Genomic DNA, 72,089 nt, shown 5'->3' with positions numbered 1-72,089 from the left:
CAAGCATGAATCCACACATCCCATGCCATGCTTCCAACCTTCACAAATGCTCCCTTGGCTAACTTGTCAAGCCTTGTCCTGCTCGACTCTTGCCTTTTTGTCTTCTCCTTGTCACACTCTCTCTCTTTTCTCTCTCTCTACAACAACTACCCTTGTGGCTGCTTATATAGTATCAAGTCCCACAAAACCACCAAGTGGTATTACATAAACCATGTGCTACCTAACCCATTGACCCCACATTTAATATTGGGCATTTAATTATTTTCCCCAATATTAAATAATTACATGAAATATTATCACAATGTTACAATACAACTCATCAAGAATATTCCATAGGAATCTTTACATGTTGCACGTCCATCCAGGCACAACATTACATAATAAAAATAAAATATTACAATATTATGCAATGTGTGCAACACCCATTATCTCAATAGATACCCTTTCTCTAACTTCCTCCAGCTCATGGAAGAGCCATTTGATTGATCTGAAGTTGTCAATCATACTACTGCGGGCATTATTCAGAAGGTTCATTCCAGTCTCCCTTGCATTGTCTAAAATGGCCAGGATAGCTGGGTCTATGAGCTCATTGAGCCTAGGCTGCTCCAGGTTGTCCACCAGGATTTGAGGGTTCATAACTTCCCTAAAAATCCCCATAGTAGTAGTCCTCACATTGAAATTTTTCCAGGCCTTTCTTCTATTATTGACCTGCACGTCCCCCTCATTCTCACCAGTGATGAAATTCACTTTTTCCTCCGAAGGAGGCTGAGATTGGACAGGGGAGAGGGGAAGAGGAATATCATCCGTCCTCTGATTTCTAGTCTCCTCAACTCTCACTACCTCCCTCTTCCATTTTTCCCCAGGTTTCTCCTCTTCCAACTCCTCCTCCGACACTTTGTCAGAATCTTTCGTATCCATTTCCTCCTCCTCCTCAGCATAACTTTCTTTTGCTTGAGCTTGGCCATGATCCCTAGGACTTTAGGCTCTTACGTTACACTTAATTGCATATATTGATTAAATAAAGACCCTCTTTCTCTTTCATACATTGATTCAATCTTCATTTCTCCACTTCTAAAAAAACTAAGTATTCAAGGATTTTGAGAAAGCATTCATTCATTCATCATCCATCTAGAATTCTTGCATTTCCTTCCATAGGTCTAACTTCTTTCTTCATAGGAAAAAAAGAGTTTGGCCATCAAGAGTGGAGATCTGCATTCATACATTCAAGTCTTCCTCTTCCTCTACTTATCAACATTGAGGCAAAATTACAAGCATCTACTAGATGGGGTTTTGTCTTACATGATTTTCTTTCTATTTTTGTGTTGAGTTAAGACCATTGCATAAAAATACCTGATCAAATACTAAGAAAAAAATGCATCTACATGGTAGGGAATATTTCATTGTTAGATTTAAATCTACACTAAATGATACAATTTTCTTAAATTCAGTTCAAGGTAATTCCTTAATAGGGGCTTGACCAAGGCAAGCCTCCTCCCCCCAATAATTTCCCCTTCTCTCCTATGCATAGACATAGATTTGGATACCCATTCAAAAGAGTGTTCTATGTCTATTTTCTATTTTTGAGCCCTAGTAGAATTGGTTGTATGTTGATAAGTTTGACCTATACCCTACCATCAAATTTGTGTAGGATTAGTTGCAGAATTGGAAACAGTAGTCTTAGAGCTTCCAGATCCTTTTATTTTTTATTTTATAGAATCACATATAAGTTGCAAATCTCAAACTATACCTGGTATATATTGCACCAGATCAATCTGTGCCTAGGATAAAATAGTGAAGTAAAAATTTTAGGTTCTCATTTTACCATTTTCCTAAATTAGGATTATAAATATTTTGGGGTCATGATTGTCCAAAAATTAGTCTTCAAGGTTAAAAGCATGATCAGATGTCACACCTTGGGCTAACCCTAATAACTTAGCCAAGTAATACTCGACTAAGTAAGACTTGGTAGAGGAACATTGTTAGGATGAATACTGAGAGTATTCCTTTGAGAAATTTGTTGGCATGCTTGTAAGAATGGTTGAGTGCTTATGTTTTGCATTCATGACTTGGTTTATCATTGATGTCAACAAATTGGCTTTTTGGATAGAACCGTCAAATTTGTAGAGATAATTTTATCAGTATGGTTAGAGGATGTAGAGTTGTGTTCCATGAGGTTAATAGAGTGTTTTTGGATATCTATTTATGATTTATTTAAGTGCACATAAAGAAAAATTAAATTCAAGTTAGTTACAACAATTTTATCAAAGAATGGTTGCAGGATAGTGTGTAGGAAACAATATGCTAATGTTTGAGTTGTATATATTCAGTGAGGTTGAAGCTTATTCAATCGGCTTGGATTTTAATCAAAGACATGTTTGTGGTTATGTGTTTGAGGTAGGAAAATCAATAGATCATTTTGTTATGGTCACTATTTAGTGTATCATATTGTATGTTCACTATCAAGTTGACTGATGTTATGAATTGATGTAATATGTATTGTAGCACATGGAACTGAATTGTAATATCTTATGATGGTCATATTAATCATTTTACATTGGGGAAGCCTTAAGGCCAACTCAATTTTTTTTTTTAGGAATTGGTATAAAGGAAAGACATTTTCCTTGATTTTAACCATCATTAGTGTGATTGTAGTATCATGTTTACGATCATTTGTATTATGCAAGATTTGGATGCAAACTTGATGAGATCAGAAAGCAGGATGATATTGATGATGTATTGAGAACTTTAAAGGAACTGTATTAGCAAGATAAGTTATTGTGTTATTCAATTCACCCTTGGATATGTATTATAGATGATTCCGAAGCAATTTTGATAGTTGGTTTAGTTGACTTCTTATTAGCTCCTAACAGGGTTGAAACAACTCCTAACAAGGTTGAAATATTTTATTAGGGATTCAAAGCTTCCTAATAGGGATTGCATGTATTGATTGTATTTGATTGACTCCTAACATGGTCTTATCCTTTCACAAGGAATTTTTTATATTAGTACATCATCTTGTGGGAATCATTCCCACTAGGGTTTTCCCTTTGATCAAGGGTTTCCCTAATTAATACATTTTGTGTCATTGTGCATGGTTATAATATTGTGGTTGTTGTATATATTGGTCATATGTTTTAAGATTTGATAAATTTAATTTAAGTTGTTTAAAGTGCATAATTAATTCACCACCACCCCCCTCTTAGTTATATTGGCAGACTTTACTTTCTAACAAACATATGTGTGCCATAAAGCCTAATGCCACCTATGTAGTGCATACTACTCAATTGAGTATGACTCAACCATGTCCTATTTGACCAAGTTTTCCATTTTTGTGTTTTCATTAATTTTTTAACTAGTTATATTATTTTTAAAAGTATTTTAATGTTCTATTAATAAAAAAATTATGTTTTTTACAATCATATGTATAAATAATGTAGCTTTATTGTTTATTGTAGACAAATATTTATTTTGAAATGATTTTTTGTAAAGTTAATTTTTATAATGTTTAGAATATATGTAAATATGTAATTGAAACCATTAAATTGAATTACAACTTAAACCATTTATCCTAATAACCAAATTTAAACCTTCAAACTATTAAACCAATAACAAAACTTAAACCTTGAAGCTATTTAACAAAAGTTAAACCATTAAACTATTAAACCTATAATACTTGACTTAAATCATTTAACAAAATTTATTTTAGGCACATCAAATATCCTTACAATGTTATTTCATAATAGTGTAACTATTAGCATTCATTTAATTAGATTCTTCTTTGACCCTATATTGTATGAACAATTCTCTGACACTTGTATATCATTAAAGGTAAATTCATAAATAATTATACCCTCTTATTTGTCCAAGTCCTTTCATTCTAGTTGTATCCTTACATTATCCCAACATAATATTTTCCTTAATCCTTATATTTTCATATATCATTCATTACTTCTATGGATTATGCTCATTGAATAATTGTCCTCTTCCCTTATTAATCTCCTAATCCTTACATGACGCAAGGAGGGATCCAAATAGCTAGGGCCAGAGGCTCGCCTAACTAACCAACCACCTTTCTTAGTAAACACAACAAAAGAAAACAACATAGAGAACATGACCAAGGAGAGAAGGAACAACAACACTTTATTGATTCATCCAATTATCAACATACATGCCCAACTATAAGGCCTTTTGGGTTACAGCCATATAAAAAATACAACTCTAAGATCCACGATCTAGCTTCAAATTCATTTTTCCAAAAACATCTACTCTGAACTCTCTAAGTCCCCACTAACAAACCCAAATACTCTTATTTATACTTGCCAAAACAACTTACAAAATATTCTAGATCATTACATATTAGAAAGTTTGACCTTAAAATGGTCTACACACATCCCAAGATAAGATCCTAACATTAAATTTATGATCCAAATTAAATACATAAGTCAACTCAAACTAAGAACCAAAAAAAAACAAAATTGGTCAAGGAAGGAATTGAGTATCAATAAATACCAAGTTCACTCATCACATGAAGGAACACTTAGTCAACACTGGACAACTTGACCAACACTAGGTAACTCGTCAACAATCGGAGCTTGACAATAACTGGAACTTGATAATAACTGAGACTTGACACTAACTAGAACTTGACAATAAATGGTAGAATAAAAAAAAATGAGTAGGATAACAAGGCAACCTAGGATGCTCCCGCATCAAACAACTGAGGTTGAAAGAAATGATTCTCTTGAATTATGAAAGTGTCATAACCTGAGCTGAATCCAACTCAGATTGAGAAATCCATGTAGCATCTTCAACTGGTTTGTTCTTCTACTTCACCAAAAATTTATAGTAATATTTTCCTCTTGTGCTTTTTCCAACTCTTTGATCCATTATATCCTCAACCTCTTCAATCCACTTTTTAGGATAATCATTTGGTACAATAGCTTCATCATCTGACTCATGATACTTATACAAATTATCAACATTAAATATAGGAGATATATCCATGTCATTAGGTAACTCAACTTCATAAGCATTACCACTGTCAAACTTCCTTAAGATCTTACAATGTCTAAAATTCTTCATTTTCAGCTTACTGTATGTTCCAATAGGAAATCTACCTCTCTTCAAATGAACAATCACCTCATTACCAACTTCAAAAACATGATGTCTCCTAGACTTATCAACATTCTCCTTATACTTCTAATTACTTTGTTCCAACTTCAACTTCACTTCCTCATGCAAAGACTTCATAAAACCAATGAACTCTTCCCCTTTATCACTTCTCTTCACCAACAACATCCCTCAAATATGATATTCCTCTAGGCTGCATTCCAATAACAATCTCAAAAGGCTTTTTTTTATACTCCTATTCATAGAATTATTATACACAAACTTAGCTTGTGCTAATACCATATCCCAATTACTTGGGTTATCTCCAACTAAACATCTCAACAAATTACCCAAGATTCTATTCACAACCTCTGTTTCTCCATCTATTTGTGGATGGAATGTAGAACTAAAATTCAACACAGTATCCATATTCTTCCACAAATTCCTCCAAAAGTAACCAACAAACTTACTGTCTTTGTCAGAAATAATACTTTTTGGTAAACCATGCAATCTAAAATTCTCTTTGAAGAAAATCTTATAAATATGCACAACATTGGATGTCTTCTTACATGGTATGAAATGTGCCATTTTAGAAAATCTATCCACAACAACAAATATGGAATCATACCCTCTTATTGTCTTAGGTAATCCAAGTACAAAATCCATATTGATGTCACTCCAAGGTTTCTCATGAATAGAAATAGGTGTTTACAATCCAATATTATGACTTAATCTTTTTGTAACTTGATAAATTCCACAACTCTTTACAAACTTTTGAACATCCTTATACATCTGTGGCCAATAATACATATCCTTAAGAAAACTCAATATCTTATCAATTCCAAAATGTCCAATCAAACCACCACAATACTTTTCCTTAATCAAATTAACTCTCATAGAACTTTTTGGTATACACAACTAAATTCCTTTGAACAACATACCTTCTTGAATGAAATCCTCACCAAAATTACTCATTTGACTTGGTAGATTTGGTGCTCTACACTCTTTCTATGCCTAAGAAAAATTAGGGTCAGTATAATACAACTCCTTTATTTCATTAAAACCAAGAACTTCAACCTTCATCTTGGTCAACAAAGAATGTTTTCTTCTCAATTCATCAACAACTCAGTTAGTAACTCCACTTTTATGCTTGATCACAAATGTGAAACTCTACAAGTATTCAACCCACTTCATACATCTATGATTCAACTTATTTTGACTTCCCAAATACAATAGTGCTTTACGATCAATATACAACACAAATTCCTTAGGAATCAAATAATGTCTGCACTTCTTCAAGGCTTGAACAATGACATAAAACTCTTGATCATACGCAAAATACTTCCTTTTAGCATCATTCAACTTCTCACTAAAGAAAGCAACAGATTTACCTTCTTGACTCAACATAGCTCCTATTGCACTACTAGTTGCATCACATTCAACTTGAAATACCTTATTGAAAGTAGGAAAAGCCAATACAAATAACTTAGCCACCTTTTGTTTCAAAGTCTCAAAACTCTTATCAGCCCCATGTGTCCACTTAAAATCCTTTTTATCTCTTCTCATTGTCTCAGTCATAGGATTACAAACAAAAATAAAATTCTTTATAAACTTTTTGTAGAAACTAACCAAACCATGAAATGATCTTACATCACCCACATTCTCAAGTGTAGGCCATTCCAAAATTGTTTTAACCTTCTTAGGATCCATTCTTAAACCATCAGTTGAAATCACAAATCGCAAATACACAATCTCTTTTTGCATAAATGAACACTTTTCAAATGAATCAACACCTTCTCCTCTTTCAATCTTTGCAACACTTGTCTAACATGCTCAAGATGTTCTTCCTTAGTCTTACTAAATATCAAAATATCATCCAAATAAACAATAAAAAACTTGCCCAAGAATCTCTTGAGAATTTATTCATCAATCTCATGAAAGTACTAGGTGTTAGAAAAAATAGTCCACCAAGATAATTGGGTGGGGTGGGGGGGGGAGGGGCTGAATCAGTTATCCAACTAAAACATTTATCAACCTTAATTAATCTTAACCATGTAACAAAAGTAAACAACAACCATAACATGATGCACATACACAATTACACTAGATTCGTTAATTAGGGAAACCCTTGATCAGAGGGAAAACCCCGATGGGAATGATGCCCACAAAGATATACTGATATATATATTCCTTGCTAGAGGATGGAACCTGTTAGGAGTCTATAAACACATTCAGTACATAAGAGTCCCTATTAGGAGACTTTGAATCCTTGTTAGAGGATTCCAACCCTGTTAGGAGTTGTAGAAGGTAGAAGGACCCATTGTCCAAACAACTTCTGGGGCAAGACCAATGAACTTCACTGTCCAACTAATCTCTCAACTATTCCTTGTAGAATAATTGTTTGTACTATGTTTTATCCTCTTTCCTCTATCCTATCAACTAGACCAATCACTATAACACCTTGTAGACTAGGTCACAAACCTTAGATCTGAAAATAAAACCTCGACAATGAAGTTTTCTCTAACTTCACTTTGCTCTACTTATCTTTGCATGTCAACCTAATTACTTAGCATTCATATCTTTTCACCTCTTCCCATTCTTTTTTTTCTTCTTGTATAACAAAGGAAAATGTCTTTCCTTTGTACTGAGTCCATAAAACAATTCCCTCAAGTTGGCTATTAGACCTTCTCAATTAATTATTATAGGACCTCATTAAGAACACATTTTACTTAGTGATAACATCAATTTGTCACCTTGTATCTTGAATAACTTTTTGTATGTGTAATATTATGAAAAGTAATCTTAGCCACGTCATCTCCAAAATGTTTCTATATTCCTTTAACCTTTCTTCTCAAAATAACAACTCTGCTAAGAGATATAACAAGTTTACCAAAACACACTTTTGTAAACTCTATCTTTGAAAAACCTTCACCAAAAATTGCATAAATTCTTCCAGACTTAATATTTTTGCACTTGAGGTTAGTTGCATATACTAGACACTTAGTAGTATCTCCCATTAACCTTGCTAGTGAAAATAATCAATGATCTATCCATACCAACTTAATCTTTACTATTTTTCTTTTGTTAGATACCACATAAAATTGCTATGTTGACATCAATGAAAAACATAGTCATGAATGTAACATATCATCTTGATAATGATCTAACCATGTTTCTAAAATACTCTCCTATAGGAATATCATCAACATTCATGCTTTGAACACTAGGTGCATTAGTTAAACCAAAATCCATAACCAACCATTCATAAAAACCATCTTTTGTCTTGAAAGTAGTCTTCCATTCATCACCTTCTGTAATTTTAATATGATGATAACCACTCTTCAAATCAATCTGAGTAAAATACTTTTCCCCACTTAAACAATCCATTAAATATCATCCATCATCGACATAGGAAACCTATATTTCACTGTGATCTTGTTAATAACTCTAGAATCAATACACATTCTCCATTCTTCATTCTTCTTAGGTGCTAATACAATAGGTACAACACATGGAATCAAGCTTTCTCTAATCAAACCTTTCTCCAACAACTCTTGAACTTGTCTATTGAGTTCTTCATTTTCTGTAGGTGTCAATTTATATGGTGCTTTGTTTGGAAAACTAGCTCCAAGAATCAGATCCATACAATGAATTATACTTCTTACTGGTGGTAAACCATTAGTTATATCCTTTGCAACAGTTTATTTATACTCATTCAACAAGATTTCAATTTATGTTGGTACTCAAATAACACTACCAATTTTTGTTGTCACTTGACCTCTACCAGTTTCTACTGTCACTCAACCTCTACCAATTTTTTTTGTCACTTGGCCTTTACTAGTTTTTGTTGCTCAACTACTATCTGTTATTCGGTCATTACTACCAAAACTTGGTCCTCTAGGAAGTATAGCAAAACAAACTTGGTTCTTTTTCATCTCCTTTTCAAATTGTTTCAGATTGACCACACAAACTCGAACAATAGTACAATTAACCTCATCATGAGACTCAATCAAAGGCAACAATACTTTCTTTCTTCCATTCACCCAAAGAGTATATTGATTCAATCTTCCATCATGCATAGAATGTAATGCCTACCCCTACTCAACTTTTCTGATTTGTTTTGACTGGATTCTTTTAGGCCAATTTTTTGATTGTGTTTTATGATTATCAGTACTTAGTCATTATATTTGATTATATTTTATTTCATGCTTAGTTGATTATATATTAGGTTACCTAGTTATTTCATGTATCCATGATTGTTCAATGATGATATATATGTTAATGTAGTGATTTTTAGTTATTTAATGATGTTAGTTAGATGAATGATTTTTATGCAATTTCTAGGGATACTTACCCCGTACTTGCATGTGTATGGTGTGCGTGTATGTTTTCTTTTCTATTTGACATTTTTGATGTGGTTGAGGAAGGGAGTCGTAGTCACCTGCTAGTCGGGATCTACACGATGAACCACTTCTTTCCATTGCCTATTTAGTTTAGAATATTGTGTTTGTACATGTGTAGATTTTATGCAGATTGTAGGTACTAGGTATCGACTTCCCTAAATTGCTAGGATGAGCATACACTATTGCAATATTTCAATGGTATAAGTGGGGAGATAGCTCTTGAGTCCAAATCCTAAACCCTAAGCCAATTGTCCAAGAAAATAGGACAATTATCTGTGTTAGTTTACCCATCTAAATTCGTCAAGTGACGTGAATTCATGATTTTGACCCTGGAGTTTAATTATGTTCTTTGCTTTCAGATGAGTTGTCATTTTTGGTTTTGTGGGTATGTGGTATTTTTTGTTATAATTAAATCAAATTAAAAGATAATTTAATGATTTAATTTAATAGAAATTTTATAAAAAAACTTGATATTTAATTATATTTAATTAATTGAGAGAATAATAAAATAAAATAATTAAATTTAAAGATTCTATTAAAGTTCTATTTTGACGTATTTATATTTATTTAATTTAATGATAATTATTTAGGAGTATTATTCTAATAATAAACTCTAAATAATGTTATTGATTAAGTTAATAAATATATTTATAAAAAAGTCTCGTGAATTAATTAAATAAAAGAATAAAATTTAAAGATAAAGTTATAGTTTTAATTTTGACATATTTATAATTATTTAATTTAATAATAATTTATTTAGGAGTTTCATTAATAAATTTTAAATAATTTATTAGTTAAATTAATAAATATGATATTAAAAACATCTTATGATTAATTAAAGTGAGAAAGAAAATCAATTTAATAAAGATATTTTAATTTAAATTGCATAAAGTTGTTGCATGATAAATTTTATATAGAAAATTCAATATTTAATTAATTGAAAAATCAATTAAATAAAAGAATTAAATTTAAAAGATTAAATTAAAGTTCTAATTTTAGCATATTTATATTTATTTAATTTAATAGTTATTATTTAAGAGTTTTATTTTAATAATAAACTCTAAATAATATTATTAGTTGAGTAATAATTTGATTAAAAAGAAAATATTAAAATATGTGAATATTTGATTAATTAAAAACTAATTAAATTTATGCTTTAAATAAAAAGTCTAAAATTAGAGGTATAAATTTAGAAAATTAGTTAAAGAAAGATTAGAATATGATGTTATTTAATTAATTAGAAATTAATTAAATATGTACTTCAATTTAAAATATTTATTTTAAAAGTCTAATTTAAGAAGTTGGATAAAAATAGAATTAAAATATTAAAATATTAAAGACTTAATATTGTTTTATTTTGATTATTTAATTAATAATTATTAAATTAGGGTTGCATTTAAATAATGAACTTTAATTATTCTTATTAATTTAAATAATAAACTATGCTTTAAATAGTGCTTACACTAATTAGTAAGTGGAAGAAAAGAAAATATAAAAGAATATTTTAATTAAAAAGTTTTTTAAATATGCATGAAAGAATTAAAATTAAAAGATTTGATTAAAGTTCTAATTTAAGCGTATTTATATTTATTTAATTTAATAATAATTTATTTAGGAGTTTTATTTTTAATAAATTCTAAATAATATTATTAGTTAAGTTAATAAATATTATATTAAAAACATCGCATGATTTAATAAGGGAGAGAAAGCTTTAATTTAATAAAGTTTATTTTAATTAAATTGCATAAAGTGTGTGCATGAAAATTAAAATATAATATTTAAAGACAAAGGGTTTTCGTATGATTGCATGATCAAACTCTTGATTTGGGGGGAAAACTCTTTATTAAGGAAATTAGAGCTCATTTCTAGATACATAGGTTTGGAGGAGCCAATTTTCAAAAAAGGGGTTTTGAAGGAAAATGAAGATTCTTGTGTGTTTGTGCATTCATTGTTTTCGCATCATATCCAAGTAGTATCTTGTGGGTTTGTGTAGTAGTTGCTCACTCTTCAAATTCCTGCCTTCTCCATGTCTGTTGTGTTTATGTTTTCAGAAGTTCTCTGGGTTAAAACCCTTGTTTGAGAAAATTGATTTCCATTATAGAATTGTCTGTGATTTAATCTAATTTTTTTTAGTAAATATTGAATTTTAGGGTTTTCAAAACCTAATGAATTATGGAATTCACTTTTATATGCACTTTATAATGTGTGATTTACTGGTGTTGGGGTTTTCAGGTTTGACTTAGCTTTAGCCAGTCTGGATGTTTACTAGATGCTCGAGAGTTCTGTTTTGTGAAGTCATGATGATGTTTTAATCTCAATCTTTTATACTCAACCATGGTAATGTATTTGGTATGCTCTATAAGATGTTTTGATGCATTGCTTATTATTACTTTCTAGTGTTCTTGTGTGAAACTGAGGTGAATGGTGTGACCTATCTGATATAACCTTTGAGTCTTTGATTAGTTGTATTTGGATTGCTTTTCAATCACTTGTATAGGACTGAGATGTTTGTATGGTTTGTTCTTGGTGATGTCATGTTATGACATGGATTGGTTTATGTATACTTGATTTTGGAATTACTCCTTTTAGGATGATCGTATTGATGGAATCTGTGATTATGATTTTTTTTTCAATACTTGTCAGTTTCTTGTTTGATAACAGATCTATGGTATGTGTTCTGAAGTGATCTTTTGATTTTACTGAGCTTAGGGTAGGTTATCTATATGTCATGTTGGGAAGTGGCTTGCAATGGAGGTCAGGGCCCAAAGTGGCTACCAGGGTAACCCATTGTAAGTTGTTTAATAAGTGAAAACATTACACTAAATGGGAATAAAATGAACCTAATAAGAGTCTTTGTATGTTCTCGCCCATGCCTCGAGTGCTAGTATAGACCAAGATGGGAGTAGAGAGAACACTTGGTTCCAACAATGCATCATTAGTATTCCTTGTCAGTACGAAAGGATACTAGTGCGACATAGAGTCACTAGGGGGTTGGGGTCAAGTTAGACTACTAGGGTAACTCTAGCGTTGATTCGTGCGATGAAACTTGCCTACTTGCATAGTAGATTTCCTATGTGTCTATGTTGCCTTTGGGATTAGTTGATACTCGTGTCTTGGTACTTTTGAGTTAGATTACTTTCAGGTGATTCCTTGAACCTAGATGTTGGATTTGATTGTTGAGCTTGTTATCTTGTTTACGACTTGAGACTATCTCCTCAGTACAATGGGAGTGGACCTTTTTGGGTTCACGAGGTTGGGTGAGAGTTCTTTTTCTTATACCATTGAGATTCGAACATCAGATGTCACTGCTAGATGTGTTTGTGTAGATGTTCCTTTCTATCTGTTCTTGTATTTCTATGATGGATGGTTGTACTATTGTATTGTATTTGATTTCATAAAATCTTAAGAGATGAAGTAATTTATTTCATGATGTATATTATTTCAGCCTTTCATACCCTATGACCTGTACAATGGATGATTGTGCATTCTATTTATTGCCAAGTGGCATTATATATAATTTTATATTATTTAAATGGATTCATACTAGTATATTATTATTTGATGTGGATTTATTATATATTAGATTTATTATTAATTAAACTTAAATGTGATTCAACATCATGGGACCCTTAATAATTGTAATCTATTTTATGGTATGTGTTTATGTGAATGTTAATTGCTTTCGCTATGTTATAACTATTGCTATTAAGTTATTATCTTTAACTTTAAAAAAAAATGTTTGGCAAGCTTAGTAAAACTTTAGGTTAATTCTTTTGGGTCACATGGCAGGGTGTTACATAGAATATCTATCATTTCCAAGGTTTATTCAACAAGATATGACAAAAATCCATAAGCATAATATCATACAAAACCTCATCAAAGTAATTTTGAATCTTGAACTTCAAAACACATTGTTCACTTACTAGTAGCTTATGTTCATCCTTGATCCATGAAACATGATAGGGTTTAGGGTGTCTCAACCTCTACGACTGCAACTTTAAACCAACTCCTCTAATGCCATTTTTTTAAACTTCCAGTGTCAATGATCACTTTTCAACATTTTCTAACCATCTTACATCTGGTCTTGAAAAGACTTCCCCTCAAGACAGGTTCCTCATCAATTCCCTTATCACACAAAATTCTTCTCACTATCAAATTTTCTCCAACCTCAGGTCCACTTGGTGAACCCTCAAGGTCTCCTTGAATCAGAACATTTATGTTACCTTGTTCATTCTCACTAGAGTATCTACACTCAAAGGATCTATGCCCTTCTTTACCACATCTAAAATAATTACCATGAAGACCACCTCTAGAATACAAATTACCTCTTCCTCGGTAAGAACTAGTACCTCCTTGGTAAGAATTACCACCTTTCCACTTGGTCTTGCCTTTATCTTCAGTTTTTCACTTAGATTTTCCCTTATCTTGCACAAAATTCTTAGATCTACCTTCACCTCTCTAGAATCTACCACCTCTACCTCTTTGTTTTTGTTCATGCTTCTTTGTCAAGATCTCCTCATCTTTCAAGCATATTGATATGCTTCTTCCACACTTTCCAATTTCACAAAACTTATTTAATCTTGAATTCCATATCTCAATCCATTTAGATATCTTTCATCTTTCTCAACCTCATCATCAACATGTCTAGATCTTATGTCCAATCTATAGAATTACTTAGTATGTTCTTTCATAGTCATGTCCTTTTGTCTCAAATTTTGCATCTTTCTCAACAAGCTAACTTGGTAATCAGCAAGAAGGAACTACTTCTTCACCTTGTTCACCATTTTTATCCAAGTCTCGATCTTCTCTTTTCCTCTTCTTTTTCTAATTTGGTTGGAATTTGTCTCAACATGTCCATAATAGTAGTGTCAACTCTCCTCTACTATGAATCATCTTTACAAACAGGTTCCTGCAAGATCGTAAACCTTTGCAAGTTATAGGTCAAATGTGTAGATCTACCACCCTACAACCAAATTCAACTTAGGGTTCTACATGATCCAATCACTGCAAGGATGAACCTAAAACTCTGATACCACCTAACACAAGGAGGGATCTAAATAGCTAGGGCTAGAGGTTGGCCTAACTATCCAACCACCTCGCTTAGTAAACACAATGAAAGCAAAGAACACAGAGAATAAAACCAAGAGAGAAGGAACAAAAACACTTTATTGATTCATCTAATTATCAACATTCATTCCCAGTTGTAAGACTTTCTAGGTTACGACTAGATACAAAATACAACTTCAAGATCTATGATCCAACTTCAAATTCACTTTTCTAGAAATATCTGCTTTGAACTCTTTAAGTCCCCTCTAACCTAGACTTAAACACCTTTATTTATACTTGACAAAATGGCTTACAAAATATTCTAGATCATTACATAATAGAAAAGTCAACCTTAAAATAGTTTGCACATATCCCAAGACAAGATCCTAACATTAAATTCATGATCCAAATTAAATACATAAGCTAGCTCAAGCTAAGAACCAATTATAGATAAACTCAATCAAAGAAGGAACCTAGCATTAGTAAATATCAGGTTCACTTGGCACATGAAGGAACATTCGATCAACACTGGACAACTCAACCAACATTGGATAAATCGGCATCAATTAGAACTCGACAGTAACTAGAAATCGGTAATAACTGGCAGAATGAACAAAAACGAGCAAGATAAAAATGCAACCCATGATTCTCCTACATCATTACATAACTTCTTTTCTACTACCCACGATAATCTCCATACCACTTTCCACAATCATGTAACTATTAGGTACTTATCTAAAACTAGATTCTTATTTGACTATATATTGTACACACACAATTATCCTACACTTGTATATTACCAAGTAATAAATCCTAAATAATTTACACTCTTCTATGTCCATGTCCTTTCATTCTATTTGTATTGTGATTCCTTAAGTTTATCCTTTAAAAAGAAAAAACTAAGTTGTGTTTTTGCCTTGTTAAATTTAGGGCATGACAAAGTAAAACTCCAAACAGACAAAGTACATTATCCCGACCATGGATTTTCCTCAATCCTTATCTTCATATATCATTAATCACTTCTAGCACACTTGTGCTCATTTAATAAACTTATGATATACTTGCTAGATAATTTTTTTACTCCATTGAATAATGTTAGGATTAATTCAAGTGTCTCTAACCTTGTAAATCTTGTGCATATTTTGTGTAGATCCCAAGGCTTGTAATTTGTACATAGATGTCCAATGTGTTATTAGGGAAAATAGTTTTTTGTTAATACAATATTTTTAATATTGATTATAACATGAAATCCATATCGTTTGAAAATAATTTTAAAATCTATGTGTGTAAAATTTCACTTTATGATTTGAATGTCTTAAGGGGATGTAATACAATGATTTGAACATCTTAGGGAAATGAAATTATTTTTAATACAATATTTCTAATGTTTAATTTTAATCACTCTATATGGTTAATGTTTAAGTTTTAATCATTTGAATGTCTTACTTACATGTACACATATATATGAATTATTTTCTTAATTGTATTTAATGTATGCACACATTTAAATTTCATATCTTTTCATATATTTACATTAGGTCATAGACGAAATCCCTCAAATCCAAGCCTAGTCTTCATCTTGATATTGAATAGGCCCCAAATTCCTTATCTTACACTACTCCTAAGGGTAGGGATAGGAATCGTTAGGTGAACATATATATACTGTATTCTACTTTACCGTAGCTAGAGCGAACACTGAAAAATGTTGCTACCTTTAGTCATAGACATAATATTATGTCCATTAGGAATCAATTCATGAGTATGAATTAGTGGTTTGAATTGTATAATCCTCATAATGACCCAAACATTAATACATTTTATAAGAGTTTATCTCTTACTATCACTAGGTTAGTTAGGTGGAGGCAAGTTGACATGGATGTTTCTATCACCAACGTGAAATGCATGTTTATAGATTACTTCCAAAGAAGAATGTTGTTAGAGCATATCGAGTGGTGAAGTGTTTTAATGAGATTGTGGTACCTTTTGTATGCCCTAGATAGTTGGAACCCATCACATATGGTAGCAAAAGGATTACATTTCACTTTAGTTTTGCAAAATTTTTTTTGCATAATAATTATTTGGGGTATGATATTGAAAAATTTCCACTACATGTTGGTTAGGGATAGTGTAGATTTGTAGATAAGTTATGATGGTTTGGTTCACTACACCCCCCTAGTAAGAGAGAATTAATGGGTCAAAAACCTTTGGTTCTTAAGTAACACCAAAGCATGAGAGTTTGCAACTAAGGATGCATTCCTAGAAATGTCCTCTATAATTGCATCTATTACAACTCAGGTTGATGAGATATCATCTAATTTTTTGGGCATGTATAAGCTATGATCTCATACTAGCCCTATTATTGATCCCTCACATATTTTCTATGATCCCTAAATCTGTTAGGATCTACCAATGTATGAGGATATCGCACGAAATTGAGGGATTTTACACTCAACATCAACTTCATTTTTGTGAGAAATCTCCTTGCTTCTTATCAATACTACTCTATATTACATGGGATCATTCATCATGACATGTATGAGTTCATTTAGAAATTCTTTGGTAGATCCTCCATTAGTAAAGGATAGGAACATGGAAATGAAAAGGTGGGTACTATTAGAAAGTAAGGCCCAAACATACAACTGAGAGGGTGGGGGAGGGGGGTGAATCATTTTTGAGAAATTAAACTTAAATTCAACTTATTACATCTAACTTCAATAACTAAAATAGTGAACATTGCCAAGAGATAAAACATGGACAGTGACACAATGATTTGTTAACTAGGGAAAACCCTAGTAGGGATGGAGACCAAAAGATGTTGTACTAATATAAAAATTACTTATGAAAGAATGTCACTTTTTTAGGATTCAATTACAAATTTTTAGAAGGATCTAGCCCTATTAGGAGCATGAAGGAAGACAATTGAACACACTATCCAAATTGCTTAAGAATCTATATATAATAGATCTCTAGGATAAAAATCTCAAAGAATTTTTAGCATGAATATTAAGAGTATTCCTTTGGGGATATTTTTGGCATGTTTGGAGAGATTATTAAATCCTTATGTTTTTCATTCATGACTTAGTTTGTCATTGATGTCAACATATTGGCTTTTTGGATAGATTAGTCAAAGTTGCAAAGAGATTTTTGTACAACAAGGTCAAAGGATGAAGATTTGTGTTACATGGGGTTATTAGAGTGATGTTGGATATGTATATATGATTTATTGAAGTGTAGGAAAAGTGCTATGAATATTTGAGTAAATTACAATAATTTTATGGAAGACTGGTTGTAGGTTAGTGCGTCAGAAACAATATGTTGATGATTGAGTTGTATCTTTTTGGTAAGGTTGAAGTGCATTCAACTCACTTGCATTTTGATCAAAAAATGTTTATGGTTTTGTGTTTGAGGTACCATAAGAATAAGCTCATTTTGTGATGACCATTAAAGTGTAACATGTCCTATGTTCACTATTAGGCCAACTGATGTTATGAATTGATGCCATATGTATTATAGCATGCAAAACTAAATTGTAATATCTTATGATGGTCCTATATTACTTATTTTACATTGGAGGAGCCTCAAGGCTAACTCAATTAATTGTTTTAGGACTTGGTATAAAGGAAATATATTTTCCTCAATTGTAATGATCATATGTGTGATCGGAGTATCATTTTGTAATTGTGAAATTATGTGAGCTTTGGATGTAAGCTTGATGAAGTCATAGTAGAGGATGATATTGATGATGTATTGAGAACTTCAAAGGAATTGTATTGGTAGAGTATGTTTCTTTATTGGTCAATTCACCCTTGGATATGTTATCCTAAGAATTTTTTAGTGAAGACGATTCTGAAGCAATTTGGACAATGGGTTCAAGTGACTTCTTATCAGCTCCTACTAGGGTTGAAACAACTCCTAATAAGGTTGGATTCTCCTAGAAGGGATTAAAAGTCTCCTAACAGGGACTACATGTATTGATTATATTTGATTGACTCCTAATAGGGTCTTATCCTTTCACACAAAATCTTTTATATTAGTACATCATCTCGTGGGTGTCATTTCCACCACGGTTTTCCCTAGTTAACATATTTTTCATTGTGCATTCTTATCATCTTATGGTTGTTGTATCTATTGGTTATATGTTTAAGTTTTGGTAAAGATTATTTAAAGTCCATAATTCACTCAACCCATTCCCCCCCCCCCACACACACACACACACACACGTTATGTTGGAAAACTTTGCTTTCTAACAATTGGTATCTGAGCATTAGGTCCTTGAAGGAGAAGTTTAACAAATTAAGGAGATATATGGTTATGTCCAAGAAGAAAATTCCAAAATTTGATGGAGATAACTATGAAAGTTGGAAGGAGAAAATGAAGACTCATTTTCTATGTGTGGAAGTTGATTACTAGATGGTTACAAAGGAAAGAAAGATAATGATAGAAGAGAAAAAACTAGAAGCATGTACACAAGAGAAAACAAATTAATTCATGTACAACATGTGTGCTAGAGAAGCATTTCTATCATCTCTTTTAGAATCAAAATATGTTGAGGTAAAAGGATTACAACTTGCACATGATACTTGGATTAAATTACAAAGTCTATTTGAAGGTGATGAATTTGCAAAGAAATCTAAACTTTAGAATTGGAAAGATATGTTTGATAGTCCTAATATGTAGGAAAATGACTTAATTAGGAGATATTTTTCTAGGATATATGAGATTGTTGTAGGAATTAAGAGTTGTAGTGGAGTTGTAATTGAAGATGATGTTGTGTCAAAGATTTTGAAATATTTGTCATCTCCTTATGAGAACAAGGTACAAACAATTAATGAGATTATTCCTATTACACCTAATTTCACCAAAGAAAAACTACATGGGAAGTTGCAAGAATTTGAATAGAGATTAAAACTAAATCAAGAAGCAATTGAAATAGAGACTACTTTTAGCATACAAAAGGACAAACCTAAATTAACTAGGAGTGCGAGAACAAGTGGAGATTATGCTAGAGAATGGGAAGCTAAGAAAGAAAAATACAAGAAGATTGATGAAGGACTTGCATTACTTGTGAAAAGGGAACCTACAAGTATGAAAGCTTTTTCTTGTTGGGCATGCAAATAACTTGGTCACTTTTCATTTCAATGTCCTAAAAGAGAAAACAAGATAAAATGTAGGAAGCCTTATATGCCAAAGATTACAAAAGGTTGCTTCTTTGTTGATGAAGATGATGAATTTGATTTTAAGATCATAAATTTCTTAGTAAGTGATCACGAGGATGATCAAATTGGATTTTTTTTTTCTATTAAAGAAGGAAGTCTTGAAAAATAAGTAATAGAAGTAAAAGTATATAAAGATTTAGTATCACATGTAAAGAAGAAAAAGTCAGATTGGATTATAGATGCTTGAACTTAGATATCCTTTCTTCAAAAGTGCATATTTGGTATTGATATAGCCTCTTATGTTTTCCCTTGGACTTTTTATTCTTTTTATGTGTGTATTCTTTTAATATGTCTACATTGATTGGTTGTGTTACATTCTTATGTGCAACTTTATCTTTGTATTGTGCATATTATAATGATCTAACTTTGACTGATGTTCTTATCTGATTTCTCCATGTTATCTCTTATGGGTATAACATGTTTCTCCTTCATATTTTGACTTGTTTCTCTATATATTTTATTTCTTTATGATACATTTTTTTAAAATCTTTGGTTACATGCAAGATCATGTGTCTTTTTCCTAGAAAATGTCTTTTTGTATCTTGGATTCTGATGTTTCTCATTTAATAATCATGTACAGTTTATGTCATATGTGATATCTATCTTGGCATCATATTATGTTTAATTTGGCTATCCTATGATGTTTCTTGTTTATCTCTCTATGGAATGACATTATTCTATAGTATTTTGGTTGGATATAAGATGTTTTGTGCATAATTTTTGATTGTTTCTTATGAATCATCTTTATATCTCATACGATACTATGACATAATCTTACCATAGGATTTATTTCTTGTCTCGTGCTTAGTGGATAAGACCTTTTGTACATTATTTCTCTCTCTTTGTCTAAGGATGGACTTTCTTTAGTAAAGTGGCATTTGGTTATTACATGACATTATTTTCCTATAAGGAATGGTTTCTTGACCATGACTTTCTTATATACAAGAGGTGAATGTCCTTTATTATCACCATTTCTTTATTTGTAAACTTAGCATTTACTCTGTCTATGTACTTTGAAGTTTTTATCCTTGTTCCAAGGATCCCTATTTCACCTGTACACAGGGGCCTGAATAGGTGCATTCTTGCTCTTCTTCCTCTTTTTGTCTTGAAGTTATATCTTTGTTCATGACATTCCTCTTGAAGGTAGATGTCGTGTACACAAGATTTATTTCTTTCAATTGCCTCTTCTCATAAGTGACATATCCTTTCATAATCTATCTGTGTACTTGGCTTATAAGAGTGAATGCTCTTTGCTAATTTTATGGTATACTTTGTTGTTAAGGACATCTCATTGTTGATAGAATTACTTATCCTTGTTTTCTTCCTTAAGATTAATATGGATACGTATTAAACCTAAGGAGGGGAGCATACATACACCCTCTTTTTACATAGTTTATGTTGATAACTATGGGTTAGCAAGTTTTTGAGTATGGCTTGGAGTACTTTAGTATTTTTTGCTTGGTACGATTACTATGAAATCCTCAAATTTATGCATGTTTTTTCATCTCTTTTGAACACACAAGAACATAGGCTAAAATTCATATATATGGGTAACACATGCACATTTTCTAAATCCTCAATGGGTATCAGTGACATCTCCCCATCTCAAGGAAATGTATCTTTTTGGTTTTTGTTTTTTCTAAATCCTCTATGGGTATTAGTGATACTTATCCATCTTAAGGAAATGCACACACACTTACTCCATGGTGCTATTAGGAAATTGATCCACAAGTGGATGCATACACATGTATTCATAAGCCATCGATGGGTGCACATGATTGAATACCAAGCACACAAACCCATTAGACCATTTGATCCTAGCTTTTTATTTTTTTTATTTTTGGGATTGACTACCAGATTAAAAAACTTGTTACACCATTCAATCCTCACTTTCTGTGATTCATGGTAAGGAACATAAACCTTCTTGCACTAGATAATCACTTACTATTTCTCTCTTAGTGCTTTCATGCTGGTAGGATAGAATCATGAGGGACATAGTGATGAAGGGTGCTCCCCTTAATACCATAAGCCATAACAGAAAACAAAGAAAATCTAGCAAATGCAAGAATAAAATATGGACTTCTTATTTGTGACACAAATGTGAAATTATAGAATTCACAAATACAATATGCTAACCCACACAGGAACCTTCATTTATAGTAATCTGCAAGACTATGCTATGAACTACCACCCAGAGCTGTCCTAGACAATGTTTGGGCCTTTCTTAAATAGGCAATTTTATGCCGCCTAGGAAGGTTCTAGACATTGAAACTTAATACCTAGGGCTAATAGAACCTAACAATACATATAGAGTCAACCAAATACATCTTTGAAAATTATTTTAGATATTTTGAGTAGCCCAATTTTGGAAGGCCATAACTCTCAAATCATTCCTTTGATTGGCTATTATAACCACTTTTTGGAAATGCCAACTCCTGACTATAGGGTCAAAATGGCATTAGCACCCTTCCCTCAAGTTTTTAGACCTCATCCGAGCACTCTAAGGCCTCCAACAATGAGCCTAAATATTTTTCTACAAAATTTTCCACCGAAAATCCGCAATAAATTCTTTGATACTTAAGCTAGAGAAATGAAATTTTTATGGTAGGCTTATAACTCTAAAAAGAACCTTCCTTTAGAAAATGAGAATATTTTGAGGTCGTATGGAAAAATTACTAAAAATAACAAGTTCCCATAAATAGTAACAACCCTATCTACTAGTCCTTATTAAAATAGAAAAGACTAAAAATAAAATATTTTTGGGTGATGGAAGATTGCTCTTACACCCAAGATGCTCCTACATTAGACACCCAGGGTAATATGAGATGTGACTCTGTCACGTCTCAAGTTTTCAGAGGAAAACCACGATGGTTAACCTCCTCCTTTGCTAGCCATGATGAATCCTCTACTGGCCTCCCTTTCCATTTGACCTGTTATTCCTCATAAGTTTTATTCCTTATACTTTTACCAATACGACTATCAAATATCTCCTCAATCTCCTTTGTAGCTGAACTAGTTGCTAGAATACTCCATTGTGCTTCTGCAACTTCATCTCCATCACCTCCTTCATAATACTCTTTCAAATCTGAAATGTTAAATACTAGTGAAATATTCAATTCAACAAGAAACTCCACTTCATAAGCATTTCCAAAATCATGTCCTTTCACTATGTTGCACGGTCCAAACTTCTTCATCTTCACCTTATTATATGTACCCACTAGAAAATGTTCCTTTCTCAAATGAACCATGGCTTCATCTCCAACCTAATATTCCTTATACCTCCTTTTCACATCTGCCTTAGCCTTGTACTATAAATTCATTTTTATGATGTGCTTCCTCACCTCCTCATAGATGTTCTTCAAATGTTTAGCAAATTATTTTGCTTCAACACTACTTATTTCTCCTTTATCCAACTGCCTCAATTCAAAAGCATTTCTAGGACTACTCCCATATACAATCTAGAATGTTGATTAACTAGTACTCTTGTTGACAAAATTATTATATATAAATTCTTCCTGTGGTAAAATTGTATACCATCCTTTTGGCTTATCTCCAACCAAGCATCTTAGCAAGTTTCCCAAACTACGATTCACAACTTCTATCTGTCCATTAGTTTGTGAATGATGTGATGAACTAAAATTTAAATATATCTTCAACTTCTTCCACAATGTATGCTAGAAATACCCAACAAGTTTGGTATCTCGATCTGAAACTATACTCTTTGGTAGGTCATGTAGTCTCACCACTTCTTTGGAAAAAAACTCCACTACATGAACAACATCACTAGTCTTCTTGCAAGGAATAAAATATGCCATCTTTAAAAACCTGTCAACCACCACAAAAATAGAATGATACCCACACTACATGCTCGGTAATCCAATAACAAAATCCATGTTGACATTCTTCCATGAATTCTCTGGTAAGTGTAATGGCTAATACAACCTTTTATTTTGCTTCACTCATTTTTCCATTTGACATAGTCTACAACTCTATACAAACTTCTTTACATCTTGTTGTAACTATGGCTAGTAATAATTTTTAGCAACCAAAGCTATGGTTTTATCTCTACCAAAATTTCCAACCAATCCTCCACTGTGCTTCTCCTTGATGAGATTCTCTTGTGTTGAACTTCTAGGAATGCACAACTGGATTCCTTTGAACAACATACTATCTTGGATCATGAAATCTAACCACTTTGTCCTATCAAGTATAATAGGTTCTATACAAGCCTTCCATGCTTCACCAAAATCATGATTATCTTGATGCAAAGTATTGAGTTCCTTGAACCCAACCAACTCTATATGCATTTCTATTAGAAAAATTTGTCTTCTACTAAGAATGTCTACAACTTTGTTAGAGTTCCCACTCCTATGTTTCAAAAAAAATGTATATAAAAAAAATCTTGATGATCAGTATATAAAACAAACTCCTTAGGAAGAATTTAGTGTCTCCACTTCTTCAATGCTTGAACTATAGCATAACATTCCTAATCATAAACAAAATATTTTGTTTTTGCATCATTCAAATTCTCACTAAGATAAGCAACAGGTCTACCTTCTTGGTTTAGAACAACTCCTATTGCAATACCACTAGCATCACAATCTACTTGAAACACCTTGTTAAAACTAGGAAGTGCTAAAATAGGATGCTCAATAAATTTTTGTTTTAATAGATTAAAACTCTTATTTTCTCCTATAGTCCACTTAAATTATTTTCCATCCCCTCTCATTGTTTCACTCAAGGGTCCACAAATACTGCTAAAACCTCTTATGAACTTTCTGTAAAAACTAGCTAGTGCATGAAAATATCTTACCTTTGTTACACTCCTTGGAGTAGGCCATTCAAGATAGCCTTCACTTTCTCTGGTCCATTTTTAGACCTTCTTTTGAGACTACAAATCCCAGGTACACCAACTCGTTCTTTACAAAACTGCACTTCTTCAGGCTTATCAGTAACTTTTCTTCCCTCAACTTATCAAACACCTTGCAAATATGGATCAAATACTCCTCTAATGTCTTAGTAAAGATAAAAATATCATCTAGGTAAACAATGACAAACTTACCTAGAAACTCCTTTAGTATTTCATTCATGAGTTGCATGAAAGTGCTTAGTGCATTGGTTAGCCCAAAAAGCATGACTAACAACTCATACAATCCTTCTCTTGTCTTGAAAGTGGCCTCCCACTCATCACCTTCTCTGATACAAATATGATGGTACCCACTGTTCAGAGCTATCTTTGCGAAATACTCAACTCCACTCAAATAGTTCATAATATCATCCATCCTTAGCAATGGAAATATATACTTGATTGTGATCTTGTTGATAGCATGAGAATTTGTGCACATCCTCCATTCTCCATTTTTCTTTGGTACTAATATGGCTGGTACACCACATGGACTTAGGCTCTCTCAAATCAACCCATTTTGCAATAACTCATGAACTTGTCTGTTCAACTCTTCACTTTCTACTAATGTTATTTTGTGTGTTACCTTGTTTGGCAAACTGGCTCTTGGAACCAAATACATCTAGTGACTAATCTTCCTTATTGGGGGTAATCCATCAGGTACATTATCTGATACAATATCAAAAAACTCTCCCAACATAGCTGCAACTTCTACAGGTACCTCTTCTACTTCATCTTTACTATCTTTTGGAATTATAGAAAAACACATATGCTCACACTTCATACATTTGAGAAACTCTTTTCCATCAAAAAAACATATTCTAGCAACATTATATACCTTTTCTTCTTTATCCTTCAACGACTTCAACTTATGCTTCACTCCATCTTTGGTCAAAGTGTAGGTATTTTCTCACCCATCATGTACGAAATGCCTATCAAATTGCCATGGCCTACCCAAAAACATATGACATATGTCCATAGGTATGATATCACATAGTACCTCATCCTGGTAGCTTCCAATATTGAACTTCACTAAGCACTGTGCATTGACCATGACCTTGTGGTTATCTTGCACCTAAGAAATATAGTATGGACATAGGTGTTTCTATCTCTTCAACTTTAGCTTTGTGACTATCATTTCTAACACTAGATTGTTAGTACTTCCATCATCAAGGATCACATCACAACACTTATCTTTACATCTGCACCTTGTGTGAAACAAGCTCCTTCTTTGATCAGGTTCATTCTCACCACTTAGTAGGACTCTTCTATTAACTAGGACTTCTCCTCTTTTAGAATCTTCAAAATGTGATGGTTTGGCATCTTCATCAACATGTGCAACTCTAGCTTTGCCTTTTGTTCTTTGTTCTATCCTTCTTTGGCGTTGTTGGCATTTTGAAACGTTACAGGCTTCAAATTACCCCGATGAGAATATGACACATCTAGGGGCAGCTAACTCCCATCTTTAACATATCATTTTAGACACTAAGCCAACTATAAGGCTTGACCCTTCTTCTACTTTAGGCTTTGCAAAACCTAGGCGAGTGGACCTCAGATTCAATCAATATGGTACCAGTGCAAAAACATACTCCTAAATCTATTAAGTAGATTTAACCCTTATATCTCCTAATACTTATGTAATAACACAGATCTATAGTAGCAAATTTTAATTCTATGATATTCACAAGCTGAGTGTGGGCATTCTTTTCAGCTCGTCAACATGAAAGGGGAAAAATAATTTGATTAATAATGTTGAGTTCAACACAAATCCAAATATGCAGTAGTAAGAACAAATGATCCTGTAGCTTACCAGTGCCTTATCTATTGGGCAATTCCATGAATCTAATGCATGCATCTATGATATCAATGACATATTTCATACACCAAGACATCAAATCTATCCTATCACTTTGTGAATCACTCATGAAATATCCTTCTCGAATAACCAACAAGCTTGTCAAACACATCAAGCATTTACTTGGCCCTTCATTCCAATAGCAAAACATATCTGACATACAACCTTAAAGGGATGCAAATGGATCTCAGCTCTTTGTTCCTAGACCACATAAGACTATAGATTACTGAGACAGGAGACAAGAATCATAATGAAACTAATGAAATTCTTGCTCATTTGTATTCATTTCTTTGAAACAATACATTCAAATGCATGAAATCAAAACATGAAAATACCTAACATATCAGAACTAGCTATATTATCTTTCCTACTATTGTTCATACAAGAGAATTATGCTAAAGAATGTGGTGTCACAATAATGGGGAGACATCAAGACTGGAACACTAGTTTCACAGATCTGAGTAAACTCTAGATTGGAACACAAATGGTATCACAACAATGAGTCTTTTTTCTCCAAAAATTGGAACCAACCCTTTACAATGGATGAGAGGAAGAAAGATATAGAAAAGAAGTGAATTCCAGTATCTAATCTAAAGATGACATGTGTCCACTTGAAATTCCCTCCTTTGCAGTGAAAAGAATCTCTCTAATCTCTCTCCCGTTTGATCTAATTTGGGTTTCATTAATCTTCTGTAATTGACTTGAAACATCTCCTGTTCAATGATGAAAACCATTCTGTTTGCCCAAAATTATTAAACCTCATGAAATGCTGGTAAACATTTGGGTTTAAACTGAATAAAGGTGATCAAAATTGATCCCAACTACATTCTTACCATGTTTTACCAATCCTATAGCTGCATTTTCAATTTTAGCTCATTTCATTGATAAGGCCCCAAATTTTACATTTCTGCCTATAATTCGAATTAGTGAGCACCTATAAAAAACTAACCTCATAATCAAAAAGCTCATCTTCTCCCAGTTTTGATGATATATAATATCGCTACATTTGCCTCTCAAAAACCCCCTGAATCTTAGTTTGAAAAAATACCCTCTGCTATAGCTCTGTGACTGAACTTTTAAAATTTTCAAAAAATTAAAATTTTATAAAGTTTAAACTTTAGAAAATAGCCTTTTTGCATTTAAGAAAAGCTTGCACATACCCTTTTTTGAAAAATATTTAAAACTAACACTTTAAAATATTTTACTTTTATCCTTATGTCTCCTTTAGCCACTTCAACAATGCCACATGTCATCATTCTATTGGCCAAGAACTATCCAATCATTGCCACCTCACTGCTATGATTAGATTGCCACCTACCACCAGCTGGGCCCATTGCCATGTGGTACTTGCCCACATTCCTTAACCATTGAGCAACTTGGTTTTGCGGGGATGTGCCAACCATAGGATGCACCACATGGTGCAATCCTATGCCTCTACCTCCACATCAGCACACTTGTTTGTTTATCTAAAATTTCTGACAAGTCACCTCTAGCTAGCATCCACTAGCAGACCCCACACACACAAGCATTGCCTTTAAAAGGCAGTGTCCTTAAGACACTATGCATAGTGTGTGTTTTTATATTTAAAAACTTGAATACCTTACCACATAAGGAATGTGGGATATATGCCTTTGAAGGTTTTCCACATCATGTTCTTTTCCTTCAATGGCGCGACTTTCTTTGTATGCACTGGAGATACTTTGGAGACTGTGGCTTCCACCTTGATGCTTCTTCTTCTCCAAGATGAGCTCCCCTCTTACATGTTGGCTTCTCAAACTTTAGCTGGTGCTCTGTTTTTCTCCTCCCTTATATGTGGACAATTTCCTATTCATTTATTTGTGCATGGGGGCTTCTTTTTATTTGTTGTGGGATCTTGTAGTAATGTTGGTAGCAACATAGACAATGTTTGTCACATGCTAATTCTATTGTTGGAAACTTTACTTCAAATAGAATTGCCATGAAGCAAAAACGGCATACATATGACTCTCAAACTCTCTCACTATGCAGATTCAAATAGTATCTGATTCCATCTACACAAGCATACTAAGCTCTACTGGAAGCAAACTTGAATTGCTACTATTTACTCAATAATCATCTCCAACAGGGAAATAAATGATTGCTAGAAATATTTATTCGTTGACTGCCATAAATCCTTATAGTTTTTCATTGCATTATTTCACAAGGTATCTATCAACTCTTGCCACAATAATCCTTGATTAAGACTGCCCCATTAATAACTGAAGCCTACAAAATCCTCATAATTAAATGCAAATTATGTAGAAGCATAGTAAAATTCCTGGAAAAATTTGATCCAGTCTATTTTGGGCTCAAAGTGGCGATTAAAATAACTCTTAACAACAAAAATTCTACCTAGTATGCATCAAATCATGCCTCTAATTCCAAAGGATGCTTCACACACACAAGATCGTTTAGTTTATTTCCATCTAGCTTATACATTGTAACACCTTTCATAGCTCTATAGTGTGCATGTGCTTCATTGCGCAAATCCCTAAAATTTAGTATCTCAAATTTGTTGTAGTTGGAGCTCCTATGTACAAGGCTCATGTTTGGGGACCTTGAGATGGGAGCAATTTTTAGAAGACATAGTTGCCCAAACCTTGCATGAACTAAAGGGTCCAACACTATCTAGATGTTCATTTTTTAACCTATTCAACCTCATCGCGGAAATAAGTGTCATGTTTATCATTGCTTGACTCAGAATCACTGATCAATCTTGTTTCCTCTATTCTTGCATTGGAGAATGTATTATGATTATCCTAAGGCATTCAAGGAGCTGGTAATAAGCCTGTCCTTGCAATGGATTATGTCCTTTTCATAGACTTCAAAAATAGTGAGTCCATTCAGTATAACCTGGATCAACAATGAACCCATATATATCAACTATGTCACACATTGAAAGGGCCAATTCTATGGACTTTATTCCAATTCCTTTTGCACCTCTTTGAAGTACCACACCCTGGAAAAGATAAATTGGATTAGGAAGCTCCTCAATCATAGCAATGAAGTCTTTATGGATCAAACTTTTAATAATCAACACTTCATCATCAGATCCATTGGCAACTTTGATCATGTCTCTTGCTACTCCCCTTGCCATTAAACATAAGTTTCTTTTCATTCCTGCATACTTGGCATACTTCTCAATCACCGGAGCTTCATTATCTTGAATAACTACATCATGACTGTCTATTTCTAGACCAAACTCAACATTTTTCCCTTGACCCCATTGGATGTCTTAGACTCACAGGATTCAAATTCAATCATTGATTCATTATTTAAACTTACTTTTAATCAATTCTGCAAATTGTGAATTTGTGTTCGGAGGCCTGCCAGCTGGCCTTAAAAACTGATTCGTTCAAGTAACCAGGCCATGAAAATTGGCATGAGTGTTCAATCCTACACGCTCTACCATATTGCAAATTCTCAGCCCATTAAGAATTCCTAGTCAAAATATTTTAATTTCCGAACATCCATACTTCAATTATCCTACAGGCAAACAATGTTTAAAAACATAAACTAGGCTTAGGTTCGGCATTATAAACTGGGTTATTGATCACTTGGGGAAATGAAAATAGGGGCGTTGATTCTTTGTCACGAGGACAACATAAATTTGGGATTAGGGCTCATGATGAATAATTGGGTGCATTTGGTGAGCAGTCAAAGTAAGCTACTCAGATTTTGCAGACTAGAAACAATGGTAGGAAAAACAAATTTTGCAAACAGAATGGACCTGGGAAAGTGTGTAGACGGATTCGTCAAGATTTGAAAATTGGCACACTTAAAGTATTTTTAGAGTACAACATAGTGGTACAATCTGTTTGATCTCACCTATTATAGATTTTGAGATACAACATCATGAATAGGGCTACTGACAACTCTACACTTCTTGACGCGATTAAAAAGTTACAAGTTGCAATTGGAATCGCCTTTGAAAACTGATTTAATAGGTTAAAGTTATAATAGGTCAAATAGGGCCTCCTAGAATTTAGAACAAATTGCATCAACATGACAACATTAAAAGACCAACTTTGGAGATTCAAAACCTAGTCAAATGGATTTGAAATGACTCAAAATATGAAACATAGGTTCTTTGGTATGGACACTAGATACTCCCAAAGTGTTGTGTCATGAAACATTACTGGGTGCAAGATATTCAATTAAAAACATGGCCTCCTGTCATTGTTTGACACTTTGAACAGCAAAAATGTAGAATTAACAATTGTTCAAAACAAGATTTCACAAAGTGGCTTAGAATGTAAATTTATCATCACAGGATGAGTGGACATACTGAATGGAAGGTGTTAGAAATATTAAACACCTCTTAAGCCTCAAAAGGACAGTTGGGTACAATATGCATCAAAAGTGTTTATAGGGCTTAATTTTTCAATGGTACTCAAAATTAGGGCTTCGATTTTGAGTCCTAACAGGTGCTAGGAACATTCAAATTCTCTATGCCCTTCTTCTCCATAGTGAAAAAAATTCTCATGGAAGCCTCCTCTTCCAGATCCTTGTCCTCTGCGTCTTCCTCTCTAATCTCTATTATTCCAATCATGGGAATGATTGGAAGTATTTCCCTTATGGTTGTGACTGCTACTTTTAGCCTCATCCTTGTTCTTGTGATTATCATTATGGTTTCCATAAGATCATGCACTAGATCTTCCACTTTGACCTCTTTTACTATTCTTGTTATCAAACTTCTTGCTTAGTTTCTCCTCAACTCTTAGGACAAACTGATATGCCCCCTCAATACTATTCATTCAAACCAGACTCGGCTCTGTATATGTGAAAATGCGGCTTCTACTAACACACACACTTCAACACGGTCATTGTATGTGGATTCATCCTGGAATGAACATTGGATTGTTCATCCAAAAATTAGTTTGTAAAGTGACCTGTTGCCTTCTATCTAAAGGGAATTGCTTGTCAGATATCCTCAAATCTGAGGTGTTTAAGCAACCAGACCCTGTAAGAACGAAGGATTTGAAATAAAATTAATCTATATGATTATGCAGATTAATCTAGAATGGAGTATGCACATTTAATCTAAGAACATGTAAAAGAAATTATACTAAACGTATGCATATTAAATCTAGATGAGAATTAAACTAGAAAATGAATATGAAAGTAGGGAGCTTAAATGAATGCACAATCCAGTAGCAATTCGATGCAAATTCTCATTCAACCTCTCTCAAAATGAAGAGATGAGGGTCTCTTAAATAGACTTTCTTGGAATCCATCAATGGTTGAGATTGATTTCAATCAACGGTCAAGATTAAAGGTGAAGTTCAGTCATAAAAGAAGATTCCCAAATTAAAGGGAGTTAACTGATTTAATTTGAGTAGAAAAAGGAGTTAACTGATTTAATTTGAGTAGAATAAGGAGTTAAATGATTTAATTTGAGTAGAATAAGGAGTTAACTTATTCAATTTGAGTAGAATAAGGAGTTAACTGATTTAATTCCTTTTTGATCAACAGTGAACTGAGAATTTCCCTTTTTGAACTGAAGAAGGATTTTGGAGAGATATTTAATTTAATAAAATGAGATATGCTCTCATAATTACCTTTTTCATTTAATTAAATAATTCTATTTTATATATTAGAGGTACTTTTCTTATTTAATTAAATAACTTTATTTAATTAATTAGGAATGACTTCCCATTTAATTAAATAACTTTGTTTAATTAATTAGAAGTAAGTTCTCCATTTACTTAAATAATTTTGTTTAATTAATTAAAATAGACATATTTATTAAATTAAATAAATTTAATCCCATAGTACATTAGTCTTAGGATATAATTTAATTTAATAAAATGAGATATGTTCTCATAATTACCTTTTTCATTTAATTAAATAATTCTATTTAATTAATTAGAGACACTTTTCTTATTTAATTAAATAACTTCATTTAATTAATTAGGAATGACTTCCCATTTAATTAAATAACTTTGTTTAATTAATTAGAAGTAAGTTCTCCATTTAATTAAATAATTTCGTTTAATTAATTAAAATAGGCATATTTATTAAATTAAATAAATTTAATTCCATAGTACATTAGCCTTAGGATATAATTTAATTTAATTAAAGTATAAATACTTATTAATTAAATTAAATATTAATCAATAGGTTTAATGTAACTAATATGAGTAAATACTATAGGAATTAAATAATAAGCATGATGAATGCAGATTAGGGTTTTCTACATCTGACATTTAAGTCAAGTAGCGAGTAGTAGAATAAGAATTTGCCTAGTGAAATAGGACTTAGGATTGATCATAAATAGACCAGAATTGGTTAATGGCAATGAGCCAATTTTAGGGTATTACAGGCTCATCTTGAATACTTGGTCTTAACCCATTAAGATAATGAGCCACTTTCTCCTTATCAGCTTCTGTATTGCCAGTTCTAATGAGAACTCAGTAGAACTCTTTGGTATACTCTTGAACAGATTTTCCCGCTTACTTCAACCCTTGCATCTTCTTCAACAAATCTAGCTCATAGTCTACAAGAATGAATTGTCGCTTTAGTTTAGCTATCATCCGATCCCATCTGGTGATTTTGTCCTTTTACTTTTTGTTTCACTCCAACTGAACCTCCTACCACCAAATGTTTGCATTTCCCTTCAGTTTTTCCTTTGCAAACTTGACTGTATCAGGATTCTCAATATCTTCATACTCAAAGTACTCCTCCAATTCATTGATCCAATCGATCAACTCCTTTGGGTTAAGATTTCCCAAAAATGTGGGAACCTCAAACTTAGTTCTTTTTCCAATCTTGGAGATGGCCTTAAAAAACCTCTCTTCCTTTAGGTTTATAATTGCTTCTGGTTCGGCATTTTCTTCTTCTTTGTCCTCATCCTCACTTTTATCTCTTGTGGTAAGATTTATTCCTCTACACATTTGTTCTTCCAATGCTTGGATTTATCTTTGGAGGGCTCTAAAACCCTTAGGTGTAACACCTATAGCTCTTCTGCCATGCTCTCTTTGTGGAGGCATTTTTTGCACTTTCACTAAAACCCTAGTGCAAACTACCTCACAATTGATGATTTGTCTACATGCTCAACCCAAACCATGGTCCTAGTGTGAACTGACCCATAGTCGACGATCTATCCACAGACTAGAGAAATCTAGCTCTGATACCACTTGATGAAGGTGCTCCCCTTAATACCATAAAACATAATAGAAAACAAAGAAATAATAGCAAATGAAAGAACAAAATATGGACTTCTTATTTGCACAACAAAGATTGAATCACATAATTTACAAGTATAATATGCTAACCCACATGGGCACCTTCATTTATAGTAATCTGCAAGACTATGTAGCGAACTAACACCTAGAGCTATCCTAGACAATGTTCAAGATTTTCTTAAATAGGAAATTTTATGCTGCTCGAGAAGGTTCTAGACATTGAAATTTAATACCTAGGGCTAATAGACCCTAACAATACAAATAAAGTTGGCCAAATACATCTTTGACCATTATTTTAGATTTTTTAGGTAGCTCAACTTTGGAAGGCCATAACTCTCAAACCATTACTTTGATTGGCTATTATAACCACTTTTTAGAAATACAAGCTCCTAATCTATAGGCTTAGACTGGTGCTAGCTCCCTTCCATTGAGTTTTTGGACCTCATCCGGGCACTTTAAGGCCTCCAACAGCAAGCCTGAAGATTTTTTTGCAAATTTTTCAACCAAAATTTCACAATAACTTTTCTGATACTTAAGATGGAGCAATGAAATTTTTATGGTAGGCTTATAACTCTAAAATGAACCTTCCTAGAAAATGAAAAAATTCTAGGCTCATATGAAAAACTTAGTAAAAATAGCAAGTTCCCATAAATAGTAACTACCCTATCTACCAGTCCTTATTAAAATAGAAAAAACTGAAAATAGAATTTTTTGGGTGATGCAAGATTGCTCTTACACCCAGGATACTCCTACATCACATAGTCCTTTGTGGTGCTCTCTCCTTTCCTATGTGATCTCTTATGCTTTGTAATAACCTTCCAAATATTATGTTAGTGGGTGAGACATTTCCTTAGCTAAGTTCTTCACTAATTGATTTGGGCTTTAGTACTAACCCCTTTTGTTTCTTTTGGGCTTATTTTTCTTTTTTTCTTTTCCTTTTTTTCTTTCACTTAATTTTTGTGCTCTTATGCATAGGAATGGAGTTTAGGGGTTTATGTCCTTAAGCTTAGTGATTTTCTACCTTGGTTTGACATTATTTTTCTTCTCCACTTCCTTTACTGAGAGAATGAATTGCCTCTCCCACTAAAGTAGGGGCTCAATGCACTATTTAAAATTGGACATGATTCATTTTGATACCTTTTAGCCCTCCTTAATGTGGGTTTTGTCTCTTTTTTCCTACCCCCTTCCATCTCATGATTCTTCATCATTTCTCACCTTTCTAGTCATATCTCCTGGCACACATGTTATCTTTCGGTCTCATATGCACATCCTTATGGACCTTTCCAAGGTTGTATCTATCCCTTATTTGGGACTAGGTTGACCTATGTTGACCCCAAGTTGACCTAGTTCAGATCAAGGTTGATGTTGTCTTTGGTGATTGTGAGGTTTAGGGTCTAAAAGACCTTGAGCTTTCCAATTGATTTATTTTGTTCTCCAGTCGGTCTGATTTGTTTAATTTCCTAAAAAATAGTATATAAGGAGGCTTGGGGGATTCATTTTCACAATCATGCATTTACAACGCTTCCATAAGACATCAAGTAATCAAGGCATTCTTCTTCAAGAAAACATCTTCAAGCATTCAAGTGTTGGCATCTCCTTCTTACATCAAGCTTCTTCCTATAAGGTGGTAGTAGAGTTTGCTTCTAAGGAGAAGACCTATCATTAAAATCCATTAAATTTATTATATTGTTCATCATGGTAGGTCACATACATTTCCAAACATGAGGTTTTGGCTTCTTTGATTTCTTTATGGTTTCTTTGAGTGAAGGATATTACACTTGAATACTTAATCACATATCAAATACACTTGCATCCATGGAGGTAATTGCATATTTTATTTGATCTTACTACATGCAAGAATTTCCTTTATCAATTACATTTCAATGCATGGTTGATTCCTCAATCTAGGGCTTCACCAAGGCAAGCCCTCATCCACAAATAACAAAAACCCTTCATTTTATCTATGTAGGAACATGATAGTAGGATTTTGCATACGGATCTAGAAAGAACTTCCTAGGAGATTTGGAGAGAATTTGGTTTGAATCTATTGTAGTGTCCCTAGTACACATCAACTTGTAGACACCTAAATTTGATTAAACTGCTTTGGTAATCTAATTTAGCCATCTCTAAAGGCATCATTAATTAAATTCTTATTTAATTAATCCTTTGCCATCCCTAGTTGATTAATTTAATTAATCATCTATAGTCCTAATTGATAAATCAAATAATCTATTATTTATCAATTAAATCCTTTTCTCCTATCTAATTCCAAAAATCCCCATTTATTAAATAAATCTATTTGATAAATGAAATCCTCAAATTCAAAAACCCCTAACCTATCTCTAATCCTCCATTTAGCCTAATCCACCCCATCCACCCATACTAAACAAGCTTAGCCACTAACTCACCCACCCTCATTAATGCCATCCACTTGCACATCTCTAACATCCCTAATCTAATCCTAAACCCAAGCCTAATCCACCCCCTAATGTTGTCACATTCATTAAACAAGTTTAAGACTTTCATAATCCAAACCAAAGTCTCCCCTCAAAAAACCCAACCACTAAGTCATGAGTGCTCTTACAAAACATAAAGACTCTTACAAGCCCACTCATGACTCTTACACCCATCTTCCACACTCTTCCCTCTTCCACACTCATTCCTCTTACATCCCTCTTACATACTCAACCCCACTCATCATGCCTTTAACCAACCCTTTACCCTACCCTCTCACACTCATCCTCCTTGTGACAAGTGTCACCTTCCCATTGGTGCTAAACAAGCACAATCCATGTGCTCCCCTTTGAGTGCATCTTAGCCCTCCTTAAGCCTTCATCCATCCTTGCATCTAAGCCCTCCATCTCTCTACCCCTTAGCCTATAAATTGAATCCCATCCCAAGCCATTTCATCAACAATCTTTGAGCTAAAGTTACCATGCTATTTTGAGAACCAAAGCAATCAACCATACCCTTATAATGCCAAATTGAGAGCTCAAAAAGCTACCAATTTTCCATTACCCATCTCCATTGAAGCAGCTTTTGAGCATCTTGAGCATACATCCACAGCAAAAGGACACATCTACAGAATCAAGAAAGCATGGAGTGTTTTCTCTTGTGAGGTTTGCACTTCTTGTTCTCTTTCTTTGTCTAAGCATATATGTGAATTTAGTTTTTGGTTTGTGAATGTTTACTTTATTTGTTAATGTTCTTTGCATACTAATTATTGTTCTACACAACCTAATGGCAATTTGACCCTACAGATCGACTTGGACATTGCCACTTTTTTAGAAAAAATAATTTATGGGTTTTGTTTGTCTCATCATTTCTTCTAGGAATCTACAGTCAGATATTCAGAAACAAGTTTGTATCCATAATTTTTGGAGCTAAGATATATATTCTACTACATATTTCAAGGTGAATCTTTAATGTTTTATTTCCTTTCATATCTTCATCCTAGATCTATATCGTAATTGGGGATGGTTGTAAACACTTAGCATCTAGTTTTACATTATTTAAGAAATTGGTTCAATTTGTCATACACATTATCCTATAAGGGCCAAAGAGTTTTTATTTCCTTATATTTCATTCTCCTCTATACTTAACAGTTGGAACTAACACCCTTTCTCTTTTGGGTCCTAGGTAATCTAATTTGGGTTATAAAGAGGAATCATATTTGGGGATTATTTCTTTCCCTTTATTGCCTCCTTTCCTTTTGAATATCTTAGTGATGGAATGTGGAGATCTATGTATCCTATTAAAATGCCTCCCCTTTTCCTCTAAACACTAGTTACACCAACAATGAGAACATATTAAAAAAATCCTTAAACTAGATAGTAATCAAGTATGGTAAAACACAATATCATAGTGACCATTGGCACATACGTGTATAAAGTACTACTGACATCAAGATAAACACAATAAAAATATCCCTAGATATAAAATAAATCTAATATCATCATATAACATTAGAATAGCTGGGGTGGGGTGGCTCAGTTATCCTCAGGTCTAGATGCACCAATTTAACTTTCAAAAGCTTCAAAAAATCTTAGTAAATAGCTCAATCCATATAGAAATATATTATCAATGTAACATTCCTTAACTTTATATTTTGTTTACATGTGTGCCAATTAAAAAATAAATAAAAAACTATAAAAATAGAATACTAACATCAACACATATAAATAACACTTTGACACTAGGATTTAATGTGGAAACCTAATTTGGGAAAAACCACCAAGTAACATGCTACCAATTCTTCACTCTTGTGAAGTGAGCTCACTTAAGAGCCAACCTTGTTAAATGTTATACAACACACTTATAAATGTGACCCTATTAAAGGATTTATTCACCTTGTTAGGAGCAACCTTGTTAAAGGAGCTTGGGTCATTCTATTAGAATGTCACCTTGATTAAAGGATTTACAAAATGACTATTAGGTCAACCTTGATTAATGGATTTTAACTGTCATAATGGTTAGAAAGTAACAATAGGTTTGATTTGTAAAATATAACTCACTTTGAAAATTTAGATCTTTATTCTCATTTGTTGGTTCATTGATTAGCATCCATTATCATCTTCATCATTGATCTTCTTGGCATCCCTTCAAGAAATTCAAATTCACCAATCTCTTCCACTTATCCTCTACTGCTCTTCTCCTTAAGATCACTAGTCAATAAAGAACCAACCTTAGAAAGCATCTCTTGTGTATCCTTAAACTATGATCACATCACTGTAGACCTTAGGATTATGTTAGATTTATCAAATCCTTCCATTATTTTGTTCTCCTTCTCCTTTCTTGATACTTATAGAAACTTCTGATCAAATCCTTGCCTTTGATCATATGAAAAACTATCTTTGTGCATTAAATACACCATCTTATCAATCCTTATCATTCATGTCCTTTGACTCATCCAAAAAAATCAATTTTGTTGGCCTCAAACTCGATTCTTTTAAAAATCTTAACTTTTCTTCTCACTTGGAATCACTAAGTTCTTTTGCTTGGTCATCACTATGTAGCTTGAATTACACTTTTATGTTTCACTCAACACCCATAGGTTCACTCAGCCATTACTGCACTTGGTCACTACTAACTTTCCTTCATCAATTTTCTTGGAAATAATTATCACTTGGCTTAAACTATTTGTTCAACTTCTTCTTAAGTTCTTTAATATTTTGTTCCAACTCCTTCATTGACCGACCAACACTGACACTTAGTCATGCCTAGAGTTTAAATCAAATTTTCCTTTGACTTACACATCAATTTCATTTTTCTAGTTCACTTCTTATAATGATTAAAAAATACATTATCTTTTCAATGACTAACTTATCAAGTGCCCATTGTATTTCCACGATACTTAAATTATCTCTTCTCAACAACTTAATGACGTCACTATTGGTCTTAGATGGTTTTGACATTTGAGTGTCAATACACTTAACCACTTTCTACATTGAAGCTGAGTACAATATGTATGCCAAGCCACAGTGTTTGCCGAGTCAAATTTTCAGTAGGTGCCAAGTGACTTTAGGTGCCAATCAGTATATAAGTGTCGAGTCACAGTTAATGCTGAGCAATCTAGAACTATACACATGCTGAGCAATCCATGATCTTACATGTGTCAAGAAAGATAGAATGTAATAGGTGTCGAGCAAGCCAGGATAGTATATGTGCTAAGCACTAGTAGTCCAGTATGTGCCGAGTAACACAGAATCAACATATGAGTTTGTGCCCTCACAAACTCAAATGTAAACCATTTTTGGAGCTAAAATAGAAAGATTTTGAAGGAGAAAAATGATAAGGATGAATCTTTTACATTTCCTATGCAATTAGCATGCAACCAATCAGAAAAATGGAGAAGGCATGCAACCAATGAGAAAAATTCAAGGAATGAGTAGGAACTCAAGATTCAATATGGATCGTAGATCCATACCTAATCCTAAGTCTTCACAATCTTTAAAGGGAGTTCAAAAACCCCATTGCATAAGTGGAAGAGAGTAGTATATGGGTAAACTATAGTGAAATTCAGTGTGAAGAAGGAAAGACTTAAAGGAATAGAGAAAAAATTTCATATCCAGTTGATTGGAATAGTACAAGGGACACGATCAGATATCAAATCTTAGAGGATCAAGTTAGAAGGAGCAGATCAAGTGCCTTAAATTAGCAATTGAAGATTGTAAGCAATCATGTCAAAGATTCTTAATACTTTCTAGCCATTATATTAGATAAGTGAAAATCCTATGTTGATAGGTTAGCTTAACAACTACTTTGTAGATCCTTTGAAGAGGTGACTAAATCCTTTAATAGGGTAATACTTCATGTAAAGTGTTTCTAAATGGGTGATCCCACAATAATGGGTTCCACTTTTTGACCAATTTTGACACTGAAATCCATATTTTTGCAACAAACGTCACGTTTAAGTGACTATATCTCCAAAATTATAAATAATTTCAAGATGACATAAACTAGTGATTTTGAGTACTTTGTAACCATATTTTTTAATCTAAAAAATAAAATTATTATGTCAAATTTTTTTATCTCCTTCGAAAAGTGGTATATAATAAAATTCAATATTTTTAAAGAGTGACAGTCCGTTTGACACACATAATTTTTTTTTCTAGAAATGATAATGAAGTAATTCTTTCGGCGTTAGATTTGTAACATCAATATCTAGAGGATGCATTTGGTTTGATTTATTTTGGTTGAATATTGTATAGTTTATGAAGTTTTGAAGTGACATGAATTGTAATTCAGACATATGTTCTGTTTGACACAGATAATTTGAAGTCAATTTATCATAAACCTTTTTTTTTTTTGAATAGAAAGGTATCTCAATAAGCTAGTTCCTAAATATTTTTCAAATTTTTTTTGACCTAATTTACTAAGTTTTTCGAGGTGTCAAAGTTGGTTGATGTTCAATCAGTAATGAACCTATAATGAGTTAAACTCATATTTGAAAGTCTTAATGACTAAAATATGTGTTACAATTATAGTCATTGGAAAGCTTGCTTCGAGCAACACATTTTGACATTTTTAATTTTACAGTAGGAGATCATTCTCCTACAATTATGGGAGTCAAAAGAGCAAAAAATAAAAAGGGTTAAAATTTTCCAAATTTTACATGTTCGCGCGAACATAATAAGAATGTTTGTGCAAACACATGTTTGCACAAACATGCCCCCTAAATTTTCATGGCCACTGAAAAAATTTAAGGGTATGTTTGGGTGAACATACCTATATTTAATGTGTTCATGCAAACAATCAAAAAACCTAAAAAATTCCAATGTGTAAAGCTATTTGCCATTTGTAAAACTATTTTCCATCCGCTGGAAATGCACTTTTCATATGTTCACGCGAACATATGTAGCTAATATGTTCGCGTGAACATATGAATTTACATGCTGGTATGTTCGCACGAACATACCCAACATATATGTTGGCACGAACCTTTCATATATGTTCGTGCAAACGTGTCAAACTAAATTTGAACATCCTAAGTCGCAATTTGGAAAACTTTTTGAACTTTCTTCGTTCCACTAAAGTGGAACTCATTAGTGTGGGTTCACCCAAATCCTCTAACCAGGTCACTATTGACATAGTGTAAAGCCTTTAACAGGGCAGGCCTTTCATAGGGTAGACCATCAGAAGTGGTCAAACATTTATTGCTATAGTGATTTTTGTGGGTATCATCCCCACCCCAATTTTACCTTCTTAGAGGGTTTCTATGTTACCAAATCTAGTGTTATGTGTTATTGCATATGTTTAATTTATGTTCATTTATATGTTAACATCCATGTAGTTTACTTTTCAATTATTTGATTTAAAGGATTAGAAAAGGTTAAAACTATGATACTTTTGATTCACCCCACACACCCCCCTCCACTCTCAGAAGTACTCTTCCCATTTTGAACATTCCAAAAATTGGTATCAGAGCATTGGTTCTCACAAGGAGAAGCCTAACAACTTAGAGAAAAGGTCTAAAGATGGAAGTCTTCAAACTTGGGAAGATCATAGACAATTAGATGATTGATGTGCACCTTGCTCTACACAAATTGGAAGAAGCCAGCAAAGAATTGAGAAAGTCCTTAAAAAGAAGGAAGGATCTAGCCATAGCTGAAAATGACATACACTATAAGGAGATTGATACCACACAAGTGTTCTCAAATGGAGATTCCAAGGAATTTGATGTAGCAATTGCAGAACTAATGGAGAAAAATAGAGCACAAGCTGAAGAAATTAGATTACTCAAGATTGAACAAGAATCACAAGCCATAATGCTTTGTGAAGTGACTAAACAAAAGAAGAGAGCCATTGAAGACAAGGACATGATAGAAGATGACAAGAAAAATCTCACCAATAGATTGGAGGAGAAGACAATTGAGTTTGAAAGGATATCAAACATGCAGCTAGACACCTTAAGCCAGATGATGAATTCTCATCATGAGCCAAACATGAAGGAGATTGAGATTTCCACCTTGAGAATGTAGAATGAACAATTGCAGAATGAGTTGAAGAGAGAAAAGGAGATAGCAGAGAGTTTCAACAAATCAAGTGAAGCCATCAAGTACTTTGAGCAACTACAGAAATCACCAAGGGCTAGTAATGATACTTCAGGACTTGGTTACACCTACATTGAACAAGGAGAATCATCCAAGATTGTAGAAGAAAGGAGTAACAAAGGTAAGAACACTAAACCTACTTGTCATTTCTGTGGTAAAAGGAGACATAACTCTAATGTATGTAGGAGCAAGCTTTTGTCACAAGTGCAAAAAGCAAGGACATCAAGCACATGAATGTAGAACCAAGACCATGAGGACACCAAGATTTGAAGGTCACTACTACAACTACAAAAAATATGGACATAAAGCATTTGAATGCAGATCAAAGCCTATATGGACACCTAATCAGCCTGCAAGAGGAAACAACCATGGTTATCACTACAATTAGGATTACAACAGTAGGTATAACTGTCACTATTGTTAGGAGTATGGACACATTCCTAAAAATTGCATAAGGAAATATTTTAGAGGGAATTATAGCAAATGGTTAAGCCAAACTACATGTTTCAGTTGCTTGAAAACTAGTCATATCAGTAGGAATTTCCCAACAAAGTCAAAAGCACCCAAGACAAAAGTCAACAAAGGAAAAGAAAAGGTTGATGTTGAACAAATAAGAGGGCAAATGAACAAGACTTGGAAGAAGAAAGATGAATGCAACACATCAAATTGAGAGATCACTTCACCTAAAAGGTCAAGTGATCACACTTCATCCAACTAAGCAAAAAAGAGGTGTATGGGACTGATATACAAAGTTATATCATACATTAGTTCCAAAACAAAGAAGTACTGAAGAAATCTGCATGAGCAAAGATGCCAAGTCAAAATCTAAAGTTTTTGCAAATACTGTTGAACTGTCCTCAGATGTCGAGTAAAGCTCCAATAGATGTCGAGTTGATAGTTGAAGTCGAGTGAAGAGGGGAACTAGTGGAAGCTGAGTCAAAAAAATACAATGAGAGCCGAGTCATGTTGAATCCTTCAAGTGCCGAGTTTAAAACTATATGCACTAAGCATTTAATGCTAGGTTTTGACAGGTATAAGGTTGAATTTTGCTCATTTTCATGCCATTTGAGCACAAGAGAAAAGATGAGAAGAGAAAAGAAGTAATCAAGTAGTAACTTAACAGCCATTTGCATGGATTTCAATAGTAATTCAGTATAAATTCATCGATTCAAAGGTATTTATCAACTGCCAAGCTACGTAGAAGTTAAAGTTTTAATACATTTAAACCCTAGTTTGATAAAATGGCCTCTATTTCAAGAAACCCCAAAGCAAAGGAAGGTCATGAGATTTAATTAGTTAGCAATGAAGTCAAACAACCCAAATTTAGGCCAATCCCTGAAGTTGCCTACAAAAATGACCCAGCTGGTGCATTGTCCATTATCCCACCTAAGGTTGTCATGGTACAAGATGTGAGGAAATGTTATAACTACAAAATTAGCGTGATAGGTGATCTTGAAATCTTTCATGCCTATGAAAAATTATGTGATAGCGAGATATTGAAAGATGAATTCCAAATCATTGAGAAAAAGGGTTTGATAGAAACCCTAGTTTTTCCTACAGTGTTTAAGACTGAATGGATTCACATTGTTTTGAGTCGAATTCATGATGGTTGTCTATGGTTGGAGACAAGACCTATAAAGATTACAAAAGGGATAGTGCATAGGGTTATGAGACTCTCAACCCTAGATAGACCAAAAGACCTTGAGAAGTGATAGAAAAGAGGTCATTGAGAAGAATATAGGAGCCAAATGGAAAAATAGGGGAATGACCATAGACATTGTAACTGAACCCCTACTTGACTTTGTTGTGAGAATAATTTCACACAAATTCTACCAATCTAGCAGACTGAATAGTGTACCCTGCATAGCTGTTTATGTAGCTTACAAGTTGGTAAAGAAAGAACATACTTATGATCTAGTAGAACTAATGCTTTAGCAAATAAATGAAAATTTGGGAACTATAAGAAGATCCAAGGGAGCATAATGCAAATTTGGATCAATATTAGTCTGTATATTCTTTTATGTGATGGAAGAATTCCCTTCAATTGGGAAGGTAAATTAGGATTCCAAAAGGTCTGCAATCACACAAATCAATGAGTTCGTTGATCAGATGGGAGATAATTTTGAGGCTCAGATGACTAGTTATTTTGAGGATTTTAAGAAGTTCATGAAGCAGAGAATGAGAATACCGATCTCAATGGTAGAGAAACATGTCAATGGCATATGCTTCTTGGTTGACATTGATTACACCTACATCCATGCAACAATACCAAGAGTAAGATGGCTAATCACAAAAGCAATCACAACATTGCTAGCAGAAGAGATAGACAAGAAGGCTCCTCACTTTGGAACCTATGATGTTGTCAAGTCCAAAGTTGAAACTAGATTGAAGACAACTTTTGTTATCAAGAAGAAAGAAAAAATAGTGAAAAAGATAAAGAAGCAATTTGGAGCAAGCATTGAAGGTGAAATAGGTGAAGAAGAAGAAGAAGAAGTAGAAGGAGATAGTGAAGAAGAAGAAGAAGAGCAAGAGCAAGGCCCAGTAAAGCTGACATAGGGCTTAGGAGAAGACAAGGAGGAAGGTGTCGAGGGAGAAGAAGCCAAGGAAGCACCTACACCTGTCGAGAAGAAGAAGAGAAAGACAAAAACTCAACCTAAGCCTAAGAAGGTCACTAAGCCAGCTCAAGCTAAGCCAGCTCCAGTAACAAGGGCTACTACAAGAGCATCCACTCAAAAGGCTAAAGAGGCATCAAAAGAGAAGAAGAAAGCGACTGAACATCCTGATGAAGAGCTGAAGAAGAGAAGGAAGTATGTAGCACAAATAGATATAGATGATGAAGAGAAAATAGAATCAAAGGATATTAGCCAATTTAGAGTGGTAAGTCATCCTCCTAAGTCTACAATTGATAAACTTTGTGAAAAGATTAGAAGTGTAGATTTGAATGATTTAAATACACTTAATTTTAATAAGCTCAGTAGAGAAGAGAAAAATAAAGTAGAGGAATCTGTGTTTGCATTGATGGTAGAATTTAAAAATACACCTCTAGAACTTGACAATACTATGCCTAAGGAATTGTATGAGATAATTGAGAATAAATGACATTATTGTCTAAAAATGGAAAAGGAAATTAGAGAATCCACCTTGGCTCAAGTAAAGCCTAATATGACAAAGGATCAAGTAACAAAGGCTAATAGGAAACATGGTGGAAAATTTGTACCTAAGTATAGAGCCTTAAACATCCTTCAAAACAAGATTGAGGATGTAGTAAATAAAGCCACACAATTGTGGAAAACAATTTATAAGATAACTGATGTTAAGGTAGAGGAAACAAATAAGGTAGATAATGGTGCCAAGGAAAAGACAAAGGAAAGTAAAATAGAGGAGAAGAAAGGAGAGGAAGAGAAGCAAGAGGAGGAGAAGGAAGCAAAAACAAGAGCTGAAGAACAAAAAAAGAAAGAAGAGGAAGATAAGAAAGTTGAGGAGGATAAAGAAAAAGGTGAGGAGGAAGTAACATAGAAAGAAGAAACTATGGCAACAACTGATCAGTAGCAAGAAGAAGAATAGAGTGTGCAAGACACACAAATGCCACCTCCTAATCCACCTCATGTAACCATTACACCTACAGAGATAGTAACCATTAAAGATGTTCTTGAGAATTCAACTTAGAACATCAATCCCCTAACAACAGAGGATCTCTCCAAGATTCTTCACCAATCCACTCTACAAGCACAGTTATGCACAAGCCTTATATTGGTGAGTGTTGACGAGTTACAAAAGGTAGTAGCAGCACCACAAAAAGAAAAGGTGAAACCAAAGGAACCACCTTTCACCTACATAGTTACTAGGACTAAAAGTTTTGATGCTTCCACCACCTCTAGCAACAAATGACAACACATAGAAGCCAAGCATAGAAGAAGGGAAATAAGATGAGAAGGAGGATACCTCAAAGGAAAAGGCTTAGGCTTCCATACAGACATTGGTGGAACTACCAAAGACTGGCACTCTTACAAAAACCCTTCACAATCTGAGCACTGAAGTCACACCTTTGCAAATCTCAACTCCAGGCTTGAGCTCAACTAGAGTAGCTAGGGTAATTCACCATGGAGACCCTGAATTAGATGAAGATATTATAATACGCTCCTATGATTCCAAGACCATCACAATGGTGCAAATCAATGAAATGTAAAATGCATTAGATAGAAGGATAAGGCAAGAAATACTCAGGAAGGAGTTCAAACACAAGCAAGAATTACATGACATTAAGGACATCTTTATGGATGCCTTAAGCTTGCAGTCACCAGATGAAGCAAAGTCAATAATAGAGCAACTACCAGATATAGTTGACTAGGTGACCAATGAAGACCAGGATACTAATGTTAAATTGATGGAATGGTTAGAGAGAAAATTTCAAGGAAAAGTAAATGAAAAGATATCAAGTGGAATAACACTTGAATAGGTAGAGTTGGCCAAGAAAATAGACAAAGTCAAAGTTGTACTTGAGAACATTTTCTCATTGTATAGGAAGTTGTGTGATTTTTCCAATTTCACACAAGAAAAAAATTAGAGAATAATGAGCTTGGAAATAAATTTGAAAATTTCTAGCATGCAACTACCAAAGGATCTAGCTCAAAGTGAGAAGCATTTTGCACAATTACTTCACATTCAAAGGGAGTTAGTTGTACTTACAGCAGAGGAAGCCAATATTAAGGCTAAATTGATGCAAATTCAATCCTCCATAACCCCACATTTAGTAGTCCTCCACAAGGAGCAAGTATATGTAGAAACAATTCTAAAGAAAGATCCTAATCTTTCTACACTTGATGGACTTGTACACCTTTCTGCAGAGACTGCTATCTAGCATAAGTCACTTGATATTGCTTTGGAGAATTGGGATGCAGCTCTGAAAACTATAATGGGGGTAAATAGTATTTTTTTGGCTAAGTATGGTATTACTCCTTAGAACCCTTTGACATTAGTGTCAAAAAGGGGGAGATATATGTTTTAGGGGAGATATAAGTGAGATATAATAGTTTGATATAACTAAGGGGGAAAATACTATAAATTTTGATTGCATTCTTGATGAGGAGAAATAATGTTTTTGGGGAGACATGAATAAAACAATACATAGGTACAGAATATAGGAACAATGCAAAAGACAAAGAGTATCAGGCACATTCAACACACAATTTTGGTTGCAAGAATGACAAGGCATAATCAGCTAAGGGGGAGTTATAAGGTATTTTGAACAATTTTTGAAATTTTGTGGATAAGGTACTCATAAGGACAAATTAGTAATGATTAGTTAAGTGGTTTTGACACTCATGTCAAAGGGGGATATTGTTGGTCTTAGATGGTTTTGACATTTGAGTGTCAATACACTTAACCACTTTCTACATTGAAGTCAAGTACAATATGTATGCCGAGCCACAGTGTGTACCAAGTCAGATTTTCAATAGGTGTCGAGTGACTTCAGGTGCCGAGTCATAGTTAATGTCGAGCAATCCAGAACTATACATGTGCCGAGCAATCCAAGATCTTACATGTGTCGAGAAAGACAGAATGTAATAGGTGTTGAGCAAGCCAGGATAGTATATGTGTTGAGCACCAGTAGTCCAATATGTGCCAAGTAACACATAATTAGCATATGAGTTTGTGCCCTCACAAACTCAGATGTAAACTATTTTTGGAGCCAACATAGAAGGATTTCAAAGGAGAAAAAGGATAAGGACAAATCTTTTACATTTCCTATGCAATCAACATGCAGCCAATCAGAAAAATGGAGAAGGCATGCAACCAATGAGGAAAATGCAAGGAATGAGTGGGAACTCAAGATTCAATATGGACCGTAGATCCATACCTAACCCTAAGTCTTCAAATTCTTTAAAAGGAGGTCAAAAACCCCATTAAGAGAGTAGTGTATGGGTAAATTATAGAAAAATTCAGTGTAAAGAAGGAAAGACTTAGAGGAACAGAGAAACAATTTCATATCCAATTGATCAGAATAGTACAAGGGACATGATCAGATATCAGATCTCAGAGGACCAAGTCAGAAGGAGCAGATCAAGTGCTTGAAATCAATAATTGAAGATTGTAAGCAATTAGGTCAAAGATTCCTAATACTTTCTAGCCATTTTATTAGATAAGTGAAAATCCTATGTTGATAGGTTAGCTTAACAACTACTTTTTAGATCCTTTGAAGAGGTGACTAAATACTTTAACAGTGTAACACTTCATGTAAAGTGTTTGTAAATCCTCTAACTAGGTCACTATTGACATAGTGTAAAGCCTTTAATAGTTCAGGCCTTTCACAAGGCAGACCATCAAAAGTGGTCAAACATTTATTTCTGCAGTGATTTTTGTGGGTATCATCCCCACCCCAGTTTTACCTTCTTATTCCTAGAGAGTTTTTGGGTTACCAAATTTAATGTTATGTGTTATTGCATGTGTTTACTTTATGTTCATTTATATGTTTACATGCATGCAGTTTACTTTTCAGTTATTTGATTTAAAGGATTATAAAAGGTTAAAAGTGTGATACTTCTGATTCACCCCCCCTCTCATAAGTACTCTTCCCATTTTGAACATTCCAACACTCACCTTGCTATCTCTTCTTTTCAAATCCTATTCATAAATCATTAGATATGGCACTCTATGATTGTTAGTAAATATCTCTCCAATAGGTTAGATAATGTCTTACTAGTATGTTTGACATCAATCATAACATAATAATTATTCCAATTTTAATTTCCAATAATCTCCCTCTTTGCCATTGATGGAAACACATCTAGTTACCATGAATCTTCATTATATCAGCTTCTGAACTTGTACTGTCATCTCCCTATGTGTTTGTCTTCTCTCTTTCTTAGTTTCATTCCCAATTCTCATTCAATACAATCTCTGGATACTACCTCTTTCATCAACTATATGATAGTGCCCCCTCTATCATTTTAGCACATACTCTTCCTTGATCACTCTCTCCCTTGTTAAATGAATGGTAACTACACATCTCTCTCTCTCTCTCTCTCTCTCTCTCTCTCTCTCTCTCTCTCTCTCTCTCTCTCTCTCTCTCTATACACACACACACACATGTATGTATGTATGTCTGCATGTATGTGTGTGTGCGTGTGTGTAGTATGCATGGTAACTTGTACACACACTCTCCCTCTTTGAAAATAATGCCAAACACATCAACCATTCTCATGCATCTCATCTCTTTGCTCTGACATACATAACATCTTCATGTTACTATTCTGGCTGACATAGAAATGACATTCCATCATCTTGCTTCAAAATTATTTGTAGCTTCATCTTCTCATAGTTCATTGTCTTTCTTTTCACACCTTTAGGTAGCTCCTAAAGTATGACCTCCTGCATCAATCTGTAAGATATTTTGATCATAACAATTGATGCAATATAGCATCTCTAGTCAGTTTTCTTCATGTATGGGAATGATGCCTAACTTACCTCTTAGATACTCAAAATAATCCTTAGGTAGAGCCTTTGTTCATATGTCAGCTATTTTTTCTTTTGTGTTCACATATTCCAACTCACTTCTTTGCCTTGTACTAGCTCTCTCAAGTAATGATGCTTGATCTCAATACGTTTAGTCTTTGTGTACATCACAAGGTTCTTTAATACAGTTATAGCACTTGTGTTATCACAATATATCACAACAAGTTCAGTTATCTCTTCCTTCATATACTCAGCAACATACTCATCTTTTTTTATGGATTGTGATATATAGTTCTACTTCTTGCTTGCCCATAAAATTAGTCTCTTGCCTAGAAAGAAAACACCTTCACTTTTACTCTTTCTATCATTAACATTTCCAGCCCAATCTACATTAGTGAAAACCTTCAACTCAAACTTACAATTTTTCTTGTACCATAATCCATAGTCTTTTGTTCCTTTTAGATATCTTAGGATCATTTTCACTGCCATTATATTATTTTCTCTAGGACTAGTAGAGAATATAGCAACAATACCAACTATTAATGTAATATCAAGTCTTCTATGTACAACATATTATAACTTTCCAATCATTGACCTCTATAGTTTTTGATTCACCTCAAAAAAATCATCATTCTTTGACAACTTGTGTCCAGTTACCATAGGTGTTCCAATGGGTCTCAATTCTTCTATTTGAAAATTCTTCAATATCTCCTTGACATACTTAGATTGTGTAAGGTATATGTCACATTTCATTTGATAGACTTGCAATCCCACAAAGAAGTTGATCTCTCCAAACATTTACATCTAAAATTCCTTCTTCATTTGATCAAAAAATGAATTGCACATTGAATATTTTCCTCCAAATATCATACCATCAAAAAAAATTCAGCTAGCAATATTTTACTTTCAGATTCACTTTTCAAATACAAATTTCCATTATCATTAGTTCTTGCATAGGCAATTTTCACCAAATCATTGTGTATGTTGGTGTAAATAAGTATTTACTTATTACACTTACTTAAGTTTTACTTAGGTTAATGCATTATTTAATTATTTTGCATTATCTTATTATTATTTTAGATGAGACACTTAGGAGTTTGTGAACTCTCATTGAGTTACGCAACTCTAATTATGCACATGGTGTCTACAACATAGGAGTATGCATCATTCATTGAGTTGTCATGATGACAACACAATTTTTCGCACTCCTCATTTAGCACATGTTGTCTACTCCACTGATTTGTGTGCTACACCATTGTAGGCTTATCCCCACATCATTGCACTTAATCTCGTGCTTAATGGATGATAATCCATATCTGGTGGACATGTGCCTGGTTGTATGACATATCATGGTGCTAACTTCTATGCATTCTAGAAGCTCTCCTAAGGCCTTTATATTTAGGCACTCCTAGTGTACTCTTGCATCCAATTATTGAATGAATATCGTCATTCTGATCATACTTTGCCTATTTTGGTCTAGTGTGTGCTTGTGTTGAGTTCTTTAGTTCTTGGGTGAATTCTGGCCTAAGCCAAATTCTTACAGTGTAACCTTTCATACCATGCTCTAGGGGCTTTCTTTAAACCATATAAAGATTTGTGTAGCTTACATACCATACTCCTCTTACTTGTATCAATAAATCCTTCATGTTGTTCATAGTAGACTCCATTCTTTGAGATTCCATTCAGAAATGTAGATTTGACATCCATTCGATGTATTTTAAATCCTTTGTAAGCAACATATGCAAGAAAAGTTCTCACTCCTCCCAAATCTTATGGTAAACCACAACTACTACAAGTACAACAACTCAAGATCAGTACACAAAATTTCATTTTCTACCAATTTCACTAGTGGAGGTGGCCTACATGAGAACATGTCTATGAGAATACATCCATATATATTGAGAAAGATAAAGAAGAACAAAAAACCACTTTGATATCTCCTAACAAGTATGGACCTGGGTTTACTATCATGTAGAAAAAAGGCTATGATAAATGTAGTGGTCTTGGAACTCATAAACAAGGAATAATTGATCTTATCATTGCAAAAAGGATGACCTCCTAGTTTGGGGCTCAAATTTAGGCCATTGTGAATAAGTTCTCCTAGTACTAAGGTACCTTTGTGTGAGATTAGGAATATTTTGAATGATGAAAAGGCAGTTGAGGATACCAAACCTAAAATTGATGAGCTTGATAATCCTTATGCACTTGACTACATCTTTGTTGACTCTAACAACCTACCTATGGAGAATAAACATGGTACTATAACTCCACCAGTCACTCAAACCAACTCTCCACCTTTGATTGTAACATTCTGGGATCCAAGTCCTCCAACTTTTGAATATGATCCCAATGACACTACTGAATATAATACCCATATATATACCTTTGACAAGAGCCCATTCAACATTGATTATGACATCCCCTCAAGTTATCCTGAACTGTTGGATTAGGACTATCATGGACCACCGATCTTTGATCGATTCGACAATGATGATGCTCTCATAAAAGCCTTTGAACTTTATGAAGGCATTTTGATTGTGACCATAAAGAATAAATTTCTCTCAAATTGAACATATTGGTATATTTTGGGGAGTTAACTCCATCTTCCATTCGCAAAAAATGAGAATAAAATAAATAATGAAAAAAAAGGTTTCTTGGTGAAAACTGAAAGGCACCATTAGATTGCAAAAAAGTAAAAATAAAGGATGTATCCAAGGGTGAATAATTCTATGATGTACCCAAGGATGGAAGATTGGACATACCCATACTCAAGAACAAGTCCATTGTGGTAATGATAGAAGAAAGAAAAGACAAGATCATATATTCTACAGCTTTATTGACCAAAGAAGAACACAATAAATCTGTTACAATATCTTTTCATCAGCTTACAAGGATATAAAATGGACAAGATAATGCCATGAATATAAGTTTTACAATTTTTATTGAATGTTATGTGTTCTTACTCAAAAATATTTTACTCCCTACACTTGAGCTCTCTCCATCAACCTTCATGTGGGAATTTGTTGGTCTCAATCCTCTCAGTTCTTCCTTGTATCCTATTATTTATGTCTGAATCCTACTACTTGACTTGTCCAACACCCAAAATTGAATCTCTATATAGCAAGAATTTGAGTACATCATCATCAGTGACATCCTATACAAATGATCCTTTGACCCAACTATTCTCATATGCCTTGATTTGTGAGAGGCAAACATTGTCTTGCATGTGGTACACGATCGTATATACTAAAGCTATTTTAGTGGTTTGAGTTTAGCTACAAACTTTGAATGAAGCCTACATAGTTACAGTCACTTGTGGGTCTATAGGTTATTATCTAGAAGGATTGACAATAGTTTCATTTTCAAGATTCGTCAGCAATATTCATGATTCTATCCAAAAAGTCCCAAAAAATATTATTTAAAAAAAAAAAAGTCATGAAAAAAATGAATGCCTTGATGAAAACCTAGCAAATAGACATCTTGACATAGAAAAAGTGAAAAAGGAGAAATATTCTACCCAAAAGGCCTAGCAAACAAGCAATTTGGGTAAGTACCATGGTGAAAACCTAGCAAATAGGCATCGTGTGTAGCAAGTTGTTGCTCCTCCATCTATTGGGATTCTATCTAGTTTTTGTCGATCGTTCCTTGATCACATCCTTTGCACTATGAGATGTTGTTAGTTACTAATCATGGCCTGTGAACTAGTTGCTATCTCATATTATTTTCTAATACATCACCAGTTTGTACATACCTTTCAACATTATTTGCCTTTGTATATAGTGTGTGTCTTGTCTGGAGGCATTTACCTATGCATCCCATAACTTTGAATTTGAACTAGGGAGAATCCCTAACCATTGTTAGTCCATTTGATTCACTGTTCCTATCAGATTGGAGCTGACATCCTGTACATACATTTAAGACCTAATTTTTTAAAAAAAAATCATGTAGTGCCTACCCTCGTTCACATCTTTCTGGACACATTGTTGTTATTATTATCAGACTATGCTAGACTAGTTTTATGTTGATGGATTAGTGGTATTGTTTTGAGATTATCAGACATTATGTTATGGATTCAGTGGATATATGATGAGATCATTTAGACTTTACATTTCATGTATGCATGATGATCATTACATTGCTTTCAGTTATTGATGATGATTAGTTAGATTGTTTATTATCTCATGTGCTTTATTATGGATACTTACCCCATACTTGCATGTGTATGGTGTGTGTGTTTGTTCTTATTGTATGGCATTTCTGATGTGGTTAAGGAAGTGAGTCGTAGTCACCTGCTAGTCGAGATCTACATGATGCACCACTTCTTGCCATTGCCTGTTTAGCTTAGTATTATATATATTGTATGTACATGCATGGTTTTTATGCAGGTTGTAGGTACCGGGTATCGACTTCCTTGAATTGCCAAGATGAGCGTACCCTATTATATTATCTCAATGATAAGAGAAGGGAGATGAATTCTCAAGTCCAAATCCCAAACCCTTAAACCATTTTTCCTAGTGAGGTAGGACAAGTATCTGGATATTTTACCCACCGAATGTGTCAGATGACATATTTCATGATTTTTCACCCTTTAGATTGATTTTGTGTGAATTGTTCTATGATGGGTTTTTATATTTTATCTTGGAGGTCTATGGTGAATTTTCTATTAATTAAGTCTTAATAAATAGATTTAATTAATAAATTAATTATTTGGAGAAAATTAATATAATATCATGATCTTTGATATTTTGACTATAATTAATTAAATGAGAAAAAGAATTAAATGAAAGAAAATTAAAAATTAATAACAATTATAAGATAATAATAAAGTAATAAATAAATAATAATAATAAAAGTTCTAAAAATTAAAATTAAAGTTATAAAAAAATTAAATAAAAGTTATAAGCTTGCCTAGGAGTAAACGCACCTTTTTATTTCTCATATGTCAACAACATGGGGGTTAGTGCACCCATTTAAGCACATGGTGTCTACAACCTTATGACTCATCTAGAAGGTTGGAATAGACTCAAGCTTAGTTGTCTACACTTTCTAGTTGTTTCTAGAGACATTCTAGGTGCTTCCTGAGAGTTCTTTATATTCAGGCATTCCTAGAAGCTTAGACACAACAGTTGGAGAGTGTTTTGGAGCATTGGAGGACTCGAGAAGTTTGGAGAAGGGAGAAGCTTGCTCTGCGGGTCTTCTGAGGAAAAGCGAATTAGCATCAGAATCCGGGTAGACTCTTGTGATTTTGCTTATGTTATTTCCGCATCTTGCACTTCCTATCTTCATTGTGTCTTCCATATGTTTTTTGAGGGTTTTCCCTATTTTGGTTGTATGCTTTCTCAATACAGGTAGTTAATATTTAATTGAGAAAAATTTATATGCATAGATTTGAAGAGAACACGGGACTAGGGTTTAAATTATAGCCAAATCCATTAGAAAATTTATTGAGAATTGTGTTGCTATGGACATGTTAATTCAGATTTGCATATATATATATATATATATATATATGTTATGCTTAATTAATTTCTACATATATATATGTATATATATAAAAAAACATAATTACATTTATATATATATACATACATACATATGTATATATAAATATAAATATATCTTATTGAGGAATCGAATGTCATATCGCTTTGCGATTTGAGTTTTTCGCAAATTTTTTTAATTAAAACCGAATCAAAAATTGAATTGTATATTATACGATTGTTTTGTTTTTAAAAAAAAAATTGAATGCAAATTAAGGTGTGTGGGGAGGGATGAGCCCGTACCCCCACCCCACTATGTATACATGGCAGAGGCTGGCAACACTGCTGCCGTAGGGTCTGCGACATTGTCGCAAGCCTGCGACAACAGGCCCACATGGTAACTCCTCTGTGTGGTGACGTTTTGTCATACAAATATATGTAATCGACTTCAAAAGTTATGAAGCGATTTGTGATTTGATTATTATATTTCATTTTATAAAATGTTATTTTTATATGTATATATGTATATTTATGTATATATATATAAGTATATATGTATATATATATATTATTAAGTTATAAATAATTATTATATTGAAAAGATTGAATTAATGGGTCATTCTTTAAAAGATAAATGATTTAAAATATTAATAATAGTTTGTCAAATATTATTTAAAATAGAGAGATATTAATAATTAACTTAATTAAACTTGGCTTAATTAAGGTTAATCATTGGCATGTGTTTAATCGAAGTTTCAAATCATGCAATTATTGAATTGTTAATTGACTATTGGAAGTTGATAGGAGTCATTTCTAGACAACGTTTATATAAACCATATAATGTTAGAACAATTGGAAAATTGAAACTAATAGTTTTGGGAGAGAAACTTTAAAACAAATACATGGGATTAGGAAATACGTGAAAACATTCCTCCATTTATTATCTAAAATTTGGAAACTGAAAACTGAAAACCTCCACATTTAATTCAAGTATGTAATTTTAGCAAACCAAAACATGTGCTTGCATTGTGCATTTCTTTATGCTTCCATTTTGGGTTTTGGGTTGACTAGTGCTGGCCAGTTATAGGACATCTACTAGAGGCTTGGGGGTTATGATTGTGATGTAGTGATGATGTCTTATTTCCGATCTTTATAAACCCAACCATGGTTATTTGATGGAATGCTCTATGTAATGTTTTGTAATTACTGATTGTTATAGTTGAGATTCTTATTTATGAGACACTTGACTTAACCATTTTTGAGTCATCGATCAGTTATCCTTGGTTATTTTCTAGTCGCCATGATGGGACTAAAATGTTGATTTATGATGTCATGTTGTGACATATTTTGACTCAACCTTTTTGGAGTCTTTGATCAGTATTATTTGAGATATATTTTGGTTATTGAGAACCAACGGATACTTTTGATTATCAGTGACGCTTCAGTTGCCAATAGAGAGCTATTGTGGTCATGATTTTCTATGGATGCTTGCTCATGGAGATTTGATGCTTTTATTGTGCATATTTGATGTTCTTATTATGGATTATCTTTTGTGATTTTGAGATTTATGATTCCATGAGCTTAGGGTAGGTTATCTGCTTGTAGTGTCGGGAAGTGGCTTGCAATGGGGGCCGGGGCCCTAAGAGGCTGCCAAGGTAACTCATTGTAAGTTGTTTAATAAGTAAAAACATTCACACCTGATACTAACTAAATGAACCTAAAAAGATAATTGTTTTGTTCTCACCCATGCCTCGAGTGCTTGTATAGACTAGGATGGGAGTAGAGAGAATGCATGGTTGCGACCTTGCATTCCATAGTATGCCTTGTTAGTATGAGAGGATACTAGTGGCCGCATGAGGATCAGTAGGGACCCGTGGAGTTTAGCTAACTGCTAGGGTAACTTCTACATGATATATGCGATGACACTTTCTCACTTGCATAGTAGGTTCCTACATGTCTTTGTGTGCCTCTAGGAATTAGATGTCGATTTATGTGTTGGAACCTTTGAGTTAGTATACTTCTAAGATTCCAAGACTTAGAGAGTATTCTTATGCTTTGTGATTTTGGATAGCCTGTTTGGGACTTGAGATTATCTCCTCAGCACGATGGGAGTGGACCACTTAGGTACCACACGATCGGGTGGTAGTGTTTTTCCACTCTTATCATTTGAGATCCGTTTGAGACATCGTGGCTAATGCATCCTTCATGATGGTGGATATGTATCCTTTTATTGATGATAAGTATATGTTAGATGATGTTATCTTATGCTTATATTTGCATGTTAGATTACTTTCTGCATATGATGTAGTATATGTTAGGAGTGACATTCCTACTATGCTAATACCAATTATCTCTTCGATGATTTGGGATGTTACACACAGAGGGATGGCTAGGACCCATGATGGTCTAATGATGCTATTTACGGTTAGGAGGAACCATGCACATAGTTTATTGTGTTTGATCTTTATGATGGATGTATATATCTTCTATGATGATGTATCATGTGATTTTCTTTACTTTGATGTATCATGGATTAGAATAAGATGATGTACCTTATTTCTCATATGTATATTCTGTTAAGCTTTTCATACCCTGTGACATGTACAGTGGATGATTGAGCATTTAGAAATGTAATGTATAAACATTGGACTTATCATTATTATTTTATGTAGATGTTGTAATTGATGGATTCAATAATGATAGTTGATTTAGATGTAATTCAACGTTAAGGGATCCTTAAAGAATGTAATCTATTATGTATTTTATGTTTATGGTTATTGCTATTGCTTCCGTTATGGTGCATAAGTTATAAGTGGTATTTACTTTCATGTTTAAAAAAAAATGCTACCAAACTTAGTGAAATTCTAGGTTAATTCTTTGGATCCCTTGGCGGGGCATTACAAATCAAATATGGTCCTAGAAAAATTCAAAAAAATCAAATATGATCCTGAAAAAATCCAAAAAATCAAATATGATCCTAGAAAAAATGAAAAAAATCAAACATGATCCTGAAAAATAAAAGTCAAGTATGATCTTGAAAAAATCCAAAAAAAAAAATCAAATATCATTCTAAAAAAAATACAAAAAAAAAAAATCAAACATGTTCTTGAAGAGATCCAAAAAAATCAAACATGATCCCTAAAAATCATAAAATTTCTCGAACAAAACAGTAAAAATGAAATACAAACCCAAAAAAAAAATCTAAAAATTGCAAAAACTCTTGAAAAAACTTGCACCATAAAAAGTTCAAATATCTTTGAAAACCCCCCAAAAAATGAAAATCCACTTGAAAATTTTCAATAAACCTTGTAAATAATCACTCCTTTTGCTAAACACATGCACATGCAGACTCAAACTTAAAAATTGCACTTCAATGAAACCATGCTTTGATGAGGTCCACACATAACTGCTTGAACCAATCTTCAACAACAAACCTGTCAAACATCAATGAAATAAGAAAACTTTGAAATCCAAAACAACACTTAATAAAGCAAGTAATAACATATCAGAATGGTTGTTGGCTCATGTTGTTTAGTGAGCGTTTTATTTTTGTTCTATTTTTTAAAATCATGTTCCTATGCTACTCGGTGATATAAACTAATTTATGAGAGTGTTTGGGATGGTTCATGATCAATTTTTATCTATTTCATAGATGTCCTTTGATAGTTCGCGGCACAACTCCATGCCTCGAGGTGGATAAGGTCATTCTTTGTCTACTTTGTATTTTTTTTAACTTAAAGGCTTGCATTTTTTCGCTCTAGCTCTCTATGCCACAATGTGTTGCATTCCTTTTTCCATATCAAAATAAATCTCTTACAACATAAAGTGCACCTATGAAAGAAAACTTCATCACTTTTCTTAGTCCCATTTCCTTCTTCTACTAATATTTATTTCATCAATCTTTCTCCTAATCGTCTTTTCTTTTCAAAAAAATCCTCCAGTTGATTTCTTTCCCAGTTTTTTGAGGGGGCACCCTAATTTCACTAGGGAATGATATTTCATTTTTATTCTTTGACACAACACTAATAATTGTATCAAAGAGGGGCAAAATGTAGACATTAAAAAATGGTTCGTGCCTACTTTTCATCACTTTTACATCCCAACTTGTCTAATTTTCTCATTTCACTAACTTTGAACATTTGGCCAACTTGATCATCATTAATAAAAAATGCAGATTATCTCAAAAATAATTCAAAACCATTTCAATATCATCATCATTCACTAATACATTGTAGGCCAATTTTTGACCTTTTATTTCGACCAAGCCCTTAATTGGCTTGTTGAATATTTTTTTTTTGTTTTTATGCCTGAGTTGGTCGAAATTTTGACCAAATTAGGTTTTTCCAATTTGGTTGAAATTTTGAATAGATCGAGTTAATAATGAAAAAAAATACCGTTACATGATCAATTTGGATGGAGGAGGTTGGATGTGGTTTGCATGCGCAAGAGCCATTTGAGGTGAGAGCATTTTGCATTGATTTGTTTTCATTTAGGTTTTGTTTCTAGATCCACTCTATCAATACTTCAAATCAATTTTTTTCTCTTGTTTTAATGCACAAATGTGACAGTCATGTCCTTGGAGTCTTAATCATTAAGTTACATCATGGGGAATTATGGAGTCTTAATGAGTCTGTATGTGCCTTTGTGTTGATTCTGGTAACACTCTACCCCTATTTTGTACTTTATAGGGACAACTTTACCCATGGTCTCAGTTGAGCAACCAAACCCCAACATCAAATCAATTTACTTATATTGTGCTATTAAAACAATAATGAAATAATAAAACTCACTCAATCCATTCTAAGTGACTTACTTGAATGCTTTCAATACTTTAATTATTAGTCTGTCAAATTTACTTAAACTGAATGAATTCAAGTGCTTCTGAAACCAATATGTTATGTCTATATCTCCTATGAGTAAATTGGACTCATTAAGCATATATTGTCTAAATGATGTAAATGCATTCAATGTCACCAAACTTTGCATTTATCCCATTTTGATATAGTTGGAATATTGTATTGTCTATTTTATGTAATTCTTGATACCCACAATGATGTTACATGTAAGATTGTTGGGCAAGCTGATTGAGACAAGGTGGACCTAAATTAGCATAGTGTGTTCATATTAGAGAAGAAGTTTTATTTGTCCATGATGAGTTGTGGGGCCTTTCATATAGCTGATTACAACTCAAAACAGTGACAAGGGAGATGTTATAGGTACCTATCCCACTTAAAGCTAAATTATTTACATTTATAGACATTGAGGGTCATAGATGTGGTGGAAGATGATTGGATGGAGGTTGAATTTAGGGAAAGGAGGGCATGGGAATCCAATCTTGTGGGTACTAAGTCCAATGATAAGCTACCCTATTTGGTTTAGTCCACATACTTGCTTATGTAAGCATTTTGCATGTGAGATTCAAGAGGGTACTAGATCCTTAGGCCTATTTGATGTAGGGTCTTCTTAGGTTGTGTCTTTGTATCCTTAGGAGGTTGATTTCAATGTGAAGTTTTAATTTAATCTAGTAGGTATGAAGTTAATTAATAAGTTGGTTGTTCTATTGGTTCAGCTTACGCAAGAATTTTGTATGTGGAATTCAAGAGAATCGTACATTTCTAGGCTTATGTTTATTCTAGATCTTGTATTCTTCGTAAGAATGAGGAAAAATAATATTTTGTAATATGAGACTAGTAGAGATAGATTGAAATCTTGCCATGGAGTGCCCAATGTATAATGAAATGTATACCAATTATAAAGACATTTTGAAAATAAGCAATGTAATCTATTATTTGAGCGAAGAAAGAAACAAACCTATTAATCAAAATTCACTATCAAAGAGAAAATATAAAGAGGACGTTACAAATTATTTAAGGCTCTGTTGTCATGTTTCAGAGGTGTGTGCTATTTGGGTTGCATAGGTTGCTTCAACCACGTGGACGATATTGAAATCTTTCATTCATTTAAAGTAGATTACCTAACTATTTTTTTTGTTTGTGTTTTTGCATTCATGGAGGTTGATTTTAGTGTGAGGAGGATAGCTAAAAGAATTCAATTTAGTGGGTTTTAAGCTTATTGATAAGTTGGCTATTATATTGGTGTAGCTTACATTATCTCTTATGTATGTGGAACTTAAGAGGATGTTACATCTCTTGGCCTCTGTTATTTAGTTCTTGTATTGTTTCTAGGAATGAGCAATGATAATACATGTCTATTTTGCAATATGGGAATGGTAGAGATAGAGTGACATCTTGTCATGAAGTACCCAATCCATAATGACATCTATATGAGTTATGGAGACATATTAAAAAAAATCAAATTAATTTCTTGTTTAAGGGAAAAATTTGGAGAAAACAACACAACTATTGATCAAAACTCACTTTCAAAGATTAGATCTAAAGCAGAGGTTACAAATTATTTTGAGGCTTCTGTGTCATGTTTTGGAGGTGTGTGTTGTTTTGGGTCCCATAGGTTGCTTCAACCTCATGGACAATATTGAATTATTTTATTCATTCATTTAAGTAGATTACCAAGTTTTCTTTTTGGTTTAGTGTTCACTAAATTTTGGCTTGGAGTAGTTTCTCTTGTGCATGTTTGGGATTTTTAATAATTTTTAATATTGTGATAAAGGTTAATGGTTGTGATATTTGATTAAAAAGAATTATTGTGTTTATTTCAACAAATTTCTTTTTTATGTTTGTAATTTTTTTTCAGCATAGAAGTTTGTTCAATCTATTATGCCAATATTTAAGCCTTGATGTTAAATCTATTATGCCAATATTTAAGCCTTAATGGCCTACCTCTTAGGAGAGGGAGAATTTTTTACCAACACCAAGCTCCATGACATCCTCCATGAACCAACACAAAGTGTGTGCTTGTACTTGCCCCTGCCTTTGCCTCCATTACTAATTTTCTTTAATGAATTGACTCTTTCTCAAAAGTTAATTATAAGAAAAGGGAGAACAACTACAATAGATATATGACATCATGCCATGTCAAGTCAATAGAAGAAAAAGATGAAACACATCCTTTTCACAAGTAAGTCAAAGAAAGTAGAAAGTAAAGGTTATTTGCATCACAACTTGATTAAAAACAATGACCACTAACATGTGTCATCATTTTTGAAAAGAGAGACCATTAAAGGGAAAGGGAACAAATACAATGGATATATTAAAACATTTCATATGAATTGAAGAAAAAGTCTTGAATTATGAGATATATCCAGATCACATGATCAAGTAAATCAAAAAATTAAAGATTATTTGCATTAAAAATATTGACTACCAACATGACTTATTATGGATACATCACATAATCTCACATTTCTTCATATTGAACATAGAGATTACATTTGAAACTAACAACTTCAATGCTGTTTGAAATAACCATCTACTACCAACATGTGTCATCAATAGTTGATTATAAGAAAAGATGAACACATATAATAGATATATCATATCATATGACATGAATTAAAGGAAAGAAAAACTTATATGATGAAACATATCTATATGACATGATCAAGTGAATCAAACAAGTCAATGATTACTAGCATTACAATTTGATTCCAAAATCATCATGGCAACTATATGAATCAAATTGATGAGGAATTTTTAACTATAATTACAAATTTTCTTTTGAAGATCACAATCATATTTATAAGCAATTATCCTAATATGAGATTTTCATGAACATAACCCCTCTTCAAAGATTCTGTTATAAACTAATATGTTGATGGCAGCTTCAAATTCATCTTCATTGATTTTGAAAATCCTTAAACTCTCCATAAGGTAAAACAATAGCTCTATATTATTAAGAACTTAGAGTACATGAAACTAGCTATTTAATAGCTATGGATACCCTTTCCAAATAACATGTTCATATATTCTTTCAATCTTTTTCTATTTCTTTTCACATATTTTGATATACTTTTTCATGATGTAGTGGTATAAATGTTGTTATTCCAATATCTATAATTTTTTTTGTTAAAGATTAAATTAAATTAAATTAAATTAGTTATGATAAATCATTTTAACTCTTTGTCATATATTATTGAGATTCTTTTCAAAGATAGGAAGAATAAAGTAGTTTAGTCTTAAATTAGTTATGATAAATCATTTTAACTCTTCCCAAACAAGTTTATCATCCTTGGTCACCAAATAAACTGTGGGGACTCTTCCATATCTATCCTAGATAAACACAAAGTCTTATTGGATTAGAGAAGACTTCTTCATAAGCAATTTCACTAGCTCAATATGCTGCAGTTTCATTCAAATAATCTCTTTTCCTCCTTAGAATAAGGTTTGAATTGGGATAACTCACTAATCACCATGGCAAAAATGGATATTTGTTTCATTAGTTTTGAGTAGAAATTACAAAATATCTTTACATACAATAATAGATGAGGAAATCCCATTTTCACACATTCTTCACTCTATCTGATAAAATCTTAGAATCATAAAAGCTATTGGAATAACTAGGTAGTAAAATATATACTTAAGAAACTTATCAAGAAACATGGTTATATAGAACAAACAGTGATGTCCTCTTTTACATACATGTCTCACCCACCTACCTGAACAAAGTCCTTAAATGTCAAATGTATACTCAACCAAGTCAAGGCTCAACAAATTTAGACATAAAAGTGTCTTCTTTGTTTACATTGATTGATTGTGAGAAGTCTTGAATTCAACACAATTTGACATAAAAATGTTTTTTCGAGTTTGTTTAAAGAGATTTTGTCTTGTTACTTCACATGGTATTTTTTTATGATTGAATACTATTGTGAGAGGGTGTGTCTCAAGATAACAACTTTCTTTTGATTTTCCTTCTTGGGCATTTATGATGCAGGGTCACACAACAGAGCTTCTTCCCAATCCAAAGTTCAAATGTGGATTAAAGTGTTGATGCACTATCAACTCAAACTTCTACTCTTCCTTCTTCAAGATTCCTAATTCACTTATTGGTTCCTACTTCCCTCCAAGGCACACTGAGTCTCAATATATTGAGGCAAGACCTAAGATATCCTATACTAGTTTAAAAGAAGTATTTTACACTTGTTTCAATCACCCAACATTCCATCTAAAGGCTGATTGCCTACATATCAGATTTGTCATGGCCTTTAGTCTATGTGTAGGCTAATCACTCCTAGTGACTTCTCTCCAAACAAGGATGAGATTGTAGTTTCAAGGCTTTTTCGGATGGACTTGGAAAGTTCAAATACATGATCCAAGAGGAAGGTTGGTATAATATAATGTGATGGAAGAAGAAGATACCGAAAAATTAGAAGACGACATAAATGATGATCACAAACGACTATTGCACAATGATGAAGAAGAAGAAGAAGATTCTAGTGATGCTAATGATGATGGTGATGATGATGATGATGATGATCATGGTGATGAAGATGGTGATGATGGTCATGATGATGTTGTTTATGATAATGGTGATGAAGATTATGATGATGGCGATGAAGATGGTGGTGGTGACAATAATGATCAAAGTGACAAGTACAATGATGGTGATGGTGATGATGGCATGGATGAAGATGATGATCAATGAAATGTATGTCAAGGTATGATCAATATCAAGTATGATGGAGTGATTTATTCATAGATTTTTTTGACTTGTATGTTTTTATAATTAAGTTATTATGTGTTGAACTCTACTGTCATGGAGTATATACAATGATTTTATATAGCTACCACACATAAAGTATAGGTAAGGAATTAAAAAGTATACAATGATTTCGTTGAATGCATAATGTATTTTTTGTCTTCTATCTAATTTGTAGCATATATATCATGTAATTTTTGGCTAACTTAAGATAAAATGATTTACATATATAGGTTATTTAACGCCTTTGACCAAGATCATGCATAGTGAAATGGATCGACAGGTATAAGTCAATAGATCCTATAGATACAATTTTTATTTGCATATCTTCTCTTTACTGTCAACATCAACTTTAGTTCTAGTATGTCTCTCATTTTATGGATTGCAGGTATCACCAAATAGGTATTTGTTTGATTTGTCTTCCTTGATTGAGGAAAATGCAAGAATAGAAGAAAAAAGTGAGACATCTAGTAGGTCTAAAATAGGGAGGTAAACTATAGGTCAATAGATTAGAGGAAAATTCAATAAATGAATTTAGTTTTTTCTTGCTAAGGGGGGTCCTAAATTTTTAATAATAATTTTATTTGCTAAGTCTATTACTTTCATTTCACTACTGATTGTTAAGAATTATTAATCTTTGTTATAGGCAAGATGAATCCACTAGAAGACATAGGTGAGGATGTTCATCAGACAACTTCTTTGACAAAGGTAAACCTTAATTACTGAAATTGTACAAATTATATAGAAAAAATTGTCATATTATTATGTTCTTTCTTTATGGCTTTGGAGTTATTTTGATGGAATTTTATTGATATTGATATCACAACTTGATACTTATTGATAAGGAAAGAAAAAATGAGAGTAGATCAAGTGCGATCTGAAATTGAGGTGTCATTTTTAGATGACATTTCATGTAGCGCTAACCCCATCTTCATGGCTAGTCAAATTATAAAAAATATAGTAATGAAATTCTTAACCTTGTCCTCGAACGAAACAAAACCAAGGAGACAGAGTCACTCAAAGATGAATTGATATGTACAGTCAATTCTTTGAAGGTAAGTAGTAATTAATCCTTTGTATATGATAATTATGACATTGAAAAATACCAAATATGTTTTCTTTAATTCTAATATGGTTCTCTTTATTGGTTTTATGGTCATTGTTGTAGTTACAGTTAGATTAAATTAAGACCACCTTCAACAATTGATGGGACATATCAAAAACATTGAAAATTTAATAGGTAAGATTTATTGGTATATTTTTACTTAACTTTGATTCATACGGCTTCACAATGTACATGAACTTCCAACTTACAAAATGCAACTTGAACTTGTGAATTTAAACTATTACTTCTACATAAGGAGAAAATATAGTTGGACTATGCTAGATGTACTCTTGTTATCTACACCACTAATGAATTTGTGACATAGCTTATTTATGTATGTTTTTAGTGTTGTAATGTCCCCTTTTTTATCATAGTGTTCAATGGAATCTCTATCAACTAGTAGTTATTAAAAAAAGTCTTGTTGGTTATTAAGTTAGATTAGAGTCATTTATTTGTGCAACTTGAAACTTTTTTGTCTTAATTTTTTGTAATTGGACTTGCATAAAGTCACTTAGTGTTTATAAACATTTCAAGATAGTATATTAGGTTGCAAGAGACTTCTTCTCCTAAATCATACTCTTGTGAACTACTTTTGTAACTCTAAGAAAAAGTTTCAAAAATATTAGGAATGGAACCAACAAGTGTGGGATGACGTGTTCCAATAATAACTTGATAAGTGTTACTAGAATGTTATTTGTTTTTCGTTGATTATCCTTAATTAAATCTTAATAGTTCAAGTAGTGGTCCCAATCATATTTTTTTCAATGTTGGAATGAATGTTCTTGCATACACCAAACACACACATATATTGACCTAACTTGCTTTAAAAAGGTGTGATTAGCACTTTTCAACATTCTAAATTTGGGTTATAAGAGATTAGAGCTCATAAATGAACAATAAAAATAATCTAGAATCTAGAATGATTTTTCTCTAATGGGCTTGAGAGGAATACAACAAATCGATTTACGTAGACCTAGGAACTTGATGTAACACAAGGTAGGTCAATTACATCAGCCCTATCTCTCCTAGGATTTCTTAGGCTTTTTCTTAGTTTGATAGGGATCTTTAATTAACCCTAACCTCTAGAGGACCTTTGATCTATCCTCCCACAAATCTCCTACCAAGGTACACCAATGAATGGCTCAAATGTTTCTCCAAAGGTACTCTTCCTAGGCACCTTCATTTACCTATTTGCAACCAAATGGAATATTTCTCTTTCCTACTTAGGTTGAGTGTCTCCACAAGTAATATTTTACCTCCCATAGGCTCCTGGTATCATTCTAAACAAGTTCTCAATATCCATTTTCCCTCCAAGATTAAAACTACCAAAACATACCTAATCAATTACGCCTCTTAGTTAGGATAATAAATTTTGTATCTCAGAATTTCCTTTAACAAGGGGGTAAATTTTTTTTGATATTTGAGTACCATTATGGAATATCTCAAGGATTTTCAAGGTTTTAGTTTCTCATGGCATCCATACAATGGAAATCAAGATTTAGCCTAATTTCAAGGGTTTCAAACAAGAAGTTGCAACATCACCTAGGGTCACTTCAAAAGAGCATCAAATTTGATCTTGGGGTTACCTCCTTTTGCACAAAACATCGTTTCTCATCCCCCTACCTTTTCAAAATTTGGTTTGAACTCTCATCTACATTCAAACACCCAAACTCTTCATATTAGTGTTGTGATTCCTTAGCCAAGTATCCAAAACTTTCCTAGGGCATCATTGGAAATATAGCTGACTCCATTTACAGGGCCCAAGCTTTATGGTACATTATATGCAATGTGTCCTCTCCTATTTTCCTTAGTTCCATGATAATTCCATGGTGAGAACTCATGGGAGAGTCATCTTTGTGTGGACTTTATGGGCAGGACCAACACATAGGGTGATTTCAAAACAATTTCCATTACCTTAACAGATGAACACTTAAAGGAAAGTTTACAAAAAACACTATAAAAACATGAACCAACTTAATCCAAAGGAAAACTTCAATGTTCAATCCAAAATCTAAAACTTGTATTGCACAATCCAAAAATTGTTAAAGGGAAATGTAACACAACGTTTGTATTCAAATGTGAGAATGAACTCTTCCAACATACAACAAGTAGATTTGTCTTCTTATAGGCCTTATATAACCTCCCAAGGTGTGCATTTAGTTAAACCAACCATATTGCCTTCCTTAAATTCCATAACTAAAAAGTTGCACAAAAATGTTGTGGGGAAACTTTTAAAAGTTGTTGACCACATTGCAATTTTTGCATGTTTTTCTTCTATACCCTTGAAATTTTTTTGAATAGAACCAAATAGGTTAAATAGAGGTTTTTAGGCATAATTTGGCCCCTTGGTAACCAATATGCCTCTTTTTGTCCCCTAGACCCATTTGAGCAACTTCTTGCTAACTTAGCAACTTTTGACATTTGGGATCCTAATCAACCAACATTACATTTGATGGGTTCCAAACATTTGAAAAAGATGTAAAATCACTATTTAGGACCTAGTTGGGTCATATATCACTTACCAATGACTTGCATGGACTTTGACCCACTTTGACTGCCTAGTATTTATTAGCTTGCACATACCTAAATAAGGCTTAGCCAAACCAACTTGATCTAAGCATGCCAACACACCACATTGACTTGGCTAGAGTCACAATAAGCCTCAAAGAAACAACAACACAAGCAAAGCCAAAACAAGGGTTGTTAGATTCCCTACACCAAAACTGTAAAAGTGCACTTCCAACTAGTTTTTCAAATCTTTCTAAAAGGTTCTTGGACATGAAAATGTTTTTACCGGATAATGTTTTTGAGTATATATATTATTCTTATCCAAATTCATATTATACTAACTTTAAATATTGATCAAGTTTTATGACTATTGAATATAGGATGTTAATCTTAATAAGGAGGTGTGACACTAGGTACGTCATTATTAACAACTATTGAATCAATAGGATCATGACTTACTTCCCAACCATTGAATTGTATAGGATACTAACAAGGAGGATCCCAGCTACTATTAAAATTATTGAGAAGCAACATAATCATCACAAATTCAAGAATTAAGTCCATACAACAACAATTGTTCTCTAATGCAGGTTCAAACTACTAATCATATGAATGCAAATTCCCCATATGATTGGAAGGAGCATTGTTGATTGGTGAGCGACTTTTGGTCTATGATCAATTAGCACATGAATATGAATTATAATTGGTAGATTTGTAAAGGTTTTAGTGGATCTATATTTCTTTTACTTTCTCTTTTTTCTAGGTAATTTCCTAGTCATATCATAGCATATTTTTCTGCTACATATTTTAATGGTGCATAATTCAAAAGAGGTTAATGAGCTGAGAACAAAGTTACAGAGGTAAGTGTATTTTGGGTTTCATTTAACAAGCCCTCTATTGATTTCCACATTATGAACATTGATTTTATTTGAAAAGAAATATATATCCCTTGGTCATGAATAGTTTAATCACCAATGGTTTCAATATAATTTTCTTGTAGGAAATCTAAAAATGAATTATGATTTATGACATAGTTTCTTGAAGTCAAGTAGAATGCATTTGGCTTTATTTGTCACAATGAGGTATGATTTATACTAATTATTCTCATTGTAACCAAATGTAATGATGTTTTTTAGTTTTATAATTTTTTAAAGCTCATCCAGTGAATTGATTTGAATTACTTATAAAATTTCTTTCTTGATCATCATTGGATTTCAGTTACATAAAAACTCCTCAATCTACATTTTCTTTATAAGAGTGGCTAACGCTAATTCTTTCCTACACATTTGCAATTTAGGTGTTTATCTGAGATGGTGCAAAACTTATTCGAGATGCATTTCAACTTTCAAAAGAGAAAGTTCCTTGTGCCATCTTTATAGATGAGTTTGATGCAATTGGAACCAAACATTTTGATAGGTACTAGGATTTTTAATTTTCATTCTTGTTGGTAAGCTCACAATGGTAAATAGTCTAAATAGTAAAATTGTATTGGGTTTTAAGCTTAAATCTTTTAAGGGATTTGCTTATTGTGTATTAGTTTGCAACATATACAAATCAACATACTTTATGTTCAGAGCACTTTAAGATACTTGTGTATGACCTCAAGATGAATTGACATATTAAAATGTCTCTTTAATCCAAGTTGCATTGCAAGATTGTCTAGTCATAGGTCTATGCATAGTAATTCAATTTGGCCTACTTTTTCACTTGTACTTAAATGATTGCTACATTAAAATCTTCAGGAGTTACCTACAAATGATAAATATAGCCAAGCTACATACTATTACTATTTGAATGTAGCCCATTTGCATAAGATTTTTGGTTTTCTATTGAATAAGATACCTACTTCCTAAAGAAAGAGATATGTTTCCCCTCCAAGGAGAGGATTCCAACTCTTGGGAAGTAGTGTGATTGTCTTCCAATTGTAATTCTCTAATCATGGTCAAATCAAGGTCATCCTAATGCAAAGTACATAGTAGGCGTAATGCCCCGCCAAGGGATACAAAGAATTAACCAAGAATTTCACTAAGTTTGGTAGCATTTTTTTTTTCAAACATGAAATTAAATACCATATATAACTAATGCACAATAACGGAAGCAATAGCAATGTCCATCTAAAAGTAAACATAACATAGATAACATATTACATTCTTAAAGGATCCCTTAACGTTGAATTACATCTAAGTCATCTAACATTATTGAATCCATCTAATATAACAACCATATGAAATAATAATGATAAGTCCAATGTTTATACATTACATTTCAAATGTTCAATCATCCACTGTACATGTCACAGGGTATGAAAAGCTTAAAAGAATATACATATGTGAAATAAGATACATCATCCTATTCTAATCCATGATACATCAAAGTAGAGATAATCACATGATACACATGATACATCATCATAGAAGATCAAACATAATAAACTAAGTGCACAGTTCCTCCCAACCTTTAATAGCATCATTAGACCATCGTGGCCCCTAGCCATCCCTTCGTGCATAACATGCCAAATCATCGAACAGATCATTGGTATTAACATAGTAGGAATGTCACTCCTAACATATACTATATCATATGCAGAAAATAATCTAATCATGCAAATAAAAGCATAAGATAACATCATCTAACATATGCTAATCATCAATGAAAGGATACATATCCACCATCATGAAGGACGCATCAGCCACGATGCCTCAATGAATCTCAAATGATAAGAGTGGAAAAACACTACCACCCGACCATGTGGTACCTAAGTGGTCCACTCCCACCGTGCTGAGGAGATAATCTCAAGTCCTAAACAGGCTATCCAAACACATAGCATAAATCTTTACAAGTCCAGGAATCCTAAAAGTATACTAACTCAAAGGTTCCATCACAAAATCGACATCTAATCCCAGAGGCACACAATGACATGTAAGAACCTACTATGCAACCGAGAAAGTGTCATCGCATATATCATGTACAAGTTACCCTGGCAGTTAGCTAAACTCCACGGGTCCATATTGATCTCATGCGGCCACTAGTATCCTCTCATACTGATGAGGCATACTATGGAATACAAGGTCGCAACCATGCGTTCTCTCTACTCCCATCCTAGTCTGTACAAGCACTCGAGGCATGGGCGAGAACAAAACACTTATCTTTTTAGGTTCATTCAGCTAGTATTAGGTGTGAATGTTTTCACTTATTAATCCAACTTACAATGAGTTACCCTGGTAGCCTCTTAGGGCCCCGTCCCCCATTGCAAGCCACTTCCCGAAACTACATGCAGATATCCTACCCTAAGCTCATGGAATCATAAATCTCAAAATCACAAAAGATAATCCATAATAAAAATCATCAAATATGCATAAAAGCATCAAATCTCCATGAGCAAGCATCCATAGAAAATCATGATCACAACAGCTCTCTATTGGCAACTGGAGTATCACTGATAATCAAAAGTATTCATTGGTTCTCATTAACCAAAATATATCTCAATCATATTGATCGAAGACTCCAAAATGGTTGAGTCAAAACATGTCACAACATGACATCATCAAGAATAAGTCCACATTTGAGTCCCATCATGGTGACTAGAAAACAACCAAGGATAACTGATCAATGAACCAAAAATGGTTAAGTCAAGTGTCTCATA

The 72,089-nt window shown here is 33.1% G+C and overlaps 1 pseudogene; it reads right to left on the bottom strand.

The window, feature by feature from the left end:
* Positions 1–28,917: 28,917 nt before the first annotated feature.
* Positions 28,918–55,587, bottom strand: LOC149542724 (sialyltransferase-like protein 1 pseudogene; annotated as a pseudogene).
* Between the last annotated feature and the right edge of the window lie 16,502 nt (positions 55,588–72,089).

The sequence above is a fragment of the Cupressus sempervirens genome, chromosome 8, assembly GCF_028749045.1.
Source record: "Cupressus sempervirens isolate cs-2001-9-10 chromosome 8, ASM2874904v1, whole genome shotgun sequence".
Classification (NCBI taxonomy): Eukaryota; Viridiplantae; Streptophyta; class Pinopsida; order Cupressales; family Cupressaceae; genus Cupressus; species Cupressus sempervirens.
Note: the sequence above shows the minus strand (reverse complement) of the source record. Positions and strands in the feature narration are given on the sequence as shown.